The sequence below is a fragment of the Sorex araneus genome, chromosome 5, assembly GCF_027595985.1.
Source record: "Sorex araneus isolate mSorAra2 chromosome 5, mSorAra2.pri, whole genome shotgun sequence".
NCBI classification, from domain to species: Eukaryota; Metazoa; Chordata; class Mammalia; order Eulipotyphla; family Soricidae; genus Sorex; species Sorex araneus.
Genome location: NC_073306.1, coordinates 61,350,849 through 61,422,937, shown reverse-complemented (window position 1 = coordinate 61,422,937; position 72,089 = coordinate 61,350,849).

Below are 72,089 nucleotides of genomic sequence, written 5' to 3'. Positions count from 1 at the left end.
AACAAGAATAGTAAGTCTGTTGCTGAAATATTGAAGGCAATCAAAGTGGTAGCCATCTCTCTAGACTGAACTAAGCTATATCCCCACGCCGGCTGAGAAGAAATATCCTTCTTTCTCGGGAAGAAACGCGGCGTGGTGTCAAACATAGTGTGATGTCCATTAAGCAAACAGACCTGGTGGCGTGGGAATGGGATATAAGGGGAAAAATTATGTACATGGAACAGTGGGACGCTGGTGGAATCTCGAGCCGGAGCCGATACCAGCGCAAGCCCTTCGGTTCCAGAAACTGCTTGCAGAAACTCTACTAGTCTATCAACTAAGCCAGAGCCCCACGCCTGCCGATGACGGGAAATAACCATCCTTTTCGGTTTTTTTTTCCCTTGTCAGGCAGCGTGGCGATTACCAAACAGGCGTGAACTCGGTGGCGCGGGGCAAGGGGGAAAAAGAAAAGTTATGTAACAAACAGCGGGACTTAATATCTCTATATTCTTAGCAGTGGAGAACTATCAAATGCCTCCTTGGCAATAGGACTGCTTTCCTTTTTTGGGGGAAACCCCAACAATGGTAGTGAGTTGTGTGTTGAAACATGGAATGTAATCGAGATAAGGCATAAACGAAGTGGAACTTATCATGTACAAGGGTGGGGACTGGGGAGGTGGGAGGGGGTGGCAGGTATACTGGGGGGGTTGGTGATGGGAGATGGGCACTGGTGAAGGGAAGGGTGTTTGAGAATTGTATAACCGACATAATCCTGAGAACTATGTAACCCTCCACATGGTGATTCAATAAAATTATTTAAAAAAAAAAAAAAAAAAAAAATTTGGGGTATAAAATTTCTTATTGCATTTTCTTACTTTAAAAGTCTACTAGATCTATTGCAATATCCTTGATTAAATTTAATGTCTTACATTTAAAAGTTTACTAGATCTGTTGATAGTGTTTTATCCCTGATTATTATTCTCTACATTTTTCCTCTCAATTGTTCTATATTTATTAATTTTATTGCTTTTAGAAAAACAAATTTTGATATTTAATTTACTTTTATTTATTGACATTTATTGTTTCACTTGGCTGCTTGCTTTGGATTCACCGCAATTTAAACTTTTTCAAGACCTGTGACAGCAAAACATATTTCTAGTTTAACCTCATATATCTTTATAAAATAAACATCTGATACACAATTTCCTTTCTCTTTGATTTAGATGCATCATACATGTTTTTCAAATACTTTATTTTGACTTGATTTACATAAACTTTAGTTCTTTTGGGCTGGAGTGATAGCACAGCGGGTAGGGCGTTTGCCTTGCACGCGGCCGACCCGGGTTCGATTCCCAGCATCCCATATGGTCCCTTGAGCACCGCCAGGAGTAATTCCTGGGTGCAGAGCCAGGAGTGACCCCTGTGCATTGCCAGGTGTGACCCAAAAAAGAAAAAAAAAAACTTTAGTCCTTTGAGACTTTCTCTATCTCCAATATGAACGTTAAAGCTCCTTTAAAAAATATTGTATATTCTATACATTTTAACACTTATTTCTAACCTGCTTCTATGATTGACTAAACATATCATATACCTGTTCCGATACTGCATGTTGAGTTTGTGACAGATAAATTATTTGTTTAGTTGTAGAGGTCTAAGTATCAAAAGAAACAGACTTTAATACTTGTACCAGAAGTGCATTGAGTCTCAAAATTTTCTTTTGATGACAGATTCTGAAACAGTGCTAGAATGTTACATATTTTACTTAGAATTTAGGAAGGGATGAATATGCTTATATATGGTATTAATTGAATTATTGAGAAAACAGGACTGGAGCAATAGCACAGTGAGTAGGGCATTTGCCTTGCACTCGGTAGACCCAGGTTCAAATCCCCTGCCACTTTTGGAGACCCTGGCAAGCTACCAAGAGTATCTTCCCCGAAGGGCAGAGACTGGCAAGGTACGCATGTTGTATTCGATATACCAAAAACAGTAACAAGTCTCTTAATGGAGACATTACTGGTGCCCGCTCAAGCAAATCGATGAGCAACGAGATGACAGTGATACAATGATATTTAATAAAGGAAAGTGAAAAAAATCTAAAGCATTTTACTGAGACTATTATATTAAAAACTCAGACCAGTATTGTTTTCTTCATCTTGTTTATAAATGCCCTACCCGCTGTGATGATGACAGAGAGTGTTATAACTATATTATATGTATATATATATGTGTGTATATATATGTATGTATATATATTATATATATATTATATATTATAGCACAGTGGTAAGGCATTCATTTGCCTTTCACGCAGCTGACCCGAGTTCGATTCCTCCACCCCTCTCTGAGAGCCCGGCAAGCTACTGAGAGTATCAAGCCCACGCAACAGAGCCTGGCAAGCTACCCATGTGTATTGGATATGGCAAAAATAGTAACAATAAGTCTCTCAATGAGAAACGTTACTGGTGCCCGCTCGGACAAATCGATGAGCAATGGGATGACAGTGACAGTGAGTGATACATATATATATATATATATATACATATATATACACACACATATATATAACAGCTTTTGCAAATTAGAGTATAATGATCCTTTAAAAAAGTCAGGTAATAAAATAACAAATGTGATCCCTAAGCTCAGTTTGAAAGTTTGGAAAATATTAGACTAGTCAGAATAAATGCACTGTAAGGATTAAAGTTTTTTGCACAGAGTCATAAATCAGGAAAGAAAAAAACACACTTGTTAAATACCAAAAACTTCTTGAGACTACGTCTCTTTAAAGAAACAGCAGTGGGGGCTGGAGTGATAGTACATCGGGTAGGGCGTTTGCCTTGCACACAGCCTAACTGGGTTCGATTCTCAGCTTCCCATATGGTCCCTTGAGCACTGCCAAGAGTGATTCCTGAGTACAAGCCAGGAGTAACCCCTGTGCATCACTAGATGTGACCCAAAAAGCAAAAGAAAAAAGAAAAAAAAGTTGGGGATTGGCTCAGAACAGAGCACTTGTGCTTGCCTTGCACGTGTGAGGTTCTAGGTTAAATTCTCTGCACTGTTGGGGAAAAATAAAACAGTAAGAAATAATAAAAGTAGTATAATCTAAAGTCAAATTATGTGGTATTGTACATATACACATAAAGCATATGAAATTAAACTTACAGACAAAGGAGAAGAAAATATTTGAAAAAAATGGGGAGAGTCACACCCAGTGATGCTCATGGGTATTCCTAGCTCTGTGCTCAGAAACCATTCCTCATGGTTCTCAAGGGACCATATGCAGTGCTAAAGAGCAAATCTGGGTTAGTCGGTATTGTATATGCATGCAATACAAGTGCTTGAATCATCTCCTTTCTCCACAAAGACCATGTTTTTTGATAACAGAAAGTGAGAGAACAAAATCCAAAATGGAGCCTCCTAAATGAATTACCTGCTGGTTACTTTGACTAAATAAAAAAAAAAAAAGATTAAAAATACTCTGCTGAAAGCCAAAAAGATACTTGTGAAGCATAACAACACTTTCTCATATGAAAGTAATGATGACCACATCCTGCTAGTTACAAATAGCTGGAAGTAACTCATTACCATATTTTCTCCCTCCCTGAATCCAGTCTCCCATTACCAATGTCCCATATGGACATCTAACCACCATAAGAAGAAAATGTTTTATACACAATGGGCACTTTGTGTAGTTTTCTCTCCACTTTGTTGGATATAAACCTTCAAACTCTTCAGTGGGTGCCAAGATTTTCACTAGTTTCTCAGCCTTCCGGCCCTGGAAGAGCACAACAGTTTCAACTCTGGATTTATTGTTTACCTACCTGAACTAACAGCAAGTAACAAACTTGCGCATACAGAAGTTGCATCTTTCAATAAAATAGAAGAAATAAAAGAGGAAACTTGAACTACAAAGTGAAGGTTTATGTATAGTTGGTGAGGATCAAGCACCCCAATTCATATGTGGTTATAGTTTATGTACAGCAAGAAAAGTCTAAATTTGAGCAATACCTAAAAAAATTGAGTTGAGAATATAGATAAAAGAAACAGAATATAGAAAAGTCAAAGCTTTATTAATCAATTTTATTTATTTTTTTGTTTTGGGGACCACTCCTAGCTCTTCCCAGGTTTTACTCCTGCCTCTGAGCTGAGGAATATCTCCTCACAGGGTTCAGCAAACATATTATGTTACATGGGATCAAAATCTGGCATACTTAGTGCACAGAATAAGCACCTTACCTTACTTCTTTTTTTGGTCATCTTGATTTATGAATTTCAATCATAGTAGAAGGGAAGCAGCACAAGTTTAAACTCAGAAACAGTTTTATATTTGGCTTTTGCCTCTTAATCCTGGGAGTCAAAATTTTCCTCCAGAAGATTTTAAAATCAGGAAAGAAAATTTGGATTTATAGAAATTGTTAATGTTGATATTTAAGAGACTAGAGGAGACAAGGAACAAGCCAACTTTTGAAATAAAATAAGCAGCATTGGAATTAGGAGGCATGCAAAAGCAAGATAGAATGTGTTGGGCTTTAGACCAGTAGTTTCCTCATTATAATTATGGTTGAAATGATATTACAGTTGATTACAAAGCATAGAGAAGGGAATAATGTACAGGTATTGTTGGATCAGTCACAAAAACTTTGAACTTGTCTTTTATTTCATTATGTTTTTCAAAAAAAACAAATTAGGACTCTTCCAGTGTCATCATTATAAAGGGAACTAAGGTCAACCAAAACCCACATGGCTTCAGGAAACCCATTACCATTAATTAAGGGATGCTTATTATTTAAATTTTGAGCTTTAAAGGCACAGGAGATTAAGTAGCTTTTATACTTGTCCCAGTTATTTACCCATTTTCTAATGAAAATGTGTTTCTTATTTGACCTAGAACAATGTAGTTGATATCATGCAGGTGTAGGTTACTCATTGAATATATTTGATGTTTATGATAAAATCATCTTCTTTACTCTCAGAGTACAAGCTGAAATCATCTCCTCTCTGTCATGTGAGGTTTCCTCTTCTTTCCTTGAGATTTCAGGTCGCTGAACACAAGACATTAATCCAAGATTTGCCCCAATTAACATTAGTATTTATTATTATGTAAATTTTCAATTTGAATGTTTTAAATTATGCCTGTATCTCTAAATTATCTGTCTACTATTAGTTGTCCAGATAAAACAGAGTGGAGAATTTTCCTTCCTAAAACCTGATAATAACAATATAGATACCTTTTAAAATCATTCAACTTGACATTTAGGAGTGCGTAAAGTAGGTATAGTGTATAGAAAAACAATGACTTGGGTCTGAGTGATAGTGAGTATGGTATTTTCTATGCATGTGGTTGACCCAAGTTTGATTTCTGGTACCCCTCATAGTCCCCTGGGCCTCACTAAAAGTGAGTTCTGAGCACAAATCCAAAAACAAGTCCTGAGCACTGCCAGTTGTGCCCCTGGTCCACAAAAAGCAATAATTTTTAAAATATGGTTGGTAAGACTCATTACATTGAGTACATATTTCATCCCTGGCAGCATTGCATGGCCCACTGAACACCATCGAGATAACAATGAGCGCTGAGCAAAGAGTAGCCTCCAACCACCACTTGGTATGACCCCCAAACACATACACACACACACACACACAAAAAAAAAAAAATGGTATCAACACAATTTGTAATTTGAGGAGGAGTTAATGGAGACAATCTTGAAGTAAAAGTAAAGAAAGTACAGGTCATGATTTAAGAAAGGACAAAAAAGTAACAGATATTTCATTTCCAGGTTTAGGTTCATGGAATGATTTCATGCCTCCAATTCTACTTATATACATTTAGAAATGAAGAATAACTATAGGGTAATAAATGTTATCATATGTTAAGAGTAGATATTAAATTGTGTAACCAATAAGAAAGATAGTGGTTTTCTAGTATTGACATAATATAAAGAAGTCAAATCTTTTATAAATTGTTGCATGAATGTTCATGCAGTCGGAGGTGCTGAGACAAGGAATGCGGTAGAAATGTATGTCATGGAGGGTCCAGGTTCTCTCTGACTCTGTGACAAAAGTAGAGAGTCCTGAAGCCTCCTTTCATTACCATTCTATAATTCGTAGGTCTCAATACAGTGAAGTCATCAACAAAGGGTCATGCAAAGTTCTTCTGTATACGGAAAACAAACAATGTAGAATCTGCATACTGACAACAAACAGGCTAAGTACCTAGGATCTGCATACTGACAACAAACAGGTTAAGTAGAACAAGGGATCTGTGAGAAAAGGAAGACTGACAATTTCGGTATAATTTAGGAAATTATTTACTAAGGCAGCCAAAAGAAGAATATGCTCAAACCTTCAACGGGCTCATCCTGGTAGCTCAGTCTCACCCCAACAATAAATGTTGTTAGTAGAGCAATTTTCTCATTAATGACTGGAAAAGCTACTAAATATTTATAGATATAACAGACCTGAGATCAGGATTTTATATTTATTTTAACCATAGGTCAAAGAAGTAAAATAAAATGTTTAGGGGTTTGATTGCAACTTGATGATAGAGCAGTTGTGAGTGTGAGGTCCTGAATTCAATCCCTACCACCGTCACTGTAGCACTGTCATCTCGTTGTTCATCGATTTGCTCGAGCAGGCACCAGTAACATCTCCATTTTGAGACTTGTTACTGTTTTTGGCATATCGAGTACGTCATGGGTAGGTTGCCAGGCTCTGCTGTGCAGGCAGGATACTTTCGGTAGCTTGCCAGGTTCTTTGAGAGGGATGGAGGAATCAAACCCATGTCAGTTGAATGCAAGCCAAATGCCCTAACGTCTGTGCTATCACTCCAGTTCCTCGTTAGTATACTGGTGAATCCCTACCATGACAATAATTTTTTTTTTTTTTTTTTGCTTTTTGGGTCACACCTGGCTCTGAACTCAGGAATTACCCCTGGCGGTGCTCAGTGGATCATATGGGATGCTGGGAATCGAACCAGGATCGGCCACGTGCAAGGCAATGCCCTACCTGCTGTGCTATCAATCCAGCACCAACAATAAAATTTTCTGAAGGGACTTTAAAGACAGTCCAGCAGTTAAAGTGCTTGCCTTCCATGCAGTCAACCTGAGGTAAATTCCAGGCATCTCGTGTTGTTTCCTGAGTTTTGCCAGAAAAACACTGCTGGGTCTGGCTCAAAATCAAAGGGGGAGAGAGAGAGAGAGAGAGAGAGAGAGAGAGAGAGAGAGAGAGAGAGAGAGAGAGAGAGAGAGAGAGAGAGAGAGAGGAAAGAAGGAGGAGAAGAAGAAAGAGGAGGAGGAGCAGAAGGAGGAGGAGAAAAAGGAGTAGGAGAAGAAGAAGAAGAAGTAAAGGAAAAAAGAAATAAAGTTAAAATATATTATTCTGATTCTTGTTTGCCTATCATATAGCTCATCCTTCCATGGCACTCAGACTTTTTAATGTTCTTTATACTATTTAGAAATACATATTCTCATAAAAGAGCACAAAACAAAGGCAATGGGTCTAAGGAGATATTTCACCAACTATCTCACCAAGTTCCACTGAGAACCCTATCACATTCAAGAATTGAAGAGCCAAACATGATAACCTCTCAGTATTTGTATTGCACAGCATATATTCATAGAGAGAGAGAGAGAAAGAGAGAGAGAAGAAAAGTGCATTCCATGGAAGCAAGCTGGAGGGTAGGATGGGGTGGCAGGAGGGTTACTGGGCGTGTTGGTAGAGGGAAATATATACTGGTGGAAGGATGGGTGATGGAATGTTGTATGACTGAAACCTGATAATTAACTACTGAGTAAGTGTGTATCTCCTGGATGGTTCAATTTAAAAAAGAAGAATTTCTGGGACTTATTGCAAAAAATAACAGTGCACAAGCACATTTACACATATATTATACCGATGATAGTATTAAATAATTATGCTGGAATATCTTGCTATCTCATCAAAAATTTATTTAGAAGAGTGTTCCATTTAAGTATTAATTGCCTTCCCAAACTTTTTTCTGTTCTTTGTTTCAATATTTACTATAGTATATTTAACAGTTCAACATAGATGAGCATTTACGATTTTCTAGGCTTAAAGCTAATGTGAATGAGGCTGCAAGAAATGTGACTCGCAATTTTACTGTGAATCATTTCAGGTAGATTTTGCTTGCTTTTCACATGTTGAAATAGATATATATATATGCATATATGTATATATATGATATTTAAATATACATAATAAAAGACAAATGGAAGCTGCTCACTACACAACAGCCCACTTTCAAAATGGAAGCAGAGAGAATAAGTCAATGTCAAAGAAACTACAATATTCTGGAAAAATATCCAAAGTAATCAGAGAAAAAATGGCAACAAATCCTGTTATACAATACTGTCTTTAAGTGTCTATACATTGATCTGTGCAATAAAAAGGCAAAAAAGTGGTTGAAGAAATATGACAACAAAATTCAACCTTCTACTGCTTGCTAGAAACAACCCTTATTATTTACATGATAAACAGTTTCAGGGGAAAAGGTTGTAACACAATCATGTGAGCAAATTGTAGCCTAAAAATAGCAGGACTACTATACTTGTACTTGACAAAATAGAGTTCAAACTAAAGAGAGTAATCAAAGATACAGGTGGACATTATACATTGATTAGGGGATCAATACATCAAGAGAATTAACTGTTATCAACATATATGCAGCAAATAAAAGGGCAGCAAAGTTCTTAAAGCAAGTACTAATAGACCTGAAGAGAGACATCGACAGCGACATAATAGTGGTGAACTTTACATCCCCCTCTCATCATTGAACAGATCAACCAGACAGAAAATCAATAAGGAAACAGCAGCCCTAAACAAAGAATTGGAAATGCTTGGATAAATGGAAATGTACACAATCCCACAGCCATTCAAAAGATGAATTTCTCTTCCATAGAAATAAACACAAATCATTCTCTAGGATAGTAAACATGCAAAATAAGTCACCATTAGTTAAAAAATGATAGGAAATAAATTACCATAAAGTCACAAAAATAGAAATTATGTCAAATTTCTTTTTTTTGAACCATGATGCCAATAAGTAAAAATTAACAATGAAAAGTAAAGGGAAAAGAAATCAAACATATTAGACAACACACTGTGGAATAAGCAGTAAGTCAAAAAGGAAAGCAAGAAAAACAAAGATATCTGGAAAAGAACAATATGTAAATACAAGCTATCTGAATCTATGTGAAATAATAGTAATGAGAAGGAAGCTTCGAGCAACAGAGATTCACATCAACAAACAAGAAAAAATTTTAAATAAACAACATTGAATCACATTTTTAAAAAGTAGATAAAGAAGAGTAAAACAAAGCCCAAAGAGCAACAGACGAAGCCCAAGATACCTTACCTATTGCTCTAGTTCTCCAACCCCACAAGAAATCACTTTTTTAAAACCTTATACCCAAACTTGAAGAACAAAGAGAATGGATTAATTTTTATAATTGTATACTTCCTGACTGAACCGAAAGGAAACAAAATACCTAAATACCTGAACTAATCAATTGCTATAATAAAAATTATAAAAGTAAGCAAAAGTCTCCCTAAACACAAAAACCCCAACCACAGATGGGTTCCCTAGTGAATTGTACTGAAAATTCAAAGAAGACATACTCCTTTCTATCAAACTTTTCCAGAAAAATCAAAGATATAGGAATTATTCCCCACAGTTTCTGTGAAGCCAGTATTATCCTGGCACCAAAGGGCAATAAATGCATTGTGAAAGAAACGAAGGCTAAAGTCAGCAGACAATGAATGAGAGAAAATATTCACATACCATACATGTGACCAAGATATACGAATCATTTTTAAAACTCAACAATTAAAAAAATCCATAGAAAAGTCAGTGGAACTGCTATACAGATACTTATGTTTGACCACATGTTTTACATGCTGGTGCCCCAGGTTCAATTCCAGGCATTGCATGATCCCTGTAGCACTGTCCAAAGGCACTTCAAGTACTGATCACCCACCTCCAGTACTATTGTATATTGCATAAACTGTAGCACTGTAGTCCCATTGTTCATCAATTTGCTTGAGTAGGCACCAGTAACATTTCCATTGTGAGATTTCTTGTTACTGTTTTTGGCATATCGAATTCGCCACGGGTAGCTTGCCAGGCCCTGCCAATCCAGCAGGATATTCTTTGTAGCTTACCTGGCTCTCTGAGAGGGACGGAGGAATCATACCCTTGCCGGTCACGTGCAAGGCCCTACCCACTCTGCTATCGCTCCAGTCCATTGCATGCAAAAGAGAAAAAAAAGTCAGAAATACACGTGATTACATGCCAACAAAAGTGTTCATTTTCACTTATTACAAATAAATACAGTCAAACCAACAATGAGATATGACCTGGCAGCTCACAGAAATAATAATGACCTGCATTAAAATGCTACAGGTAGGAAATCCAGGAGAAAGAAATATGACATTATTGGTGTGAATATGGAAAACAGTTTAGAGATTTATACAAAATTAAAAAGAAATGTAACTACTGTATGACTTAGGGATACCGTTCTATGGCAACTTTCCAAAGAATACAAAAGCATTTATTCATTTATTCATAAAGCATATATACATAATGAAGTTCATTACACCATTGGTTATAATAGTCAAGATTTAAAAATCACCCATATACCCAATACTAAAAGATTAGATAAATATTATAAAAACCAGAATAGGGAAAAGTAAAATATTTTTTTTTTTTTGCTTTTTTGGGTCACACCTGGCGATGCACAGGGGTTATTCCTGGCTCTGCACTCAGGAATTACCCCTGGCCGTGCTCAGGGGACCATATGGGATGCTGGGATTTGAACCCGGGTCGGCCGCGTGCAAGGCAAACGCCCTACCCGCTGTGCTATCTCTCCAGCCCCCAAGGAAAAGTAAAATATTATAAACAAATACTACTTAAATCTCATAAATCATTTTGTCTCATTATTTATTCATAATACATAATATTAACAAACAGTGGAATACAAATGATTTGTAAAAAGAGACAAAATAATATGTTTTCTATGTCTTGATGAAAGTAAGCAAAGTAAGTCGGTGGAATGAACATAAATGCTGGATTATCTCACTCATATGTGTTTTATAAATAAACAAAGAAAAGGTACAGGCAGACAAAGAAAACATGCTTTGAACACTAACAGAATTGAGCTTATCAAGTACGGCTATGCGAGAGGAATGGCCCACACTATAAGTGCTAAGGGGACTCTGGCACTTCAGCAGTTATGGTGGCACAGTATCTCTGTACACTAAAAGTGCAAACACTAGCACTGTTATAGACCATGTCACCTTAATAATAAAATTAAGTAAAAAATATAATTCCCACTCATTGGTCAACAAAATCAAGTTATTCTTTGTGGTTATAACTGTGGTTGTTTAATAACTTTTTTTTAAAATCTTAAAGGAAATGCTTTCCATTTTTTAAAATGCCTGAATTGCTTTGCTGCCTGTGTGATAAGGCACTATATAAACCCAAGTTGCTGTTGTTGTTAATGGGATCTATTCTCACAAAACACCATTGTATGAGTTGCCTTTTTGCTGAGACTGCCTAGTAGAGGGAAGCAAATAGAAATTTTACTTTTGAGTTAAAAGGAAATAATCAGTCTGCAGGTGGCTGAATCGTGGGATAAGCGAATAGGACTAAGTGTAGCACATGGTTTTCACACAGAATAGCACCAAGCAAGAATGAACCAGATAAAGATCTTTTGTCCATGCAGTGTTCTAAAGAGAAGCTTTTGGGTTCCTAACTCCTCATGATTATGCAGAAAAATAATGGTATGCTTAAAATTAGATTTTTCTTCCAAGGATTTTTACTATAATGTAGAACTGGAGCAGTATAATTTTAACACTTCAATACCTTTTTGTAATCTGGACCAATTGGGACAATATTAAGATGCTAGGGGCCAAAATAAATTCCTGCTCTCTGATGCTGCACCATCGACCCTAAGATCAGACTCAAACCTTTCTTATCAAATCTTTCTTATCAAAGAGTTTTCTAAAGTTCAGAGTTAACATACATTTTTATTCAGCTCCAAAGAGAAAGAGTTAAGTCAGTGTTGAGTTAGTTGTGATACATACTTTGTTTCAGGTTTTACAGCTCAAATTTACTTGCCATGGAAAAACATTTGGCACTCCCTATGGGATTGGAAAATACATTGCTTCAAGTCTGCGATATTACAATAAAATCAGGATAATTTCAGCTCCGTCTGATTTTCAAAGATAAGTACTTTCTTGAAAAACACTGCCAGCTACCGCAGCTTGCTCAGGGAAAAGTGAGAGAAGCTGAAATTCAGTTCAAAATATCCTTGCATGTGTTTGGGGAAAAAAAAAGCATTAGTAACAAAAAGGTGTCCACTATTGTAAGATATTCAGCCCTTAACACTGGCTTCAGAGATTTCTATTCCCTGGTCTTGTCTCCTATTCTAATAGAAGGAGGCAGCTGAGTGGCCTCCACGATAACCACATCACAGGACAAAAGAAGGATGGGGATGGAAGAGTTCCAATTTTAGCCAGTGAAGCCTGTGAGCTAGTGCCAAAGATAACAGAGTACAGTCAAAGGCTGTATGGGACAGCTGCACTGGCAGTGACTACAAAGGGTGAGGGGCGTGGGGCCGGGCGAAAGGGAGAGGTGAAGGCAGCGACAGAGTCCTAAAATCTATATATTTTAGTGAGAGTTATCCAAGATTTGTTGCCATGAAGAAAAGAGGTAGAAAAGGAGAGAAAATTACAAGAGAAGGGTAGAACATAAGGTATAAGAGAGAAGAAAAGAAAGGAGAAGGGGCCGGAGCGATAGCACAGCGGGTAGGGCGTTTGCCTTGCACGCGGCCAACCCGGGTTCGATCCCCGGCATCCCATATGGTCCCCCAAGCACCGCCAGGAGTAGTTCCTGAGTGCAAAGCCAGGAGTAACCCCTGAGCATCGCTGGGTGTGACCCAAAAAGCAAAAAAAAAAAAAAAAATTGGGGAGAGCACTCATGAGTGTAGCAGAGAACAAGGTGCCTGCCTAACATAAAGAATATTTAGTGGGCTGGTGGCCAGGGCAGGGGAGGAGATCACACACCCAGTGGTGCTCAGGCTTACTTCTGGCTCTGTGCTGGTATGGCTGGGGAAACTTAATTTTAATTTTTATGTTTTTGCTTTGTGGGTCACACCCGGCGATGCACAGGGGTTATTCCTGGCTCATACATTCAAGAATTGCCCATGTCAGTGCTCGGGAGACCATGTGGGATGCTGGGAATCAAACCTGGGTAAGCTGAGTGCAAGGCAAATGCCCTGCCCGCTGTGCTATCACTCCAGCCCCAGGCTTGGGAAACTTTACTTAATGCTTGGGATTAAACTGGGTTCAGCCAACTGCAAGACAAGTGACCAACCTGCTGTACTATCTTTACAGCCCCAACAAGGATTTTATAAACAAAGAAATAAGCAGTTGGAAATTGCTCATAAATTTAGGTTCCTTCCTAGGAAGTTGGAGACAGCAACAATCAGCTCTTTTGTGAGAATATCTTTCAAGTAATAAGCCAGTTTATTGTTAAAGATATCCATTCCCAAGACACTATTTACAAAACCAAAATGGAATTCTCTGCTGAAAATGAATCATTTCTAACTTTATTCACTCTATCACTATCATCCCATTCATTGATCAGCGATTTTCTCTCGAGGACACCAGTAACATCTCCATTCATCCTAGCCCTGAGATTTTAGCAGCCTCTCTTCACTAGTTCTTCCCAGTGGTGCCACATTGAAGGCTCTTTCAGGGTAAGGGGAATGAGACCTATCATTGTTACTGCATTGGGCATATCGAAGACACCACAGAGAGCTTGCCAGGCTCTGCAGTGTGGGCAGGATGTTCTCGGTACCTTGCCAGGTTCTCTGAGAGGGAGAACTAAGCTATAAGAGGTCGCCCGGCTACAAATGTGGCTTTAGGACCAGTTCAGGACCCTTGTCTTATAGTGTCTGGATCTTGACTGTTCATGGTATTACACGACGCCAGGGGCAGTTTGCAGATATGGCTACTAAGATATTGGAAAATGGGGGTGGGGGGTCCTGGGTGGAGGAGGCCCAGTCCTCACCTCACCACCCCCCCCAGCCCAAGCAGAGCCCCAGCAGCTGAAGACCTCCGGAACCCAGCCACAGTGATGCTCAAGGCCACTCTTCACACGTTTGGATGAGCCTCACCCATGAAAGAACCAGCAGAGGAACCCAGGTGTGCAGGACCTGGGGCTGAGATCTCCAAGCCTGCTCTGATCGGGACTGGGCCTCCTCCATAAAAAATCATGACTCCTAAATCCTAACTCTTAAAAGAATACTACATAAGCTTTATATAATTGAGGAACAAAAGCTGACCAAAACTCTATTCTTCACCAGTTAGATCATACCCAGATAAAAATATTTTGGGGAGAAAGCTAGGGCCATACCTGGAGTACTCAGGCAATTTCTGGCTCTATGCTTAGGGGATCACATCTGGTGACAGTAATTCAATTCAGGGTCATGACCACTGATCCATGCATGGCAGTGCCTTACCTCCTATACTATCTCCCCAGACTCAAAGAGATTCTTTATTTGAGATACTATTGTATAAAAGAAACAACACAGGAATTAAAATCAGATGACAAGAATCTGAGTGATAGCCAACTAGGTGTAAGACATGGCATATTGAAATTTGGTTTTCTCATCCATAATGTAGAGATAGTAAACCTAACTTGAAGAACAATGAGAACTAAAATAACAAACAAAAAACATGAGGAAGAATAATTGGTAAAATAACAGTTATTATTTTTGTTATTTAAGTAAAATGAGGGAGAGAAAAGAAAGCAACACAAAGAAGAAAAAAGGGGGCTGGAGTGTTAGCACAGCGGGTAGGGCATTTGCCTTGCACGCGGCTGACCCGGGTTTGAATCCCAGCATCCCATATGGTCCCCTGAGCACCGCCAGGGGTGATTCCTGAGTTCATGAGCCAGGAGTGACCCTGTGCATCGCCGGGTGTGACCCAAAAAGCAAAAAAAAAAAAAAAAAGAAGAAAAAAGTTCTCCAGGATGAGAAGTATATAAGCGTGTATTGAATACTAATTCAATTTTTAAGAAATCTTCTAAAGATTAAGGTTAAGAAACTTACTTTTCTAATAGAACACAAACATTTATTTGAAACTCAATAGGTAGGACATTTGCCTTGCACGTGGCCGACCCAGATTTGATTTCTCCGTCCCTCTCGGAGAGCCTGGTAAGCTACTGAGAGTATCCCGCCCACATGGCAGAATCTGGCAAGCTACCCATGGCGTATTTGATATGCCAAAAACAGTAACAAGTCTCACAATGGAGACATTACTGGTGCCCGCTTGAGCAAATCGAGGAACAATGGGACAACAGTGCTACAATAATTTATAAATTATTTAGTAACTATAATTTTATTATTATAAATAATTTACATATTGCTTATAAAATCACTAACTTTATTAAGAAATTATTATAGAGGAAGAGACATTGTCATTTTTGTTTGTGTGTGTATGTAACAAGCACACGTGTGCATGCTTCATAGGAATGATTGAATATATTACATTAATGATATAAATTGAAAAATAGATTAGTTTATAAAAGCCTAATATAGTGAATAGGTGATGCAGCTGTGTTTTTTGCTGAACACAATTTTGCTCTTATGGATCATTTGGCTATCTTCCTAGACACTTTGGTCATCAAGATTGGACTATATAACTATGCATTTATAGATAAAGGCTAACAATACTGCTAAATACTGCAATGCATAAGACGTATAGTAGAATAAGAATTATCAGCAAAAATTGATCAGTAAGTGCACAGAATCTTTGAGAAACTTTATTGTTCAACCTGTGCTTAAAGGTTCCATATTTGCTAGCTGGGTGAACTTGGCAAGGTTTCTTATGTTTCAGTTTCACAGTTTCCTCACAAATAAAATGAGGATGAAAAGATGTTCTTAAAATAAGAATTCTAAGAATTAAAGTATGTTACCTGTAATATAGAAAACCCCTAACACTGTATTTGAACGAAACTAGTATGAAATAGCTATTATACCCTTTAACTTTCCTTTTAAGTATAAGAGTGAAGTAAAATAACACAATAGCATCCAGGTAGTGAGATATATATATATATTTAGAGAGAGAGAGAGAGAGATTAGTTCTTCTATTCTGCAAGTTACTTGAGTTGGAAACAATGTACTATTTTCTATAGTATATAAGGATGCGAAAAATATTGCCCTAATAAATAAGTATAAAATAAAATGTCCATGAAAATTATAAAAATGAATTTTCTTATTAAATATATCATAATTTTTCTAAACATATCAGAAAAATCCAAACATTTTAAAATAGCTTAAATATTTTTACTTTTCTACTTAGTGGCTTTCCTCATTACCAAGACTCTAGATTATGCTTCTTCTATTGGCACAATTTCTCTTTTCTATGATTTATTACAGATTTCAACTGAAGTACAAACTTGTGGAAATAAGCAAAGACCACCCAAACAACAACAAGCAGAGTCTAACAAAACAAGGGAACCACTCAACATCACTTGGATTTGCCAGAGACACGAAGACCAGAAAAAGTAAGAAAGTGATGAGAGAAGTTAAGCCAAAGCTGCATGGTGAAGGGGCACCATGCTTTGTTGTGGGGCAAGGACAAAAAAAAAATCTTCAAAATCTGGAAGATTTACCAAGTTAGAACTATGGTGAACATGACCTCCCAGTAGCAGCAGTCAGACTGCACAGACCCAGAGGACCTTGGCAAGCAATTCTAGGCAGCAGTTGGATTGAGCAGGGACCCCCAGCTCATGAAACTCTGCTAATGTTCCACCCCCAGGTTAGATCTAAAGAGGATATGGTCTCCTCAATAGCAGCCAATAGTGATACCCCTTCTGTAAAGCCCATAAGATCCATTTCTAAAGAGGTCTTACATAGTTCCACAGGAAACCAGAAAGGAAGTGAATATCCTGGAAGGGGAAAGAAGAAATCATAACCTTCAGACTGCCACAGGCACTAGGAGAACACAGCACAGAATCCCACTATGAGGATCGGATGGGTATAGGAGCCCTGAAGCCTCAACAAGGAATATCCACATACAAAATCTCTCTGACAAAGAATGCCAATATTAAATCACTTGTCATCACTTGTTATCCAGTTGATCTTCAATTTGCTCGAGCAGGTACCAGTAATGTCTCCATTTGTCCCTGTCACGTGCTAATGTAGCCCAATGATATCTGCTCACTCCAGGAACACGAAAAGCCTCAAATCGTTCATTTAGGATTTTGATGAAGAAGTCTAATCATCTCGTTGGTGGGCAGCCACGTGGTCTTTTGACATCCCATGGAATCCAGTCAGTAACAGCTCTAGTCCAGCGGTCATCTCTGAATCACATTACATGTCTGGCCCATCTGATTTTTGACGTCTAGGCAGATGAAACAGCGTCCCTGATTCTTGACCATTGACGGAGGTTGGAACTCCGGATTCCTTTTCTCACTTGAGTGAAATGCAATACTCCAAGCATAGCTCTTTCAATTCCTCTTTGGGATACCCAGATAGCATTCTCATCCTGTTTGCATAGGGCCCAGGTCTCTGAGGCAAATGTTAGTGCAGGAAGAATGGTGGAGTCAAAAAGATATGCCCAGAGCCAGAGGTTCTTCATCCACACAGAAAAAGTGAATCAAATCATACATCTGGAAATTAAATAGCTCACTATTGAACAACAAGTGGTATAGTGAGGAAATCAAAGAAGAAATTAAAAGATTCCTGAAAACAAACAAGAATAAAGACATGAGCACATCTCTTTGTGGGACACAGCAAAAGCAGTGTTAAGAGGAAAGTTTAAACTTCTGCCAGCTTTCATCAGGAAAAAGGGCCCACATAAACAAATTCACTTCACAGCTGAAGGTCTTAGAAAATGACCAACAAAAGGAGCCAAAACCAGGCAGGATGAAAGAAATAATAAAATTTGAGCAAAAAATAATTAACTCAAATCCCCAAAAAATAATACAAAAAATCAATGAAACCAAGAGCTGTTTCTTTGAAAAAAAATATAGATAAAACACATGACTCACAAAGTGAGAGAGTTCTATAAATTCAATCAGGAATTAAAAGAGGGACATCACAGCAGAAAACACAAAAATTCAAAAGATCATCAGACATGACTTTGAGAATCTATATGCCATAGAACAAGACAAGCTAGAAAAATATGGATAAATTCCTGGTTTTCTATGACCTCCTAAGGTTGAACCAAGATTACATGGAATGCCTGGACAGACCTATCACTATTGAGAAAAATGAGATGGTAATCAAAATTCTTCCTAGAACAAAATCCCAGGCCCAGATGGATTCACTAGTGAATTCTTCCAAACAGTTAGAGAAGATCTACCGTTAATACTTTTTAGACTTTACCAGGGAACTGAAGAAAAATAAACCCTTCCAAAGAGTTTCTATGAGGGAAATATTACCCTGATACCAAAAGCAGACAGACACACCACAGGAAAGTACAGGAATATATCCCTGCTGAACACAGATGCAAAGATCCTCAATAACATCCTAGCAAATACAATCCAATGGCTCATCAAAAAGATCATGCACTATGAACAAGTAGGATTCATTCTGGGGATGCAGGGATGATTTAACATCCACAAGTCAATCAACATAATACACATAATAAAAGAAAAAATCAAAACATATGATCATAAAACAATAGACACAGACAATACATTTGACAAGATCCAGCACCCATTCATCATAAAAACTCTCAACAAAATGGGAGTTGAAGGAAGTTTCATATTAAACTGTGAAGCTTCTGACCCTTCAAAAAAACATTGACCAAGATACAAAGATAGCCCATGGAATGGGAAAAAATATTATAGAAATACTCAGCTGAGAAAAGGTTAATGTCAAAGATATAAGGTACTGGTAGAACTTTGCAAGAAAAAGAATACAAACCCATCAGAAAATGGAGAGAAGAAATGAACAGAAACTTCCTTAAATAAAAAATTCAAATGAACAGAGACACATGGAAAAATGATCTACATCACTTGTCATCAGGGATAGGAAAGTCAAAACAATGAGATATCATCTCATACCAGAGAGACTGGCACACATCCAAAAGAACAAGAAAAAGCAGTGCATGTGGGGAGAAAGGACTCTCATTCATTATTGGTGGGAATGCCAGGTTTAGCCTTTTTGGCAAACATTATGGATCCCTCCAAAAACTAAAACTTAAGCTCCCATTTGACCAAGCAATACAACTTCTGGGAATCTACCCTAGGAGAACAAATACATGCAGCAGAAGCACCATATGCACTTCTATGTTCTTTGCAGCACTGTCCACTATAGCCAGAATTTGGAAACAACCAGAATGCCAGAGAACAGACAATTTGATAAAGAAATTGTGGCACATCTACACAATGGAATACTATGAAGGTTTTAGGGAAAATGAAGTGATGTTATATCATACTGAGTGAAATGAGGCAGAAGGAGTGGGATGCACATAGAATGACTGAACTATTTGTGGGATATAAAATAAAAACAGTATGAAACTCATATCCAAGACCAGGAAACACAGGAGCCAGAAGAACTGGTCAATCATTAGAAGCTTTCCAAAAGTGTGTGCAGGAAAAAGGGCAGACAGGATAAAGAAGGAACCAGTATGACAATAATAGGTAGAAATGTCCACTCTGAACAAGACCTGAGTGTCAAAAGTAGGTAAAGGTAGGTACATGATAACATTTCAGTATCTGTATTGCAAACCATAATGTTCAACACAAGAGAGAGAGAGAAAGAGAGAGAGAAGAAGAGATAGAGAGAACGGGGGGAGTGCCTGCCAGAGAGGCAGGCTGGGGTGGTGGCAGGTAGGAAAGAAACTGGGAACATTGGTGGTGGGAAATGTACCATGGTGAAGGAACGGGTATTAGAACTCTGTATGAGTGAATTCCAATCATCAAAAACTTTATAACTGTGTATCTCACTGTGATTCAACTTAAAAAAATAATTAATAGAGTAAGGAAGCTTTAGAGAATAAAGGGAAGATATCAAGTATGCTCTGACTAAAGTTATTGGTATGAGAGAAAGATGTGAGTAGGTTAACCAGGAGTAGGATTTTGTATGATTAATTTGGTTTTCTCTGGTTAGTCCTAAATTAAAAATTGGGAACTATCAGTTATTGAAAAGGTCCTGTCTGGGGCTAGACTGCAGATCATATAATTTGTCTTCCTAGGATGATGACTCAGATTATGTTCTTACTTTCATAAATGATCTGTATTTGTTTGAATGTCCATGTCTCAGGCTATCAGGATACCAAATTTGTGTTTCTTTATTTCCAAAGGTGAACTGAACAAGTAAAAATAAAAGTTAGTCTAAGAAAGCAAAGGCAGATTCAACTGTGAAAGAAGTACTTCTACTCTTGCTTCAGTTTCTTGTTTCCATATTAACTCTAGATATTTCCAGTAGAATAAAGTTAGAATAGAAAATAATATAGAACAGGTCTCCTTATTTTAAAATAAAACACATGGAACCAGCATAATTTATTCATTTTATTGAATAGATATCTATCTAATAACAAATATGAATTACTACTGTACCCACAGGGAGTTCAAATATCACTGGAAGTCATAGCCACCCCCCCACCAAAGAGAACTTTTTATATTACATAAAAAGCTATGTAATTGTCTTAAGTTACTTCCCATAATAGAATGACAAATGATATTCATTTCTTACCTGAAATAATTTTCAAAATGAGACAAAATATATAATTGGTTTTCAATCTTATTGTGTAATAGGCAGTACAGAATGACCCTAACTGAATGGAAAAAATAATTTACACCACTTTATTAGCAGGAAAGAGAATTTAGACCACAAGTATGTGAAAGAGGAGTCCAAAGAAAACACAGCAACATTCCAGAATTAAAGAGTTAGAATTTATCTTTTACCTTCTTATTTGATGAGATACTTATGCCAGTCTAACTTAGTGAAATTAGAAAGTTAATTAGTATGTTCCCTACTCCAAGATGGATTTCTGACAAGGTTTAAAATGTCTCTGCATGATGGTAAAAATCAATAACCCTTAAAAATATTACCTAGAGATTGTAGGCAAGACTATTTCACTTTCTTTTGCTTGACCAATTTACTGTTGTTCTCTCCATTTTGTGTTCAGAGACCAAGTGTTTAAATGGGAAGGATCTTTGCACAGCTGTAATCTGGCCTTACATGTTAACCCTCCATGCTCTTTGAATACCTCAACCTTTTATTTGCTATGTCTGGATTAATAGCTCTGTATCAATAACAAACTAAAATGTTCTCCAGGCAACTTCAATATCCTAAGGAAAACATGAACCAAGTAATCTCTTTTCTGACACTCGTTTACACTTACCCATCCTTGTTGATGGAAAAAGTGACACAGTACAGCTCTGTAAGTGACAGATTCCCAGCCAGTTCTGTTTCTCCAGTTCAACATCACTCAGCAACCAAGACCAAAGAATTTCCTCATGGTGTCCTCTACATGTAGACACAAGCCCAACTTTAAACACATTTTGTAAAAATCAAAATGACACAAATGTGTTAAGAATCCATACACAAATAGAAAACCTTTGCAAAATATAGAAATAATGGGAAACTCTCCCAAATCATACTCCTGGATGTGTAAGCTTGTCTGAGCTAAATGAGATTATTGCTATTACCTATATCCTGCTGCTGCAACTTATAAAAAGCACATCCACAAAAATTAAGAGTTGTTAAAAAGAGACATAAGCTGAAATTCAAAAGCAGAAGATAATCAGTGAATTGAAAGAAACTATTCTGTAACATATGACATACATATGATGAAAGATAATAAGGCAGTGATAGTAGTCAGATCATAATAAATGATTGTAATAAACAAGTTAATGTTTTCAGAATAATTTGTTTTGCAATGTAACAGAAATTTCTGAAGGAGAAAAGACAAAGCATCTTCATAATCTAATTACTTCTAAATTTCTATTATCATAACAGGTTGAATCTGGTTTTTGCCTGGTATTGTTACTGAGAACTCTGACTGCCATTTTTGCAATTGTTTTAGAGAAATTAGCTGTCTATTTTCTAAATTTTTGATATAAAATTCAGATTCTTGAGATGGGGTGGGGGTGGTGGGAGGGATACTGGGAACATTGGTGGTGGAAAATGGGCACTGGTGGAGAGATGGGTACTTGATCATTGTATGACTGAAACATAAGCACAAAAGTTTGTAAGTCTGTAACTGTACCTCACAGTAATTAATTAAGAAAATTAAAAAAATATTTAAATTTAAAAATCATTCCCATGACCCTGAGAGTGCCTCCAGTCATTGGGAAATATGAGTAAAGAGAGACTGCTAAAATCTCAGGGCTGAGAGGAATAGAGACGTTACTGGTGCCCGCTCAAGTAAACCAATGAACAATGGGATGACAGTGATACAGTGATTTTGATTGAGTAAAAGTATTGCTTTAGTATATTTGTATCAAACTAGTCTCTATATACAAAACAAAAACTATAAGTTTAATTGTTCAATATTTACAGTGGAGTTATGCATATTACACATTGAATGATATAGGTTGACAATACAAAATACCAACAAAAATGTATAGCATAGTAAAATATTTTATGGTATTTTATTCTAAAATTAATATTGTAAAGATGCTATCTTACATATTATAACTTACAAATCTAAATTGAACAAATGAAAATCGAAATTCTCTAACTACTAGTAAACCTTGGTTTTATATTTTCTCTGTTGCTATTATTGCTAGGGAGTTTCAGAATGTACTTCTGGCATTAGTTATATAACTATATGATCTGAAAAAAGTTTAGTATAAGTTCTTTATTCTTTTGAAATTAAGCATTAAAATATTATATTAAAATATTATCACTTGTATTACTTCACTTGTCATCTCGTTGATCTTTGATTTGCTTGATTTGATTGATTTGATTTGCTTGATTTGATTTGCTTGATCGGGCACCAGTAACGTCTCCCTTAAAATATGGCCACATCATATTCAGTCAAAGGTTTTGCCTGACCGATGGCACTGTTGTCCCAAAATTCCAAACGGGATCAGACCACATTCTCCTTCACGCAAAATTCTACTTCACAGAGCGGAGAGAAAGGTTTGCAAAGTTTAAGTTTAAGAAGAGAACTCCCAGAATGACCACCAACTGGGAGCTCTTTGACATTATTGCCACAATGTGGGAAGATGCTGTTGTTGACAACATCGACGAGGAATTAAAATATTAAAGTGGGTAATTTTAAATGAAAGATTAAGGAGTATAATAAAAATATCATAGATTTAATTTTGAAGTTATTGGAACCCAATACTAAATTAAATGTACTAAGCAAGGAAAATGACTAAAACTTCCAGAATCGCTATAGGAATAAATTACATATTAGCAAAATTAATTTAATAACTCACAAGCCACCTGTTATCAGAAAGCATATCATTAAAAGAAATTCAATAAATAATTTATTTTAAAATATGAAATAAATTTCTTTAAATAACTTTAAAAGAAGGTTTTAAGTATAAATTCTGCTACACGTTATCTACTCAAGAAGATAACTAATACTTCCAGAATAAACTTGGCAAACAATATTGTAAACACTTTATCTGTATAACTTTAATTGTTCTAACAACCCAAGGTTTTGACTAATTTTTTAGAAAGAAGGAAATAAAGGTCTCTTTAATGACCCCAGGCAATCTGACTTTTGATTCTAAACTACTATGCTCCAAGATTATTTTAGTTTATGAGGGGTGGTGGGGAAATCATTTCTAAGTAATTCTATTTTAAGCAGAGATCTGTTTCATACATTATAAACTTTCCAATGGCCAAAAAGTATAAGCTATGTTTTTGACAATGCAATTTCTATGTAATGCCTCTATATTTCAATATTCCTATGATGTATAATTTGAGACATTTTATAGAGCATTATTAAGTGGTATTACTATAATTCAGTTTGAGGTCGTATGATATTTTTTATAGCATCTCTGAGAAACATCATGTGCTCATTAGAAGGGAAATATTCTGACATCAATACCTTTAGGCAGTTTGGTGAGAGAAGTGCATTTGAATATGAGTCCCATAATATAGACAATCATAGCTGCATTTCAAGTTCAGAAGGAGGGAACAGCTTTACTCCTAAATAAAAATAGATATTTATCAAAAGGTTTAAAAATCCATGCTTATCAAAGGCTACAATTTTCAGTAAAGCAGAAAAATAATCTGATATAATCCAAATAAACACTCCTGTCTGTCACATAACCTTTAATTATAATATGGCAACTGTAATTTCACCTAATTAGAAAAGGTGAGCCCAATTTTGAATTGCAAATTATCCCTTTTATGAAAGCTCAAAGTAAAGCTTCCTCAGACTGACAGAATCAGTCAGTATGGAATGAGTTGCCTTATAATGTGACGTTTTTGATTAATCAGTGAGCAGTTCCAAAAGGTTCTGCTATGGAATAATTCACTAGTTTTTTAATACTAGTAGATGTAACTTTTCAATTAAGACTTATATCATTTGAAGGTTATGACTTTAACCCCTCATTATTCCTCAATATTTTTCTATTTTCATTTATAAATGGGGATAAATATACCCACATTTTCATGAAATAAAGAGGATGAAAGGAGAAATCAAAGGAAATTACTGCATAAGTACTTGATGATTTATAACTAAAATTATTTGCAACTTATTTAATATTGTGTTATGGAAGACATACTTTTCTACCAAAGGTGAGGAAAATCTTTATTAAAAATAAAATTTTTGGTAATTGTTTAGTTTGGAGATTCCAGAGACTAATGTATTATTGGTTAATAATGTATTTATGCTCAATAAGTAGAAAAGAAGCGGGAGATACATGATAAGTGCGTCTTCTAAGAACTTTAAAAGAACAAGTTTAATAAAATTAATTTTGTTGAATGAAATGTTTTAACATATAAGTGTAACTATTAATATTTCTCTGAGTAGGAAGCAAATGAATGTTTTGAGAAATAATTTACAAGAAAATTATGTGTAACTGTGGGTATTGAAAAAATGTGTAGGCTTCATGTTTAAACCATCTAAAAGTTTATAAAGGTCTATTGTCTTAAAATTAGGTTATTTACGCTAATAATTATACTAATAAAACTATCAAACACTAACAAACATTTGCTAAAACACAAAAATGCATTTAAGCCAAGTATTTTCCTACACTCTGAAAAATACACACAAAATAACATTTTTTTACATTTTATAATTTAGAAAGCAATTTGCAAACATTTGACAAAGCTCATCAACAAGAAAACAAACAACACCAAAAATTGGGAAGAAGAGCTAAAAAGATACCTTACCAGGAAATATCGAACAGGCACAGAACAAATGCTCAGTATCACTACCAGAAAACTGCAAATCAAAAGTGCAATGAGGCATTATTTCATAGATGTAAGAACTGTTTAGGTCAAAGAGCCAGCAACAACAATTCTTTGGAAGTCAAAGAGAAAGTAACTCTTATACAATGTTGGTTGGAATATAAATTACTTCAGCCTGTATGGAAAACAGTATGGCAATTTCTCAAAATAGCTAAGATAGATCCACCATATAATCCAACAATTCAAATTTAGAAATTAATTCACAGGACTGCAGCTCCTGGTAGTCCTATTTACAATAGGCAAACTTGGGAAATAGCAATAAAGAAAAATGAGTGAATTAAAAATATATAGCATATATTATATCTGTTCAGCTTTAAGAACAGATTAAATCTGGTGTTTGGGAACAATATAAATGGAACGGAAAAGAGTCATGGTAAATGAAATTTTAGAAAAGAAAGACAAATGTTTGATGGGCTCACTTTTTTGTAGGCTACAGGGAAGCAAAACAGAGAATACAAACACTTGCACTCTGACAATGGAAGTAAAGTTATAAGACTGGATGAGAGGAAAGGGGATGAAAAGGAGTAGCAGCCATAGGGACTATAATATAACAGAGGAACATTTTTAGTTTGATAATAGATATGGGTTTAACATATCTTTAAAAGGTGAGAAATTGTACCCATGAAACAGAGTCTTGTAAACCAAGGTTAATTCACTAAAAACACAGTGGGTAGGGTGTTTGCGTTGCACGTGGTCAACCCATGTTCAATTCCCAGCATGCCATATTGTCCCCTGAGCACCACCAGGAGTAATTCCTGAGTGCAGAGCCAAGAGTAACCCCTGTGCATCGCTAGGTGTGACTCAAAAAGCAAAAACAATAAAACAAAACAAAACACCTAAATAAAATCATTACAATTTTGGCAAAGAAGTTATAAGCTATTATTTTATTTATTTATTTATTTATTTATTTTTTGCTTTTTGGGTCACACCCGGCCATGCACAGGGGTTACTTCTGGCTCTGCACTCAGGAATTACTCCTGGCTGTGCACAGGGGACCCTAAGGGATGCTTGGATTCGAACCCAGGTCGGCTGCATGCAAGGCAAATGCCCTACCCACTGTGCTATCAATCCAGCCCCCCTATTATTTTATTTTAAAGTGAAAATTTTCTTATATTTTGATATATCTAAAAAGTGTAGACCCTCCTGCCGCTGCCGAGATGTGATCCCGGGGGCCGCACACGTGTGCAGCCCCTCCGCAGTTGCACGAGCATGAATCCAGACCCAGCTAAACCACTTCGACATAGGCAGCTACTTGCAGAATGTCTCCAGCCTGAGAACTAAGCTGCAACCACATGCCCACCCAGGAAGGGAAAGGTATTTCTCTCTCTCGCCTGTCCCTTTCCCGGGGATGAAGGGCGTGGGGACCGCCATATTATGAAGACCACAGATGGGGTTTACAAGCTTGCAATGATCCAACATCCGGAAGAAATCTCCCTGGACTTAGTTGTTAAAATACAGAAATCCAAAACCGCACGGCCGCTACCGGGGCCATGCAACCTCATTTCTCTTCACAACAGGTCTGACTCTAGTGGGGTGCTCCTAAGAATAATGGTGTGGTTAGTGTTGAAATATTGAATGTAACCAAAGTAAATAGAAAGTAAAGTGAAAATTATCAGTTACAAGGCGGGGTGGGGTGGTGTGGGGGTAGGCGGAATGGGAGGTGTACTGTGTTTTTTTTTTTTTGGTGGTGGGATATGGGCACTGGTGAAGGGATGGTTGTTTCAGCATTGTATGACTAAGACTTAAGCCTGAAAGCATAGTAATTTTCCACATGGTGTTTCAATAAAAAAAATTCTTGTTAAAATAAATAAATAAAAAAGTGTAGAGAAGTGAATCTTAATACTCATTATCATACTATTTCTATGTTGCTGTATTGAAAATGAATAAAGTATATACTAACAGGATAACAATATTAAAAAAAAACAACAACAGAGATCTTACTCCCTAAGGTTTCTATCAGTAGTTCCAAAAGAATAAAGGGCAGACTTGAAAAAAAAAAGTTAGTAATGGTGGAAATATTTCATAGGAGTGAGATTCAAGGGTCTGTGGAGATAGGAGAGGACTAAAATATATGCCTGATATGTGACCAATCTATTTCCATCCCAGGTACCACATTACCACATGGTCCTCAAACATTGCTGGATATAGCCTGGAGGTCCTCCAACTGCACATCAAGGCCTGAAGAGCCCTGTATCCTTAGTCCCTTACAATGACAGGGTTGGTTGGAAAAGCTGAGATAACAAAAGATAATTAGTGAATTATTTCTTCCACATAGTGAATATAAATAAAAAAAGTAACAAGTCTCAAAAGAATGCTTAAACTGCAAACATATACAGTGCTTAAGAGGACTGTGGGGAAGATGACAAGAGGAAAAGGTAGCACTGCACTGTAGCACTATAGTCCCGTTGTTCATCAATTTGTTCGAGCGGGCACCAGTAATGTCTCCATTGTGAGACTTGTTATTGTTTTTGGCATATCGAATATGCCATGAGTGGCTTGCCAGGCTCTGCCATGCGGGCGGGATACTCTAGGTAGCTTGCCAGGCTCTCTGATTGGCATGGAGGAATCGAACCTGGGTCGGCTGTGTGCAAGGCAAACGTCCTCTCTCTGTGCTATCATTGCTCTAGTCCAGGAGGAAAAAGTAGAGGGAATTAATGTGATTATGGGAGTAGCTTTAGAACTTTGGCAACAAGTATTGTGAGCTTTATACACATAAAGTGAAGTGAATTGTTCTCTTTACCAATGGAAAATTAATATGATAAAATTTTAGTTATAAAAAAAAGCAAGCAGCATCCTAATCACCTAGCTATTTTACAGGCTATATAAGTAAGAATCATATTTTTGTACACATTAACAAGCTCACTATTTCTGGTTCATTACTTTTTTGGCAATAATTCATTTTAATAAACTGCTAAAATTGCTTGGAAAAGAATTTAAAAGTTCTGATAGCTGTTTAGAGTACACTTATAGTCAAGAGAAAGATACTCCTAGAACTCTCTCGAGAGGTTTGCAAAATATATATTGCCTTAAGAGTGATTGAATTTCTATGTAATATAGTTTTTATTCATTTTTCTCTCAAAGTGCACTAATAGTTCATCCTAAATAAAATGAAGAATGTATTTATTCACAGAAGCCAAAAGCAGGTACACTTGTATGTATATCTAAAGTTTAACATGGCTGTTACTTATTATTCAATCCTTAAACAGAGTTTTGATTAGAGCTATGTGAACTTATTTTTTAACACTTCAATTGATAGGAAAAATTAAGGTGCTCATATTAAACATAAGAAGCAGCATCAATAAAATTTTATATATATGTATATATGTTACATATGTATGTTTGTATATGTACACACTAGAGAATGAAGCAAGATTGGTGTCCTTACAGAAAGTTTCCTTTATAAAAGACTTTTAGCAAGTATATGTCTTTCTCAAAGTCATATAAACATTATCATTCTACAAACAGGAGGTGATGAAATCAAAGGCTTATAAGATGTAAAATGTAAATGTTTGCTATTTCTCTTCTGTTGACATGTTAAATCAGCACAATAAAATATGTAAAAACCCTTATATCTTGCACAGGTTTTATTGCTATCCTAAAAATAGTCCCCAAAATCAATTTTATTTCTTACAGAATCTTTTCAAATAGCTCTGGTGTTACTGCAAAGTTAATTTTCAATGTTCCTACAGTATAACTTTTCTTGAGATAGAAGCACTAGTACAATGGAAGACATGGCCATCAAAGCAACTTTTGGAAACAGTTAATGAAAGATACTATCTAGTAATTTTATAGCATGGCTTATTTAAATATGATTAATAATTAGGGAAAAGGCAGAAGAGATTATATTCTCTATGAATAAATATTATGAATATATATTTCTGTGCATATATAGCAATAAATCTGTTATAACAAAATATCCTAATAACCTATTATTTGAACTTTCATGCAAAGTATTATAGAATAATTGGGCAGGAAATAAAATGTTATATAAATCTACCTTTATATTTTTCTAAGTCATAAATTTCTAACAGAGTCAATGAATGGCAAATCTCTTACAATAATTCCAAGAATATAAGCAAATTCATGGGTATCACCAGGAAATTTGAGACAATCAGACTATATCTCAGTTGTCATTTTTCTTATCATCACTTACTCCTCAAATCAAATTTCATGAATAATTCTGAATTTGATTTAATGCAGCACTGATTTTTGATGTGCTAGATATTTAAGTATTACTGTTTTCTAGACTGTATCTTAGCCAAACTAATAAAACAGGCTGCTTACACAATTTTACACACATCTTTTTTGCAATTTATAGATTACAGTATCATATTAGAAGCAACAGTCCTAAAGATTTCAACACAGTTATTTACTTGCATTCAAATTTAAGGAGCAGACACATCAGAATTAAGCAAAAATGCTTGATTCTGTTTATATATCATTTTGTAAATAATTCAAAAAAGTATGAAATAAGTATAAAATAATGTATACTTGTATATTTATTGGGTTATTCATAGTGCAACTAGAATGCAGAAATCATCCTAGTTGTTTTATATATATGTTAATATAAATAGTTGTTAACTAGGAAATATAAAGCAGAAAAGGCAAACTGGGATAAACACTGACTACCTGGGGTGTCGCAAGGTGAGCACCTTTAGAACCAATGAAAAATCTGTGAGTGGAAAAAAAAATAAGGAAAGATTCAGAATTATTAAAACTTGGAGCTTCAGATTTATTAAAATTTGGAGCTTATGCGTTGGAAAGATAATATAACGGGCAGGGCGCTTTCCCTGACCGCTGCCCTCGGGAGGCACCCCATGTGGTTCCAGAGGCCTCCAGATGTGTGATCCCTGACTGTTGAGCCACTAAGACTAAATCCACCACTTCTACAGAATCTATTTTAGAAAATGAAAGAGAGAGAAATTGTTTCTAAGGTAGTCTATGAGGCCAGTATCACCCTTATTCCAAATAAAATTGCCATGCTTGTGCACTCTTCTCAAACTTATACTTTCCAGTTGAGTGAGAAATAAGCTCATATTGTTTGTACAGACATAATACCTTACTACAGCAGCAAAGACACGTGGTATATTCCATCTTATTTTCTCCATTCCAGTAAGTGGGGATCCATTTGTGAATTTACTATGCATTTCCGTATTGATTAATAATCTTGAGCATTTTAATGTACTTACTTGTATAAATATGTAATGTACTTATTTGATTCGTGTCTTAGATGTTCAATGTCATATATAGTTATAGTAATGTTAATTTATTCTATCATGAAAAGATTTAAGCTAAATCCTATAAATTATATATGCATATATATACATATGTGTGTGTGTATATATATATATATATATATATATCCTTGTAACACTACTGCATACACCATGCTATATATTTCTTCTTGTAACAGTAGTGCACCTAAAAACAAAGATATTAGTATGAAGAAAAGTCATGTGCAGGGGGTTGAAGCGACAGCACAGTGGGTAGGGTGTTTGCCTTGAACATGGCCGACACAGGTTCGATTCCCAGCATCCCATATGGTTCCCCGAGCATCTCCAGGAGTAACCCATGTGCAACACTGGGGTGACCCAAAAAGCAAAAAAAAAAAAAAGAAGAAGAAAAGTCATGTTTTCTTTCTCTGGTGCACCTCCTTTATTTTTTCTCCCCAAGCCCAACACATACATGCTAGGACACACACCTCTTCAATCATTCCATAACTAGTTTATCACTTTGAAAGCTCAACGTTGCTCCCTGCTTTGCAGTACCATTCACACTCTACCTAAGTCAATCATAAAAAATCATCCAGTTCACAATGCAGTATCCTTTATTTTGTCAAAAGAGCAAGAAAAAAAACAGCACTGCACATCTTAGGGAAGATTCAAGTTAAGGTCAAAATCATTCAAAATCACTTGCACTGTCTCTTTTATTAAACTCCTCTTTGAACATGCAAGGCCAAGTCGAGATCCAAGTGGGAAAAAAGCTTTCTATTCACTCTCAAACTGTGTCATAATCAAGAGAGGAAAAAACACTCTACTGTGTCTATTATAAGCTTACAGAAAAGGGTATGTAGATGAGCTCAACAATCACATCCCTGTCAAAAATGGAAATTTTATTTGAAACAATACTAAACATTCGTTTATTACTAAGGTGAGAAATTTTGAATTGTCACTTATCTTTAAAAACATTAATTTTATTTTGTATAAACAAGTAAAATGAATTAATATAAGCTGGTTAGACATATATTATAGGAATATTAGAAATAAGTACACTAAAATTAGATAAAAACAGGTAGTCATTGCTTATTTTAAGAATATGAAAAACCTATCAGAGTCCAAAGCTTTTTTTTTTCCCTTGTGACAACATCCAACACATAGATTAACTTTTATGTCTGTAGTAAATACTGGGACAAGACAGTTTGGAAAAATTATATATAAACATGCACCAACATCATGCGCTGCTGTTTACACTATGGAGACCCGTTGTGTAAAAACAAAAAAGAAAAAAGGGAGCGGGCACCACACCGCACCGGGCACAGGGCACAGGGCAGTGGCACTGTCTCTCCTGCCACCCACGTTCAGTAGTCTCCAACCGCTTCTCCCACCCTGGGGAGGCTGATGGTGATGATGAGGCAGGCGAAGGAAGGAACGGAGGCAAGCCGGTTGGTCTCAATCGCAGTTTATTCCAATCTCCTCTCTATACACTCCCGTCTCTCTCTCTGCTTCTTCCCTGAACCCCCTCATACAGCCACCTTAAATCCCCCCGCATCAGGGGCCAGGGCTTACACATAGGTGTGGTCACAATCAATAGGGCAATAGGGGGTAAAGTTCTATCCCTTAGGGGATGCTCCTTCTAGGACAGATACTCTTTCAGCAGGACACCTGCCCAAGAGCGGAATCCCAGGGGTGTGTTTCTCCTCTCTTTGTCCAGCTAACATATAAGTATTCATATTATTAATCATTTTGTATGGACATAGCAAGAGATGCATTAAGCTTATAGAATTGCTCTCCTGGGGTCATCTCGATCTCAGACTACAGTGCTCAGGCCAGATTAGTCTTTCCTATCCCTAGCAGGGTCCTAGTCTCGTCATTGCTTTTTGATCATGACATGACATGTCCATGACCAATCTCTTAACATATAGTGAAGCATTTGGCGCTTTGGCCAGGCTCATCTCGATGCCAGGGTAGCACATAACTCACTGCTTGCCCTGGGTCAGTCCTGTCCCTCGTCGGGACCCTGCTTTTGGGGGTGCTAGGAAGGGCAGCTGAGATTTAAGTCGAGAAAGCAGATGCCCGGGAGTGAATAATGTTTGAAGTCAATTAAATCCCATGTTACCAAAGCATATTAACAATTGTCTTTCTTTGTGCATACAAAAAGGATAGTGTTTTAAAGTAAACTATTCAAAAGACATAAGAGAGGACAAGACAAAATTAACTTATAATACAAGTTCACTGTCCTAGCAAGGTCTGACTTTACAGATTAACAGAGTTTGATCAGGGGAAGAGCTGAATGACTAGTTGGGGAAGGGAGCATAGAAGTGATAACAGATAAACAAAGGAATGGGAGTGACTCAGTAGCACCTTGATGGGCGTGACTGATATACCTAAGCTCCTAGTGGCAAGGGGAGCAGGACATACCAATGTAGTCTAGAATTGTTTAGAGATTATTACCAGATAAACCCAAACTCTGTGGCAAGGGAGAAAGGACAAACCAAAGTCAGGCCTAAAATATTTAGAGCTATATTCCAACATCTTGTTATTTCTTGATCACCACCTTATCTCACATTCTGTTTTTTTTTTTTCACACAAGAAGATGCATAGGAGTTACTCCTGACTCTGCCCTTGGGAATTATTCCTGTCAGTGCTCAGGGTACCATATAAGATGCCAGGGATATGATCTGGGTCGGCTGCATGCAAAGCAAACACCCTACCCACTGTACTATTATTCTAGCCCAAATTTCTTTTAATACAACATTTTTTCTCAAACTACCAAAGCATTATATAAACTGTTGATGTCTATTTTTTACCCAAAATTATTTTGAATTAATAAAGCCCACCGCAACCAAAGAGGCACAATAGGCTTAGTTCTTTAATTTCACTAATGAGCAAACTTTCTTTCAATATTCTTTTACCTACAAACAAAAAATTATTTTGTTTATAATTTCTAAAAAGATTCCACAATCCTACAAATGATATTACACTTGTTTTGTCACTTGTGTACACAATTCCTCTGTAATAAATCTGCTACATGTAAAATGGGTATAACAGATATAATAGTATGACAATCTTTATGCATTTGTTTTGTTACTGAATTATTATTGAAAGAAAACAATTAAAATTGTGAATAAAATTAGCAAAATAATATTTTTTTAGTCACTAAAAATGATGATTTTTTTATTACAATTTAGTTTTTTAATCCTTATAGTCTGTTAACATCTAAGCATTTGTGAGGTAAAACACTTTCCTGAATATCTGAAATAATCATATTCTGGTCCTTCTGCACGAGAAAAATCTAAATAACACATACATGAAGCTAACTTTAAGAGCAAAAATTTTTAAATGTAAATTATACCTACAAAGGTGCATTCAAACATGATCAAAGTGCATGTTTTGGTTTGGAAAGCAGATCTGAAATCTACCTGTACTCAGTTCACTCACTAACACATGGAAAGTAAAAACTGCTTATAGTAATAAAATATTTAACGCTTAACTCACACATATCTTGTAGAATATGCTACAAGAGGTAATAACTATTTCAAAAGTGCTGCTAATCTGGAGAGTAGTTTGAATTTAGTCATTAGTTCAAGATTATATCTTAATTGTATAAATGTATTGCACATATTATATATCTATTACATATGCACAGAAAAGATTTTAACTAATGTACACAGCCAAGGTCATCAAAGCAGTAATGTCTTTCTTTTGTGGCCATTACTTGTTCATTTGATTTTGAATTATGACAAAATGCAAAAAATGAGTAAAGCATAACAAATACAAATTTAATCTGTTTAATTGTGTATGTAATAAAAGAGATTAAAATTATATATTCTTTGTTTTATATGGATCTTTTGTATTTATTTCTTTACATTATTTTGGGTTTTATGTCACTCTCACTTGATCTTAGCCAAAAAGGACTGGAGCAATAGCACAGCGGGTAGGGCGTTTGCCTTGTGCATGGCCGACCCAGGTTTGATTCCTCCATCCCTCCCAGAGAGCCCGGCAAGCTACTGAGAGTATACTGCCCGCACGGCAGAACCTGGCAAGCTTCCCATAGCGTATTCGATATGCCAAAAACAGTAACAAGTCTCACAATGGAGCTGCTACTGCTGCCCGCTCGAGCAAATAGATGAACAACAAAATGACAGTGCTTACAGTGCTATGTCACTCTCAGCTATGCTCACGGCTTACTCCTGGCTCTGTGCTCAGGGATAACTCCTGCTGGTACCCAAGGAATCATAATAGTACCAGAGATTAATCCCAGGTCAATCACAAGCAAGGCAAATAAATGCTTTTGCTGCTACAATATCTCTCCACTCATAAATCACTTTTTAATACTTTAGCTATTTTTTCACTTATTATTACAATTCATTTTTATTATAGATATATACCTGTTCTGTGTCTTGAGTCAAACTATATAAATAAGAATTTTCAAACTATGTACTCAGCATATTTGTGATTTAGTTCCAAACATTTATCCTTGAATTTTTCTTCTTATTTTTTAAATTTTTTTGCAATTAGGATCGTAACATTACAGAATGCAGATTAAGTTTATTCATTTCAATATAAATTTTACCAGTTCCATTTGACTAGGTCTGAGATACAGTTTAATGAAAATAGAATATACAAATAATTACCATTGGGATGTTTTGCTTCCATACTATTTAATATAATTATACGTGTATGGAACTCTCTTGCTATCAGTATAAAAAGAAAAATTTTGTGTAAGACAAAAATTTATAAACATTTTGTTTAAAATTTAGCTATATTGCATATTTCTAGGCTTTATAGAAACCTTAGTGCATTAATCTACACTGAAATATTAAGTGAAATGTCAAATTTATATGTCACAAATTTAAAAAGACTTTAAGTGTAAAAATAAAAATAAACCATAATTAAAGATAAATTATAACATGGCAGTTAATTAGAATTGAGAAATACTATAATAAAATAAATACATATCTACATTTATGTAAATAACATGATAAAAACTGTTAATTGATATAATAAGAAAAAGACATAATTTTTCTTCCACCTATTTTACTGTCATCACTATCTCAAAGTACCCTTTAAAATAATATCAGTAAACTGTTGAAAATTTATTTTCTAATAGGAATTTTATTTTCTGTGGCCAAATTTTTGTTTACTTATATTCAGTCATATTATCTTAAACATTCACATAATCATTGTTTTTCCTCTCAACATCTGTATGTATTTGGAATGGGAGGTACTTTACTCATAATTCCAGAAATAGAGGCTGTGGCTTGAATTCATGCTACATACATTTTTTAGTTTAGATTGAGCACATAGCAGTCTGGGCCAGCAATACATACTGGAAAATTATTTATATATTTCTAAGTATTTAAAATATCCAGCAGAGGAACCCAGGTGTGTGGGACCCGGGGCTGAGATCTTCAAGCCTGATCAGATCAGGACTGGGCCTCTTCCAACCAGATCCCCCATTTTCCAGTGGCTAGGTTGTCACACCCAGAAATTGCCCTCAGTGCTGTATAATCCCATCAATGACCAACATCCAGAGACTATAAAACCAAGTTCCTGGAAGACATCTTATAGCCTAGTTCTCCCTCTCGGAGAACCTGGCAAGCTACTGAGAGTTTCCTGCCCATATGGAAGAGCCTCTCTAGCTCCTTCTGACATATTCATATGCCAAAACCAGTAACAATGATAGGTCTCATTCCCCTGACCCTGAAATAGCCTCCAATGTGGCACTGTTGCGAAAGACAAGTAAACAGAGGCTTCTAAAATCTTAGGGCTAGGACGATGGAGATACTACTGAGACCGCTCGAGAAAATCGATGATGAACAAGATGATGATAATGATGATGATGATGATTTAAAATAAACAGTTTTTATGTTTTTAAGTAATAAAAAATTACTTAAAACAACTGTATCCATCAACAAGCTTATGTTTGACAAATACACAGCCAAAATATATTTTTTGCTTACTGTCTATAAAAATAAAATATAGTAGATAGATTACAGTAATGTTGCAGTTTGTAAACAGCTTCTCATTGAATATCTTATTGATCACATGAACCCTTATTGGGTAGGTTTCAAGTTGTATCAACACTTTTTAATTAGATGTGAAGATGTTTTTGGTTGCTCTCCAATGACAACAATTTTCAAACACTAAACCACCTTAGTACTCTTGTAATGAATACATTAATTTAATTTTCATCCTTGTATGCTATAGTTCTTAATTTTTATTTCTGAATAGATTGGTTTAATTTTTCTTTCTATGAGGTTGATTTTGGTAGCAATAAATTGCATGTAAGTAGTTTAAAATATTTCATTTTGCTGTTTTTCAGAGATTAAATGAAGTTTATGATTTTTCCCTTCATGTTTATAAGATTTCATTTTAGACCAATATGTAGAATTTTTATTAAATTTCAGGTAACAGATTTTAACACTGTTTTTGCTTTATTTTTGACATAGTCTCAAAATTGACTTTTGATGAATTTAAAATCTAAAAAAGTATTGTTATATCTGATATAGTCAATATTCATGTATTTAAATAGCTGCATTTTTGGTTATACCTTAATACCTCATATTTACTTATTTTCTTTTGGGCTCATTAACATTCATTTTATTTTCTATTTTTTGTTAATGAACCATGGTGTACAATGCTGTCAATGATAGCTTCATGCACATGCTGTTCTAACACCATACCTACCACTTTAATGCCTGCTTCCTTTTAATTTGAAGAGAAACAGGAACTTTCCATGTTTTAGTTAGGTTTATTGAGTTTTATTTTTTGAGGTTTATTTTTTATTTTCATTTCTAAGTGTTAACAATTATTAGTTTATACTTTTCTGGATGTACTTTATTTAATCTTTAATAAATTGATTTTTTCACCTGTTTGGGTATTTATCTAGCAATTTTCAAAAACTGATTTGGTCCTATTATTTTTTAACTTATTTATTCATTTTGGTTTATAGGTCATAACTGATGGCTCTCAAGGCTTACCACTGGCTTACTGTGGAAGGATCACATATTGTGGGGTTAGTGTACCATATATGGTACCCAGGTCATCAACATATGAAAGGCAAATTCCCTATCTACTGTACTATTGTTCGGCCTTATGATTCAGTGCTATTTTAACTCTTTGTCTCACACTCCAATTATACATATTTAAGGATCTTGGTACCAAATTTCCTTTTTCCTTTCTCCCATTCTTGTCTTTTTAAAAAAGGGGTTTACTTTTAAATGTGCAACAAGGTTAGAACATAACTACCTGAAATAATATTTGCAATGTGTAAATACAGATATATGTGGAAAATAAAAAAGTTTAACTTTAGAAGCTGGAGAGATAATATAACAAATTTGCTTTGTACAGAGCCAAGATAAGTCCTGATCACCACCAGTTGTGAACTCTAAACAAATAAAAACTAAACTGAGCTTTAATATTACCATATTTACCACATTTAGGATGTTTTATTTAAATAATGTGTCTCTTTTCAAATAGCTAAAATTATTCTTTATTTCATTCTGATTATTCATATTATTTGAACTCATTTTAAAATGTTCCATTTTTGCTTTTTTTAGATATTTCACAAAACCCAGATAAATTTTTATTCTCAATAATGCATACGATGTTACTCTCTTCATATTTTTTTATCATTGAAAGTCAGGTTTATATTATAAACCCTTCAGGGTTTTCCGCCTAAGTCTGTGTTTTGTTACTAGGTAAATCATGTCTGAAACATTCTATGTGGATCTCTATAATCCCTTGTGAACAATATTGATATAGAGAGATATAAAGGCCAGAGCAGGCCAAAAGCAATGTTGATATAAGGCACCCCAAGAGTATTTAGCTAGAATAAAAATTTCAATCCAGCAGTGAGAAAAGAAAAACTATGAATTATAATCATATACCAACTCTGTGAATGGTGCAATGGTTAAAATCTGAATTGTAAGCCCTGTATTGTTGAAACCAGAACATTTGGGAGCTTGTAGAATGTTCAAAAATAGAATAGAAGAGGCAAAGCCTGTGCCATATCCATGAGCTGCAGGCACATAACACAGATAAACTATTCATCAATAAAAACAGACTTTTAGAATAGGAAACTAGTTTTGGGGGGACAATTTTTCTATCTCCAACAAATTCTGCATTTTATAACTAGAAGTAAATTTTGGCCTGAGTGCTATTTTTTTAAAAAATTAATCTTACAGTGTTTCTTTGTTTTTATTTTCTACTATGAACTGCAGTTTGAATTAATATTTCTAAACTTCTCCAATATATTTAATAAGAAACCCAAATCCTGATTTCTTACCAAATCAAAGACATAATTAGACTTCTTTCAAATTCCTTATCAGCATCCAGGTAGATATAATTCATACCTGGGGAAAAGATAAAACTTTTTTTTAAAAATTGAAATATATTGGAACAAGCAGCAGATAGTTCAAAGACCTGGAGAACATGCCTTGCACCTGCGATGCACAGAGTTTAATCTCTAGTACCCTGTAGCCCACTTAGTTCTGCTGGTGTTATCCCAAAGGCTTTAGCACTACCAAGCTTGAATAGCAGCATTGCATTGTCTCACCTGAGCATTGAACCTGTGACCAGTTGACCAAGTCTCTGCATCTTCTAAGAACTGCCGGGGATGATCCCCCTAATAAATTTAAAAAAAAAAATGGGTTCAGTAATGTAACAGTGAGACTGAATGTTCAAAAATCACATGTATTCGCCAAACATCACTTGGAGGGACTCCCAAGTGTTGCTCAGGAGGCTCAAGGCTCAGAGATCCACTGAAAATTCTCAGCCAACCAGACGCAGGCAGTTTAAATGGAAAGATGTGATGCTGGAATGCTGTAGATATATCAGCTCAACCTGTCAGTACTCAAGGACTCTGAGGTTATACCCAGTGATGCTGGGATAAAGAAAGAATGACATGTGGTGCTAGGAATAGAAACCAATTTCAGGCATTAGCTCAACCTGCTGCACTATCATCTGATGCCACTGAATATGCCTTTAATGTACAAAGAAATCCCACCCCTCTAGAGAGTAGAAATTGAGCACTCACCACTGTTGGTCTGCAGTGTTAGAAATCCAGACCTTGCAGATGCCACAGGCTGTTTTTTTTGACTGAGCAATCTACTTCTTCCATAAATGTACTGGTAATGACTATAGTTTCTAGAATAGCTCAAAAGTTGACTGGGAGTAAGCAGTGTAGGAGGTTTTGATTAAAAGTTAACAGGATGAGGGAGTAATTGGAGACAATGAAACCCTCCTTGATCCTGATTGCAATGGGGCTACACAAGTCTCTAACTGCATCAATCATAGACTTTATATTGATAATATTTTTTACCATGCTTATATGAACAAGTATAGCTCAATCAATAATGGCTCTATAAGATAATAAATGGGAATGTACTGGAAAAGAGTGCATTACATAAAGGAAAACTTCAAAACTCAGAGAGGAAACTAAGATATTCAAATTGTGAAAATTCAGAATGTGTTTCACTACTAGATAAGTTGAGATATTTAAACCATTTATATTTAATGTGACTAATATAATTGTACTAAATATGATTTGTTTTTTATTCTAGATTTTAATTGGTTATTTTTCATTTCATTTTTTAATTTTGCCTGTAGATTCAATGAGCTGTTATTAATCTGATACAGGTATTTTATTTGCTTATTAGCTTTATTTTGTTTTTGCTCTTTAAGATTATATAAAATATGATATATTTATAGTTCACACTGTTTAAATATTAAACAACTTAACACATTGCCTAACAATATAAATTATCATGTCTATTTCTTGACTTTATATTTCTTATGTTATCTTCATAAACTTTTCTTCAACAAGTCATATATAAAGGCAAATTTCTATTTTTACACACAATATGTAAATATGTTTTAAAGTAAATTATGTGGGAAGGAAGAAATAGTACAGGGGTAGGGTGCTTGCCTTCACATGCCAACCCAACTTTGATCCCCAACATCCCATATGGTCTCCTGAGTCCTCCAGGAATGACCCTTGAGTGTAGAATCAGGAGTAAGCCCTAAGCACTAACAGGTATGTCCCACAACCAAAACCAAAATAGAAGACAGACTGGGAAATAATATTTACCACCCATTCATCAGATAAAGAATTATAAAACACTAGCAGAAGTGTACTATAGCACTGTAGCACTGTTGTCCCATTGTTCATCTATTTGCTTGAGCGGGCACCAGTAACGTCTGCATTGTGAGACTTGTTACTGTAATTGGCATATCGAATATGCCACGGGTAGCTTACCAGACTCTGCTGTGTAGGTGGAATACTCTGTACTCTCGTTAGGTTGCTGGGCTCTCCGACAGGGACAGAGGAATCGAACCCAGGTTGGTCATTGCAAGGCCCACCGATGTGCTATCACTCCAGTCTATAATGATTAAAAACAACTCCATCAAATAATGGGGGCAGGAGGAGAGATGAACAGAAATCTGCTCAAAGAAAACATACAAGTGGTTGACATTTGAATAAAAGCTTATATGAATAAAGGTTACACATCGCTTAATATCAGGAAAATGCAAATCAAAACCACAAGATATATCATCTTGCACTAATGAGACTGGCATGTATTGTAAAGAACATAAGCAGCCAGTGCTGGTGTGGCTGTGGGAAAAAACATGGGACTCACCTTCACTACTGATAGGAATGCCAACTGGTCCAGCCTTTTTGGAAAACATTATGGACATGCCTTAAAAAATTCGAGGTGAGTCACCAATTTTACTTCTTGACATCCATCCTAAGGTCCCAAATATCTTTTCTGATACTCTGTTCAGAAAAGACATTTGGGCTCCTATGTTCATTGTAGCACATATTCACAATAAACGAAGCTTTTAAGAACCAAAGTGTCCCCAAACAGATAACTTTTTATAGAAACTATCACACACACACATACACACACATCTCACTGAAATACTATTCAGCTGTAAAGAAAATGATATGTGAGAGGACCTGAAGAGTATCATGCTCATTGAAATTATTCAGAAGGAGAGGGGCGTATACAAAACAATCTCTCTCAAAAGCGGGACATAAGTGTTAATAGCAGGGGAATAAGAAACATCCAAAGGCAACAGAAACTGAGAGCTGGTCTTCAGTAGGACGCTTACCTCTGGGCTATTGCTCCAGCATAAGGAGTAATAGGAAGGGTGAGTGACACTGGGACATGGTGGAGGAAAGAAGACACTCTGGTGAAGGGTGTGATGCTGGAATGTTTCACGCATGAAGTAGCAGCTTTATAAGCCACAGTGCATAAAATAAAATACAATTTAAATTTTTAAAAACGGTCATTAGGGCAAAAATCATAGGGTTAATTTTAGCAAATTTCAGAACACTTTAAACCAGCTCCTCCAAGAATTGTGAGTTTTAACAGCTTGGTTAGTGGCATACAGTGTTATTTCCAGCCCCAAATAAAAAAGTACTGCACATACTGTTCCCTTAATCTTTCAAGTGATTTTTTCCCTTCGTTTTGGATAGCTTCCTCACTTATATCAAGCAATGGGTACTTAACTGAAAATTCAAGGAGCGTATATAAAAAGCAAAACCCAAAATAATTCCATGAATTCAATAGAACATTCTGAAAGTTAGTTTGGTGAATAAATAGACTCTTCCTCCTAGGTAAAAGAAAAAAGAAAAAGTCATATATGCATACATACATGATTGCATAGAACTGATTTATATATAATATATAAGTATATATTTATTATATATTTATTGTATGTAATAATATATATTATTTATAATATAATAATTATATATTTTGTAGTTCTATTTAATCAAAGACCCTAGTTTTGGCTTCTCATCTTAAGTAAAATAAATAAATGAAGTTTACAAAACAATGGAGTTTAAGTATTATCTCTTATTCCTTGAAGACATTTATATCCCCACAATAAAGATGTGACTATTCAGATAGAAGAAGCTAGCCAAAAGCATATCTGTTCCCATGTGCTGAGAAATTAAATCTGTATTCTGGAGACACCATTAGAATATGAAAGCCAAGTTTTCTCTAGGTTATAACTGCACCAAGACAGCTACAGAAATTCAATGTCTTCTTGAATTTTCAGTTGAGTACCAGTAGGCATAGCTTTGGTTTCCTCCAAACATGGCAGGGTGTTCTTGGCGGTCACCAAGGCTACACCCAGTAATACTCAGGAGACTATATAGTACCAAGGATTGAAGGCTGGAAAACAGGATCTTGGTATTCTATGTGTGCACTCTCTCATTTGAGTTTTCCTTCTCCTCTACTAGACTCGTTTCTCATTAGTTTTATTGGTGTCATGATTTAAGTGACATATATGTATATTTAAATTACATATATAGCTATAAAACTAAATATATTTTAAATCAACCATGTGTCACAATATGAATTTTTTATGTGCTTATGAGTATTTGTGCATTTCTCTCTATTGCAGTGTAATTTCAACAGTATTTATCTTTGAATAATAGCTGATGTTTATTTCCTTAGTTACATTAATGTTTAGAATATTCTACAATATGCATATAACATTTTTCAAGTAAAAGGACTTATGTTTTGTTCAAAATTAGAGCTATGAAACTGCTTCTATGATAGTCTGTAATTTACTTTTTCTCTGTAAAATTTGGTAGAGAAAATTGAATAGTTCTGAAAGCAGTTTAGAGGGTAGATTTTCATGGTGTCTATCACAATCAAGGAGTTGACAGCTTATTAGAAATACCACTGAAAAGGCAGGCTTGAATTTAGTAAATTGATTAACTCTGCTTAGTATTTTTATTCACTATTACAAAAGTATGCTTAAACTTTAAAGTATATCTAAAATCTAACTGGTATAGTGAGCAAACATAAAGCAATAAAGGATGAATAGTAGAACGAATGCCATAATTTCCTTATTTATGAGAATTAATGCAAATGGTACATATCAACTCCTTGATAATTTCATTATTATTTCTATTGTTCTTATTAAATTCTATTTTTCAATGTTTGAACATTCAATTAATAAGTGTCATGATATTAAATAGTCAGTATGAACTGCTTTCAAAATGATTCAAAATCAATCCATTCATTTTGAGAATACAATCCTTTATTTCCATTACTAAAATCTTTATAGAAAAAATGCTATTTCTTTTTTTTACAGCTTATTGAAAGAAATTTAGCAATACAATTTGGTTATTATCAATGTAACCTGGTAATGTCAATGTCTTTCTTATTGACAGGAAGACATTGGTCCTTATAAACACAAATGTAGTTCCTTATAAACTACGAATATAGTTTTTCTTCACTTAATTTTTCTTTCCTTTATTAATATATTTATATTTAAAAATTTTATTTCTTTTATGCAGTCTTTTTTGTTATTGATGTTCGTTTGAAATGCTGGGAATCAAACCAAGGACCTAACATATGAAAAGCAGGTGCTATAACAGAGAGCTACATTCCCAAGTGCTATAATAGAAAGCTCCAGACCTTTAAAAATATTAATTCCTAAAGTTAGTCTGTACTCAGAATTATTCAAGGAAGCAAAGATGGAAAGATAAATAGGCTATTATTTCATAGCTTAGTAAGGGCAGAAAATAATATAAAACTAAAAATTAGTGTTCTGAGTGCTGTGTGAAACTACTTTTAAAATTTGTATTGTTTTTTTAAAAAATAAGCAAAACCTTGCATTGGATAGCATATAAATCTTCATTCAAAATCAGTACATATTTGCACACAAACAACAAGGCGTTGGGCTGTTAAGGAAAATTGCTTTGTATTGTGAATTACTTCATAAGGTGGTACTTTTGAAGTCTGACCTTAAAAAATTTGTAAATACTGTGGCTTGGTTTCATCTAAACTGTTATTTGAGTTGCAGTCTCACAAAGTGAAGCAGAAAATTGAGACAATTCTCTAGACAATTAAGGCTGTTATTTAGGATTGCACTAGCCATAAAGTCAGTTTACTTTTTTATCTTGCTTTTTATGTATATGTTTCTTGATATAAGATATTTGTGTGTTAAGTACTTCTGATAATATAAAGATGTAAATTTTGGCAAGCCTGTTGAACAAGTCATAAATAAAACAAGAGAGTTTAATCTTGTATTCTAAATTCTTGTGCTGCCATAACCAATAACTTACTTTATTATACTTGATGTTGACATGTTCAAATTTTCAAGTCTTGGATGGAAAATATATTTGCATCAGTTTCATATTAAAAACTAAATTGGGGGGAAGGTTTATTATCATAAAATAATGTTTATATAATGAAACTCAAATCATAATCATCATGCTTATTCTATTTCAAAATTATAAGCGCATATAAAACTTATACAAGGAAAAATTCAAAACAAATAAACTAAAATGAATGTATCATTAAGTTAAAGAATAGTAATGAGAGCACTTGTAGGGAATAATTCTTACCTTGAATCATGCATGAAATAAAAATTAATTAAATAATGTGAGACAACCATGCAAGTCTTTGTTTAATGAATTGTGTCTTAATAAACATCACATTCATTAAAAAGTTTTGTCCAAATATAGTAACACCTTTATCAAGCCACTTTGCTCTGATTTAAAAAATTTTACTTGTGAAAAGCATAAAAAATCAATGAGAAAGGAATGGAATACTAAATATTATTGTCTATGAATGTATACTGTTTTTGCTTTGCTTTAGAATATAAAATTTGTTAAACTTTTAATAGCTTTCAAATTTCTTTAGAAAAGATTTCAAAATAATGGTTTTTGTGCTCATTAGATGTAAAAGCAAAGATAATAAGATTATATAACACATATAAATAGTATCAATCATGTTTGAATTTGTTCCATAGTGAGTTTCCCTCTTTATAGTTCAATATATATTTTTTAATTTTAAGACCACGTCCAGCCATGCTCGGGGCTTACTGTGGCACTCCCCTGAATCTCTGAGGGATCATTCCAGGATGGGCTTGGGGTACCAGTTGGGACTCTGAAGATTGAACCGGGGTCTGTGGTGTGCAAGGAAAACAAGCTACCTGCTGTACTACTACTACTACTACAGTCAATTTACATCTTTCTACAATCTTTTTTAAAGGTAAAAATGAACAGTAGAAATAGAAGGAAGTGTTTAGAAAACATCATAATATGTGAGATTCGCACTCATTTGCCATAAATTCAGGTTCTGTTACATGTTTTATTTATTTTTTTTTAATTTGTTTTGCTATTTTAGGTCACACCCAGCAATGCACAGGGGTTAGTCCTGGCTCATGCACTCAGGAATTACTCCTGGCAGTGCTCAGGGGACCATATGGGATGCTGGGACTCGAACCCGGGTCAGCGGTGTGCAAGATAAATGTCCTACCCGCTGTGCTATCACTCCAGCCTACATGTTTTATGTTTGAAGAAAGTACTCTAGAAAGAACCTATATCTAAACCTAAAAGACTGTAAGAGACAGTTAACCAGTAGCAAGAATTAAACTAAATGATGGAATATCTAGCAAAAGAATGGAGTTGCAGCAAGTTAGAGACTTTGAATTCTATCAAGACTTTGAAATAGAGAGGGTATGGTGTCACCAACAGGTCAACCTGTACATGTAGAGCGAGTGATCAGCAGCCTAATGGTGCCTTCAGGCTTCCTGACACCCCAAAATTGCTGCTGTGCCTTTGGTTGGAACCCAACAATTTGGGACCAAGTTTGACAAGAAATGGAATGGCCAAAAGCTAGGTATTTAGGAGCCACATCCATAAAGACTTCCAGCTCAGCTATACAAGTTCATTTGATCACCTTATTTCAGAGGCCCATAGATAAGTACCGAAAGATATCAAAAGTCACAGTTTATCTAGGATATGTGCCTGGCTGAGGTAAATCAGAGGAGGGGTGGGTTTGCCTAGTGGCCCTCACAAACGGAGGCCCCAGCAACCACTTTCTTCTGCAATCCAAAATTGCTATAGTATGCCTGGTCTAACTCTACCGTCTCAGGATGGATCTCACCAAGATATAATCTGATGAAAATTCTAGAATGTTAGTTTTGTGTCTAAAATCTCCAGGCTTTCTCAGAATTGGGATGGGCTACCTCCCCCCGCCCCCACTTCTCAATACTAATGGAAGTACTGGCAGACATCTCCACGAATCAACTCCAGTGCCCGCCCCCCCCCCCCCCCCCCCGTAATCTCTACTACTGGCCTTGCTTCAGAGACTCATAAATAAATCTTGAAAGAGATCAAAGGCCCCATTTAAGCTTGGACCCTTGCATGGTTGAACAGACCAGGGTAAATCTGAGGAGGGCAGGATTCCTTGTGGCTGCCATCTTCCAGAATCCAATGAGAAGCCCAGGTACACAGGAGCAGTAACGGCAAACACCAAACCTCACGGGATAGGGGATAGGCCAGGCCCTCTCACCCCTCTGCCCTGATGGGACCCTGATATGATGTCCACAAACTGCCTCCGGCTACTATTTAAGCTCCTTAACGGCCATGATCCAGTGACAAAATAATCTCAGAACTGAGCAGCTCTCTGAAGAGATGTCTCCAGATCCTAATTATCTAAAATTTTAGAATTTCAGGTGTGCCTGGCCACTCTTTCTGCCACAAGACATCTTATGTGATTCATAACAAACGATACAAAATAAATAGTCTAGCATTTCCTTGGACCGGAGCGATAGCACAACTGGTAGGGCATTTCCCTTACATGCGGCCAACCCGGCTTCGATTCCTCCATCCCTCGGAAAGTCCAGCAAGCTACTGAGAGTATCCTGCCTGCATGGCAGAGACTGTCAAGCTACCCATGGTGTATTCAATATGCCAAAAACAGTAATACGTCTCACAATGGAGATGTTACTGGTGCCTGCTCGAGCAAATAGATGAACAACGTGACGACAGTGCTACAACATTGCCTTATCAGCAGGTTTGAGTGGTAGTGGGTAAATTCCAAATAATAATAGTGGGACAAGTATCTAAATATTGAATGTAATCAAAGTAGAGAGACAGTATTGTGGAAATTGTCTGCCAAACAGGCAAAGGAAGGGTTGGGAATGGGAGAGATACTGGGGACTTTGGGTGTGGACAATGCAAACTGGTGAAGGGATGGGATTATTGTATGACTGAAACTCAAACATGAAAGCTTTGTAACTCTAACTCACAGTGATTATATATAAAAAAATTAAAATTAAAATATTGGAGGGGGCTGGTTGGCCTGAGGACCACCCAAACGGAGGCCCTGGCACCTTGCTTCTACAATCCAAAATCACCCCACACCCCTGGCCTGTCTCCACCGTCTCAGGACAGACCTCATCAAGATATAATAAGTTAAAAATTCTGGTGTGTGGATTTTGTTTCTGAAATCTCCAGGCTTTCTCGGAGCTGGGATGGGTTGCCTTCCCTGACTTCCCAATACTCATGGGAGCAATGGCAGTCACCCCCACAAACCAACACCCGAGCCACCCTTTCAGCTCTACTATTGGCTTTGCGTCAGTGACCCATAAATAAATCTCCAAAGAGCTCAAAAGGCGCAGTTAAGCTTAGACCCATTCATGGCTGAACAGACTGGAATAAATTGAAGGAAAGCGGGTTGGCCTGTGCCTGCTCAAGCAGAGCCCCCCGCAGCCGCTTGCCTCCACAATCTAAAATCACTGCCGTACCCTCAGCCCGACTCCACCATCTCAGGATGGACCTCACCAGATATAATCTCCTGAAAATTTTGGAATGTGGATTTTGTGACTGAAATCTCCAGGCTTTTTGGGTGGTCAAGGTGAACTACCCCCCCCATCTCCCTGTACTTCCAGAAACCTGGGCAGTCACATCCACACCCCAAAACTTTTACCCAGTTGAAAAGCTACTCCAGCCTTACCATCTGTATAACAATACTGAATTCCTTGAACAAACACCATAACCTCTTAGCACCTTTACTGTAAACCATAATGCATAAAAGGAAAAGAGAGCAAGAGCTAAAAGGAAAAGTGTCTCCCATAAAGGGAGGCTGGGGGTAGAGGGTATGGGGTTGGAGGATGGTGGTAGGGAAACAGGGGATATAGGTGGTGGGAAATGTTCAATGGTAGAGAATGGATGCTGTATCATTGTATGACTGAAACCCCATTATGAACAGCTTTGTAATAGACTACCTCATGGATATCCGATTAAAAAAATTAAAAATTAATGTGGAATTCATGCCCAATTCAATCAGCTTAATCAATGACAAATAGAAGCACTCCTACATTTAAAAAAAAAAGATGTTGAACTAGAGAACAAGCATTTGCTTTACATGCAGCAGACCATGATTTGATATTCTGGTACCGCATATAATGCCCTGAGCACCACAAGAAGTGATTTCTGAGCATAGAGCCAGAAGTATGTCCTTAGCACTTCTTAGTGTGATTCAGATATTCAATCCAAAAAATAAATGTTTAGAAAAATATTAAACCCATCATGAATATGACCAAGGCTGCACATTTCCTTCTTTATTCTCTGCATCTAACATTGTAACATTATAGCAACTATGTGAAGAAACTGCAAAATAATAGTGGAAACAGATATCAAATAGGAGACCATTTCTGTAATCAAAGAAAAACATTAAGATAGCTTAAATTAAGTTGCTATGATGGTTCTCATCTTGCTATTCATTCCTCCATGCTTCATAATCCCCTCTGTAAAATTCCAAAAATATAAAGAGCACTGATGTTTTGGGGATAATGAAATCAATTAACAAGTTTAAAAATAAGAAAATGTAAAACTTATTTTAATATTTAAATATTAAATATGAAACTATTTTAGATTTATGTGTTTTACAAAACATTAGTTTTGATGCATGTGACTGCCTATATTATTTCCTTTAAATTGATCCCAATGGGTCTAGAGAGAGTGCAGCAGGTGAGGCAATGCTTTACAAGTGGTTGATCTGGACTCCATATGTGCCCCTATACCCCATAGTATTGGTCCCTGAGACCTGTAAGCTGAATGTGGCCCCCCCAAACAAACAAAAACCTTTGAGAACTTTGAAGTGGCCTCTAGTTTCTCAAACTAATTACCAGGAATAATAATGCAACGGGCTGGAGTGATAGCACAGCGGTTGGGCGGTCGCCTTTCATGTGGCCAACCCTTGTTCGATTCCTCCACCCCTCTCGGAGAGCCCGGCAAGATACCAAGAGTATCGTGCCCGCACAGCAAAGCCTGGAAAGCTACCCATGGCGCATTGGATATGCCAAAAACAGTAACAATAAGTCTCACAATGAGAGACGTTACTGGTGCCCGCTCATACAAATCGATGAGCAATGGGATGACAGTGACAGTGACAGTGAATAATGCAACATAATTTTACAGAAATGATATTACAAAAAAATCAAAAATTAACTCATCTGCTAATGAACTCCCATCTATGCTAATTAGGAAGCAAGGACTAGACTCTGTGCTACTCCATCACTGAATGACATTTTCAGTATGTACTGCCCCAGTAGCATGAAAAGTATTAAGCATGCATTAACTATCGAAAGGTCAAATTTGGAGTCACTTTACAATAGTGTTTTTACTTAACAGACCATTCCATTTCCAACTACTTTTTTTGCATGTACTAAGGGTCGAATTATTTTTAAATCTTTATCTTCCATGTGCTTGGATGGAGAAGCTGGTAGGGATCCCATGACCTAAACTCACGATCCTGGGGCCCTGTGTTAGCACCTTTTGCTCAGTGACACTAGTAGTGATCACACATTAACGGATGTTCGCAGGATCTCCACGACTTTATCTCACAGCCCACGTTCAGTGGTCTCAAACCGCTTCCCGAGCAAGGATGTCCTTTGCAATGGGCGGATGAAGGAGGAAGGAGGGCCAAACTGGTTGGTGACCAGTTGTCATTTATTCCATCTCTCGTCTCTCCAAAACTCTCTCCACCTCGTACCACAACTCTCTCACCAACTCGAAACTCTCTAACTCTCTCTCAGCTGTCTCCAAACTTCTCTCTAACTCTCACCTCTGACTGCCACAACCACCTATTCTCTCCCCATGCCTCACAAATCACAACTCCCCCTGGGAAGCACAATCAACACGTTTTTCAAGCCTTCCTGACCACCTGCAGCCCATGAGGGCAAAACAGCACTTAAGGTATGTCTTCTCTCCTTAGACCAGCAACTTAATTAACATCTTAGTTCTACTTCCTAATATTTGCCATTTTGTGTGGACACAGTAATAAACACATTTAGGCTTGTAGGGCCACTCTCCTGGATCCATCTCTCCACAGACTCAGACTACAGTGCTCAGGTCAGATTAATTATTCCTAACCCTAGCAGTGTCCAAATCTAGTATTACTTTTTGTATCATGACAAAATTTGTCCATGACCATGCTCTTAACTTATAATTAAGTATTATGGCACTTTGGCCTGGCGCGTTTCGATGCCAGAGTAGCTCACAGTTTGCCCTGGGTCCATTCCATGCCTTGTGGGGACCCTGCTTTTGGGGATCTAGGAAGTAAGGGCAACTGAGGTTTAAGTCGAGAGAGGAGATGTCCAGAAGGTAATATTATCCGGGATCAATCAACTCCCAAGTTATAGGCTTGTCTTTTTAACTATCTTCCTGTGTCTATACAAAAAGTAATTGCTTTGAAGTAACTAACCATGCAAAGGACATTAAGTACAAGAGAAAAACAATATTTCCAAGTCAGCAGAATCTGATCAGAAGGCAAAGGTAATTGACAGGTTGGGGAAGCAATCAACAAATCCAAGCTCCCTGTGGCCAAGGAGAAGTGCAAACCAATGAGATCCCCAGGACCCACCAATAATTTTGGGCCAATCAGACCAGTGGTTCAATGATGTGCTGACTTGGCTCTGCCGTGCTAGGGATTACCCAGTCTATTCCAGTGTTGGGGGCTTCCAGGGTCATATATGACTATGATGGAGGGATATCACAATTTAAATAAAGAAAAATTATATTACATTGTTACAAAGTATTACAAAGGGCTTGGAGATACAATAGTAATATGATTTATGCCTAGGATGTGCCTGTATACATCCTAATAACTCTGCTTATTTCTCAACGTCCCTTGTAATGCTTTCCTAAAAAGCAATATAATTATTCATCATTCCTGCAATTTCATTTTCTTTCTTCCATTTCAAACTTTTCTAATTTAATTAATTCTGTATGGGTATTCTAACCTCAACATGTTATATGTTTAATTTTAAAGTGTAGATTACTTGCCTTATGAGTTATAAGGTTTTAATAAAATTATGACTTAAATGTCCTGTAGTTTGCATATTATATTGATGTAATATTGGTTTATAAGAGTGTAAATTCTATACATTTGAATATCACCACACCATGCCCACAAAAATTATGCCAATTGTTGAAATAGAGGTAACTACACCTTGAACTGAATTTTACTGGAGAATTACTCAGATTTAGTGCCAAATATTTGCAAAAACATGGGCTGTGGTCATTATGTGAAGTATTTTTTAAATTGTTCAAATATTACTTAAATGAATAATATGATGATAGTATGATAATTACGTGATGAAATACCAAATTCTGCTCAATAAAATGAGATTGCTCTTTCCTTTCTGGAAAAATTTTCTTTTATTTTTGGTGGTCATTTGAGTGAAATATACCAAACAGTGACTTTTTTTTCATTTCTAGATTTACACCATTAAATATTCACTTATAGTAATATTCCTTACTGACACTAAAATGGTGTTAAACAGAGAACATTTTGTGCTAATTATAGAAGATAGAAGAGTTGCAAAGAATCTCTGTATTCAATAGCCCCCTTAAAGCCCACTTTCATTGTCTGCCACTGTACCATTTTCTCTGTATTTGTGACATGGCCTAACTATAATGTGACAAATACCCTTATATACTATTTAGTGATTACATAGTACACTTGCAATCATAATATAAACTTCTGTTTCTGAAGCATCTTCCAACTGTGGCCCCCTTTTGACCTTGTTTTTTATCCCTGTGGCTCCTGTGTCACTCTGATTGAGCTATTAGTCTTTTGATTTTGCCCACCCTTTTATTTGCTGTTCACCTGTGGTTTCCTAGGAATATCCTGGTAGCACACTGGGCACAAGTTGAGAAATACTACTATAGATGACCTAATATCTTATGTTTAAATTAACATAAAAAGTTCCAAGTATAAAACAATTTCCCCCAAACTCTTTTTTATTAGAAAGTATCATTCTAAATGAATAATATGAAATGTATACTCTATTTATTGTGTGACCTCAAAACCAGAATATATGTATATATGTATATATAGATCTGTATCTATATCTATCTATACCTCTCTATATAGGTTATTATTAGTTAGTATAGCTCAAGTTGTTAAAATTTAAGTGGAAAAAAAAATTGCCCAATAGGCAAGAGTGATAGCACAGTGGGTAGGGCATTTACCTCGCACACGGCCAACCCGGGTTTGATTCCTCCGTCCCTCTCGGAGAGCCCAGCAAGCTACCGAGAGTATCCCACCCACACAGCAGGGCCTGGCAAGCTACCTGTGCCAAATATTCAATATGCCAAAAACAGTAACAACAAGTCTCACAATGGAGACATTACTGGTGCCCGCTCGAGAAAATCAATGAACAATGGGACTACAGTGCTACAGTGCTACTCTATTATTATATATTAACTTTAAAATAAGCTATTTAATAAATAAATATTTTAGTGTTATGTTTCAATATTGCATCTTTCCATTGTTTTTTGTTAGCATACCAGGAAGACACTAATTTGCACTAATTTGAATTTTTGAATTTTTATTTCCCTTAAAATGGGTATTTACTAAATCTATAAACTTTTATTACAGTACAATCAGTTTTAATTCATATTATGAGAAAAATAAATTAACATGAGTTGTTACTTTTTTATAGTTGTAGTTTTTGTTTAGTCTACATTTAATTGTATTTGAGAAGTAACTGTTATGTTAAAAGTTTTAAGACAGTCTTGATATGTCATGATCTTGGGTCTAATTTCTCTTTGGAAGACCTAAGACTATTCTCTTGGTATGTTTAATGAAGTTTATGACCATAAAACTTATCCTATAGTTGATAGCTTAGGCCTGGATTACCATCATTGCAATGTAAATTTCTAAGATTGTAGACTTTGAAGAATATTTATTTAAAAATTTAAAACCATTGAACAAATTTCTGAAAGAAATGTTCAAGCTTCATTATTCCACCTAACTTTTATCTATCCAATCAGTCTTCCTCTCATTTCAGGAGAGAAGATAACATTTTTAATCAAAGAAATTCTATATGTAAACTGTTTCTTTTACATGTTTCTTCTGTGTTCCATTCAAAAATAGAGATAGAAGTTCTCTTTCATAAAATCACTTTGCAGTTGGTGAAGAAACTACTTATATGGTTTGCTTTAGAAATTTCACCATGAGAAATAAATACATAAAAAGAGCAAAAAGTTTAGGAAACGGAAAACACTAACTCATCTTAGGTATACATATTTACTTTCTTAGTGGTCTATTCTTCTTTATTCTCTCACTTTCCAATCTTTTTCTGCTGTAATTGTGCAGAGTAAGACTGACAAATATTGGCTAAGAATATTGCCAGGTAGATAAATATCCTAATATCTGCCTATTATGAGGCACAGAATCACAGAGAGAAAATAGCTTTTTAATGGCACAATGCAATATAAACCCAACACATTGGAAGTTAAAACTGATGACTCTCACTTCCTTGGATAATATCATTGATCAGGAATTTCTCTTCAAAAGAACTAAATTTACCACCATAAAAAATATCTTTAATCAAATCATGTTAGCCACATATACATTTTCATCATCTATATAATTCACATTTTAATCTAATCACAGAAATTCAGATGTTTAGCATAATGAATTCTATTGTTTCACCATGGACCTCCTTTGTGTGCATTGAAAATATGATCTCCTATGATATTCAAAGCATTTCATAACATAATAAATTTTAGTTATGACCATGGCACAGGCACAAATAAACTAACATTTTGCACTTGATCTGCATTGTGAGTTTTTCTAGAAGCCTCAATTTAACAAGATAGTTGCAAAATGCTCTAATGCTGAAGAATTTGAATTTGTTAAAGGTCAGATTCCCCTTACCCACATACCTCCCAAGATTATTAATGGACCTGAATATTTTTAAACCTAGATAATGAATGGTACCGTAAAAGTTCTGCAAATCTTGATTTTATTCATAAACTCTACTTCTTATTACTTTTAAGTACTTTTTCAAAATTAATACTTTAGGCAACAAATTGAATTTATAAGAATAGTCTGTTTCTTGAAAATTATAAAACTTTAACAGGAAAGGAGGAATGAAACTTCTCTATACTTGTTATATTTCCCTTTCCCTTTAATCCATCACAAAATGACAAAAATTACATAAATGATTTTGAAACTATTGAATTGCTATTTGAAAGTGAAGGGGTGGTTATACTTTTATGTGGCATTTTAACCAAAAAGGAAATCAGATTTCTGATTTAATACAATCAGTGATTATGTGTGACTGCAGCCACTCTGATAGAGAACTAAAAGAAAAAAGAGAAGAAACATTTAAAATTAAAGTTTCTTACATTAAAGACAAATAATGCATTGAAAAAGTTAAAAGGTATGATGGGGTAAGTGGTATACAAAAAATAAAAAATAATGAGTAAGAAAATAATTCGAGAAAAGATCAAAGTTAACAGGTATAGAGCACAGTTTCTGTCCTAGATGCTGTACTTTGTAATTCTACATAAGCAATCTCAATATCAAACATTATATGAATTATCATGTCCTTCATTCAATAAGTGACCTCGAATACATTCATGAATGTTAATCCATGTGAAAATTGCCATGCGGTTGCTTTTTCTTTAGTCCTCAGCAGATCTTGAATTGCAGTGACCCTACTAATCTACTCTTCTATTAATGTAGTTTGCTTTTTCATATGTATTTACTGAAAGTAGAACTGTATCTTCTGAGCCTAATTATTGGATAAATGTGAAAATTAGATACATCGATAGATCATATCCTCCTTAGGAGCCATATAACTCATAGTTTACCTGTAGTGCATAAATGAATTCAAAACTTTAGTTCTTAATTACAAAGCAAAGACACGTAAACCCCTTGACCTACCTGATAATCTTTCAGTATATGTGCTGCAAATTCTAATGCCCAAGAGGAAAGAGAGAGACACAGAGAGAGAGGGAGAGAGAGAAGGAGAGAGAGCCTGCCATAGATGGGGAAGGGAGTAGGAGGGGAACCAGGGACATTGGTGGTAGGAAATGTACACTTGTGAATGGATAGGTGTTGAAACACTAGATGACTGAAACCCAATCATGAACAACTTTATGAACTGTGTATCTCACTGTGATTGATTTTTTTAAAAGTTATATAAAAAGAAGCAAAATAAAACCACAACACCCCAAAGGAGAGAGAATAAAAGGGAATGCCCTGATGCTGAGGCGGGGTGGAGAGGTGGGGGATGGATGGGGTGGTGGAAGGGATGCTGGGAATAACATTGATAACAGTGGAGAATGGGCGCTGGTGGAGGGATTGGTAAACGATCATTGTATGACTGTAATGCAAACATGAAAGTTCGTTAAGTTTATAACTGTACCCCACAGTGATTCACTAATAATAAAAAAGAAAAAGAAATAAATTTAAGTAAAATAGAAGCAAAGACATAACCTATTGAATACCCATAAATTATTCCTAAGAAATATGGATGCTTTCTTAATTCAATAAATAAGAGAGTAAATGAGCAGTGATGAAACACATATGTTTTAAATTATGTAAATTATTCTTTAAAGCATGAAATACATCTGTTCTTTAGCAACGCATGGGGGAAGTTCGGAAAGGACAGTAATGCTCAATAGGAAAAATCTTTTGAAACCTGTGTTTTAGCATGATTTTAGAAATCTTTTTAACTGTATTATTTCTCTGAATTTCAATTTTCTCATATGAAATATTGAAATAATAAATTTTAATTATAGAATTCTTATCATATTTAAATAACATAATCTATTTAAGTTGCTAAAAATAACACTTATCTTATCATAGATGCTTAATAATGTAATTTTCAATCCCTTTATCAAGTTGGGGAATAAGGGAAAAAAACGGATCTCAATTACAGAATAATAAAGATAATGATAGTTAATATTTAATGTGCATCTTCTGCATGCTGCACGAGAGATGCTTTATAGATTATTTAGTTGAAAATAAATGATTCTATTTGATTAGTGATAACATTTCAATTTTACTGATTAAATATTTGAGTATTATAAAATCAAGACCAATCAGCAAGTAAGCAGAAAGGAGTAAGGGGAGGATATAACTGAAACCTGGTATATCTGACTTAAATCCAATACTCAGAACATATTATAATTTACTTCCAGACTTAGGGAAAAATATAGAGAATATCATACGCATGCTTTTTTTCTCAGAAGCTCTGGAAGGAGAGAGTGAAATAGAGTATGCTCTGTTTCAGAAGCTCTCATAAACCGTCCTCCAGGAACCACTAAAATGTCCAGCTTGTCTTTTTCCAGGAGCCACATCTTTTAAAGTGTTTCCCCTTCTATCCATCAATTACAGCCAACAGATACTTGATCAGTATTAAGAGATGATTAAACATGATTCTAGTTCATGCCAGCGTCCAAAAGTATTTACCTCTATTGTTCATAATGAAAAATCTAGAAAAAATCAAAATCTAGGGGACAGAGCAATTGTACAGTAGATAGGGCTTTTAACTTGCGCATGACCACCCAAGTTCAGTCCCTAGAATCTCATATGGTCTCCTGAACTGACTAGGAGTGATCCTTGAGAGTAAAACCAGGAGTAAGTCATGAAAACATAAAGGAGTATATATATGATAGTATATTTTATTTGATAGTTAAATCTCCAAAATAAGTTACTGGTTTTTTTTGTGCCAAACACATTTTGTATTTTTTGTCAATTTTATTTTGTGCCTAAAATAAATTTGAATTATGGCAATTCAAAAAAACTAAATTTGAATTATGATAGGAATTTTTAATCATCTTCTAAATAAGAAAATGACTGTATTGTACAGATCAGACTATATACAGAGCAGTTATTTAGGTACATTTGGGTAAAAATGCAGCAATTGTCATTGTAAGTGGAATTAATATTTTATGATTGCCTTTAAATATTATGCAATTGTCATAAATTAGGAATAACTCTTATAGGAATGAATATTGTTCACCTATTTATAATTAGGAATAAATATTATAATTACTCTCTTAAAAATGTGGGAAATAGGTGCTAGAGAATTAGTATAGCTAGTAGACACTTGTCTTATCAAGGTTGACCCAGTTTACATCCCCTGCACTGTATGTAGTTCCCAAGCACTGACAGGAATGATTTCTAAGCACAGAGCCAGGAATAAGTCCCAAGACAGGGAGGTGTGACACCAAAATTACGATTTAAATGTGTGGAAAGCAGAGGATATACTTAGGATATAAAAATAGAATATGATGAGTAGTAATATAGAACTAGAAAGTATGACAACATTCATGGGTAATATAGATATTTATATGCATAAATATTAATATCTACATTATCGATGATATATATTATATATAATAAAAGAGCACAAATTATACAGGAAATAGTAAAAATAATTGTTGCTGACAAAGTTTAATGTATATTATTTGTAACTAAGAGTCATTTCAAAATGCTCAGTTTTTGTAGAATAAATTATTGCACAAAAAAATAACATAGAGACTACATGATCCTGATGGTATAAATATTATTTTAATGATTACAACTATGTATAGTATTCACAGTAATGTACAATTCCCTGAAAGAGACAAATGGATACATATATATGCTTGCATACACACACACACACACATACACACACACACACACACACACACACACACATTTACTTCAAAATTAAAGTGCCTTGTTTTCTTCCAGATCTTTCTTCCAGGAAACTGCCTTTATCTCTAAGTAAAGGTAAATAATTTTAAACATGAAGGAAAAATCAAAAGTCGTGAAGGTAAAAATCAAAGAAATGAAAATCATCTCCTCATCTCAGTTTCTATGATAATCTGTAGTTTTTTTTTTTTTTTAATTTTATTGAATTACAGTGAGATAGTTACAAGCTTTCATGTTTGGGTTACAATCACACAATGATCGAACACCCATCCTTCCACCACTGCACATTCCCACCACCAATATCCTCGGTATACCCCCCACCCCCCATTTTCCACCCTCCCCGATAATCCTTAGTTTTTAGTGTCCTCATTCTCCAGGAACAACGACAAACCTCTCCACCAGAGCTCTTCACATTCTTTGGTCAGTGTTCAAAGCTTGCTAAGAGCAAACTCATTGCTATTAATTTCTTTACACCCATTAAATTGCTTTGCATGCTATGTTTTAAATATATTTCTAATTGAAATGCAGGGAAGCTTAAAAATAGAAGAATACAGAGAAAGTGCTCTTGATAGCTATGAAATGTGGATTTGAACATCATATAATGCTCTGCCTCCAAAAAGCTGTCCTTTGTTTTACATATTTATGGTAGGGTACTAGCCAATGCCTCCTGAGTGACAGACAATATTTCACAAGGCAGTGACACATTTTCTGGCTTCAGCACAAGTCTCCTAAAGCAATTAAAATTTTTGAAATAGTGTTTTTTTAAAAAAACCAAATAAATAGTGAAAAATACCAATGAAGAGGATTAGAGTGAACCATATCCTCTTTTTTCATATTTACATTCAGAATCTTAATGGCACTTGACTCAGAAATCATTCCAGTAAAGCGGAAAATTAATATTTTAATATGTCTAACACTTCAGCAACTAGAAATAAGTAAAGTGGAATAAGTAGTACAGAAGAAAGTGTCTTAGCATTAACCATATTTATGAATATTTATCACCCCTACCCATCATATTTGTTTTTCAATGTGCCCATTCTTTTTATATGCGGTTAATCATTGAAAAATACACGTTAGTAATTGTTTTACATTTTTAAAGAAAATAGGGTGACAGTTTCCTTTAACTGATTTTTTGATGAAATTTAGCCATGATTTCCTACCCCGTTTTTCTGTAAAATTGAAGCATAGCTAATAAAATAAACTTTATTCAATAGAGTTTTCAGTGGATGACCTCATACTTAGTCATTCTTTATCTAAATAGGATGGGAAAAAAATACCACACAGTAAAACAGCATAAAATAACTTTGCTGTCTGTCAGATTGTTTGCCAATCTGTTTTACTTCAGAATTATGAGTTGCTTAATTATGTTGCTTAAGTTATGTAGCTTTGTTTTGTTCATTATACATGTTGTTCTTTTTTAAAAAGTAGTAGACTGACCAAACTGATTCATTAAAAAATTCAAATATTCTTCATACTGTAATAATTAAATTATGTATTGTTTTACTCTATGTGTATGACCAGTTATGTCATCAACAGAAGAGCTACCCACACTTGTGGTAAGCACATATTCATGGGATTTTTGGCTTATATCTTTAAATGGACCTGAAAAACACTAAGGAGATTTGAACAATAAAGAGATTTGAATTAGTACCATTTAGTTACTTCTTCCTTTGTTAAAACATTATCCAAAATAGGGATGGTATAATTAAAATATGTAACTTATCAAGGCTTATTTCCAGGAGGATTATGAATACTCTATAAAGTGTGACTGATTAGAATGATTGGAGAAATATTACCTTACACCAGCTCAACTTACCTCTAGTAAACATTCGATACATAAAATACTTTATAAATTTCACTGACCTAGACCATATCTATCATTAACTACCTCATAGAATACTTCATTGCAGAGTTAAACACATGTGTTGGTGTTGGATTCAAATCCTGATCAGCAGCATGCGCAGCAAGCACCCTACATCTGAACTACCTCTCTAGCTAGATAGGATGGCAGAGAAAAACCAAACAATAAAACAGCATAAAATGTCTCTGCTTCCAAACACCCATATCTTGATAAGTAATGGCACACCAGAAATGCATCTTGTAGTAGTAACACAATGACAAAGAGAAAAGAATCTAAGAGATTTAATAGTTATTTAGAGAGAAAATATAGAGATTAAAAGTAAGAGAACATGCATGGTGGTAGGTATGGTATCAGAAAGTTGGAAGCATTGAAACTCTATCATTAACAGTATTATAAATCAATATTCTTTCTCAGTAAAAACTGGAGTGAGGGGAGTTGACTTTAAGACATCAGCTTAGAAATGGGTATAAGAAATTGTAAATGGGGGCTGGAGCAATAGCACAATGGGTAGGTTGTTTGCCTTGCACGCAACCGACCCAGGTTCCATTCCCAGCATCCCATATGGTCCTCTAAGCACTGCCAGGAGTAATTTTTGAGTGCATGAGCCAGGAGTAACCCCTGTGCAACGCTAGGTGTGACCCAAAAAGCAAAAAAACAAATAAAAATAGAAATTGTAAATACAATTAAAAACACAGGTACTCAGGACAAAAAGAAAAAAAGAAAAGAAAGTGTCTTTATGCAATATAAATGATACCTATAAGATGGATAAACTATTCTTTGTTTCAGAGTATTATAGGGACTCCAAATAATACTAAGCCTAAGCAGCACCTATTCACCAGGCTGTAGTATTGAATCAGCAAGCCCATGTTATCTGGTGAGTATCACCAGGGATAGCTTTCAGGTGTCACATAAAAATGTTTCATAAGATAATACAATAAAACCAGGCTTTGCATAGAAACTTCAGTTAATAAACAAGGTTTTTAATTAAATGTCTCGTATGTTTCAGTGACTATTCAGGGTTTAAGAGGAAAATATTGGAAAAAAAAATGAAAGGAGGTAAGACAAAAAAGATGTTGTTCCTACCCACACAGTTTGTAGTTTATTAGGGAAGTTTTATCTTCCCTATGAAAAACTGATTATAAAAAATGATGACATAAGAATTATTAGAGAATATCCTTTCATGTTATGGACTGTCACTGTCTCTGTTGCTGCTCATGGATTTGCTAGAGCAGACACCAGTGATGTCTCCATTGTGAGACTTGTTGTTACTGCTTTTGGCATATTGAATATGCCACAGGTAGCTTGCCAGGCTCTGCCATGCGGGCAAGATACTCTTGGTAGCTGGCCGGGCTCTCCGAGAGGGGCGGAGTAATCAAACCCGAGTCAGCTGCCTGCTAAGGCAATGCCCTAACCCACTGGGCTCCATGTTATGGACATTCTTTAAAAAGTAGTTTCAGTTTGGGTTACAAAAAAGATAACTTAAGGCAAAGATTGCATTATATGACATTTATTTGGAACATGATTCCAAGAGTTAGATGTAAGAAAGTAGGAAAATGAGATGGCAAAGAAATAAAAAACCATAAAAAGGGGTGTGCATTAAAGAATACAATACAGAAAAGGGTTAACTACACCTCCATTATACTCCAGACCCTCTGAGAATTTTTCAAGGAAATGAATTAGAATAACTATCAGTTATACAGTTTGGAAGCTAAAGAAATTTTTATACACTATCACTCCACATTGGTGATTGTTGTTTCTGGGGATATGTATTCTTTTCTACTTCCCATGTACACTTGGATTGTGGATGAGAAAAGACTTTGATATACTCTGATAGAATAAAAATGGAGATGCCTGAGTTATGATTTATTGTTATTGCTGTTAATAAGATGACATTGTTTCAATATGTTTGAGTTTATAGTATTGATGACAACTTTACTGAACCTCATCTAAAGTGCCACAATGTTAAACCACTGTTCCATTGTCACCTCAATTGGTTCTCTATTCATTCTCAACTCTCCTTTCACTATTTGTTAATGGATTTGTAATCTAAGGTAAGGCATTGTTCCATACTGTCTAGTCTCTTTGGTTTTTTTTTTTATATTTTAATGCATAAAACTATAACAACTTTGAAAGAGCAAAGGTGAATATTTAAGATTTCAACAAAATTAGCTTAATGTTGAGATTTTATCCATCAAAACTGAGATTTTAGGATCAGTTACAGCATACTGCCAACCTAGGTTCAATCACCAGAACCCCATATGGTTGCCTGACTATGACCAGGAGTGATATCTGATGATCACAGAGCCATCAGTAAGACTTGAACACAGATGGGTGGCTCAAAACCCCAATAAAAATTTAGATTTCATATTTGTGGCTGAAAACCTTGTAAAAATTAAATATGTATCACTTTTCCCAACTTTGGTTCTATATCCAGCTAAATAAATGTTGTAAGAAGTGGCATAGGTGCAGATTAAGCATCACTGAGCACACAGTGATGTTCAGAGATAGTAGGAGCTATTTAAATTCACTTCGGACAGATATAACCTGTCAGATAATCCTTCTCTTAGTTGCCATGCCCATCTGATTACTTAGAGCTTCACCACTACCCACTTCTATTCTCTTACATAATGGAGACATGAAATGATAAATTCAATGTATTTCTTTATTGTGTCCAGTGACAAGTAAGAGACTCTCTGCTCACATGCCTGGCTGTCTTCCCCAGGGACCCTCGAAGGGGGATGGGCTCCAGCTTCTCTCCCCGCCCCAAGCAGAACTCCCGGCAGCCAAAGACAACCAGAACCTAGCCACAGCCATGCTCTAGGCCCCTCTCCACACGTTTGGACAGGCCTCATGCATGAAGGTACTGACAGAGGAACCCAGGTGTGTGTAACTCCATCAACGGCCAACATCCAGAGATTTAAAAGCAAGCTGCCAGTAGACATCGATGCAGAGAGTCTCTTGCCCATATACCTGGCTGTCTTCCCTGGGGCCCCTCGGAGGGGATGAGCTCCAGTTTCCCTCCCAACTCCGAGCAGAGCTCCCGGCAGCCTAAGACCACTGGAACCTAGCCATAACCATGCTCAAGACCCCTCTCCACAGGTTCAGACAGGCCTCATGCATGAAGGTACTGGCAGAGGAACCCAGGTGTGTGTAACTCCATCAACGGCCAACATCCAGAGACTTAAAAGCATGCTCCCAGAAGATATCTTAGAACCTACTTCTCCCTCTGAGAGAAACTAGCAAGCTACTGAGAGTTTCCTGCCCACATGGGACAGCCTTGCAAGCTTCCCATGGTGTATTCACATGCTAAATCCAGTAACAAGCTGGATCTCATTCCCCTGACCCTGAAAGAGCTTCCACTGTTAAGAAGGCCGAATGGAGAGAGTTTCTAAAATCTCAGGGATAGGACGAATGGAGAAGTTACTGAGCCCACTCAAGAAATCGATGAACAAGATTTCGTGATCGTAATCTTGACAAGTAAGATTGCTTTTTAATTTAAGATATTACTAATCATTTATAGAAAATACAAAATATGAGAGGAAAATATATCCACCTAATAGGTAACATATATAGAGGCTTTTATTTGGACAATGTGTAAAATGGAAGGGACTTAGAGACAGATATATCAGACATAAAAATTTTGTTTCACCTTTCTCAATATATATCTTTTGAGATACTGACTTACCCCTAAGACCCCAGTAAAAGCAATAAATGTTAATAAAATATCTTTGGTGAGATAGTAAAACTATTAATGAGACTAGTAAAGATTAGAGAAATAATATGCAAAATGTTACTATGATGGGAACTCCATAGGACACAGTAAATAATGAAGACTTTAAATAATAATAATTCTATTTAATAAAAATGACTTTTAATGAGGCATTATGTTTATATGTCAGAAACTGTAAAAATAATATTGGTAAAATCCTGTCGAAAATTACATAACCGGTAAATGATAAAATATTATGATGGCTCTTAGAGACAAATATACAATATTTTCTAATTTCTTTGCTACTGCAAAGTGCATATATTTATGTTAGTATATTATCTTATGGGATGGTGCAAAATAATTTTATGTACTAAAAATTTCAATTTAAATGAACTATAGAGTTAAAAAACAAATTTTAAAAATGGTAGGCTATGCCAAAATTATGCAAAAATGTCTACATTTCAATCTATACATAGCAAATACAATAACTAAACAAGTACCACTATTTCTTATTTAGGCTTTTTATAGTATTATATTATGACCGCACCATATTTGATGGGGTTCAAATATGGTGTGAACCATGGGAATACATATAAGGGTGATTAGAGGCTGCCCTAAAACCTCCATCCCTCTCGGATATCCTGGAAAGCTACGGAGAGTATCTCGCCCACATGGTAGAGCCAGGCAAGCTACCTGGCTTAATGGCAGCATTAAGAAGGATGAGAAAGGAAAGTGAGGGTAATAAAATCTCAGGGACAAACTAGACTGCCGAAATGAAGAAGGACTAAAATGACTGTCTGTACTTTCAAAGCACGTACACTGGCATCAGAAGCATCCATAGAGGACCTGATGGTGCACACTCAGAAGGTCAAGTAGGACATCATTGGTCTGACCTAGAGGAGAAGGCATTGGTCATATAATGCCATTTTCAACACCGGAGAAAAACTGTTCCTCGGAACATGTGACAATAGAGGTGTCGGTGGTGTCGGTGTCCATGTCAACACGAACTTGGCCATGAGCATTGATTCATTCGAATGCCTAACAACCCAAATCAGATGATTACTCTTGAATAGATGTGGCTCACTGCTGGCAGTTATTATCTTCGTCGTCTATGCACCAACATCCAATTATGATGAAAAAGAAATTAAGAAGTTCTACATGGAGCTGGAAAAATACTATAAAGAAGACCACACCTTCTACAAGATCATTGTCGGTGATTTTAATGCCAAGATAGGACCGAGAAGGTTGCCTGAAGAACTCCACATTGAGACCCATGGCCTAGAATGGAATGAAAAGAGTGAGAGACTGTCTGAGTTCATCATGTCAACCACGACCATCATGGTAACTCACAGTTCCAGAGGACCGAATCAAAAGGTTGGAAATGTGAGTCTCCCAATGGACAGTTCAACAATAAAATTGACCACATCATATTCAATCGATAGTTTTGCCTGACAGATGTCACTGCTGTCCCAAAATTCCAAATGGGACCGGGCCACCGTCTCCTTCATGCAAAATTCTACTTCACATAGTGGGAAGAAAGGACTGCAAAGTTTAAGTTTAAGATGAGAACTCCCAGAATTCCCACCAACTGGGAGCTCTTTGGTACTATTGCATCAATGTAGGAAGATGCCGTCATTGACAACATAGACAGGGAATATGATCAATTGGTTCAGCACCTCAAGGACTGCACGAGAAATGATGAGAGTAGGAAAGCCATAAACAGATGCCTGTCTTCAGAAACTCTCGAGCTCATTCAACAACATGTTTTGGCACAAGCCTCAGGCAATCACAAGCTAACGTCCAAGCTTGAAAAGCTGTGCAGAGAAGGAAGACCTCAACGATAGTAGAGCAGCAGTGTTGGCTGATGAGGCAGAAGCCAGGAAAAGTATTTGCAATGCTCTCCTGTTCTCCGCCAACTACAAGACCAAGATGACTGCCCTCCAATGTCCTGATGGATATATACATCTTCCAGAAGGGCAATGGAGATTATTCACAACTTCTACTTGGGTGTCTTCAATAGCCACATCCACCTGCGCACATACCAAATTCTGCAGGATGGATATGTCATTCCCAACATGCTCCCTTCAAAAATCTGACATGCCATTTTGTCAGTAAAGATGCATACAACACCCAGTCAGGACATGAACAGACCCGAACACCTGAATAATCTGTTACCAGTACTCATCAATACACTGGCTCAGCTCTTCACACGCTACCTGTCCAAATGCAAGGTTCCGTTCCAATGGAAAACCAGCGTGACCATTCTGTTGTACATGAAGGGATACATCCACCACATCAGCAACTATCGCCTAATCTGTCTGTTGTCAGCCGTCTACAAGTTGTTCACTCAAGTCATCCTGAATAGAATAGGCAGAACACTAGATGAAGAACAACCATACAAGCAAGCCAGGTTACAAAAAAGATTGAGCGCGATTGACCATATACACATAGTGACAAAGCTCATTGAAGTTTCACAAGATTTCAAGATGCTGCTCTGTCTAACGTTCATTGATTTAAAGAAGGCCTTTGATTCTTTTGAGACTAAAGTGGTCATCGAAGCCCTAGCCAAACAGTGTGTTCAAACTCAGTACATCAAGATCCTCTGGATCCATCACCAGGATCTCACCATTCTACAAGAAAGTGATCATTGATGTAAAGAGAGGGGTTTAGCAGGGTGATACCATTTCACTGAAACTCTTTAGTGTCACCCTCAAGAACGTCATGCAATGACTGGAATGGGAAGGAATGAGAGTGAAGATAGACTCTCGGCAACTACACCACCTCCATTCACTGATGACATCATTCTCATAACGCCAAACATCCAAATGGCACAAATGCTGGCCGACTTCTACCATGCGTGTGGAAAGGTTGGACTGCAGCTCAATCTCACCAAGACAATGTTCATGAAAAACGAACTATTCCCTGACATTCCATTTGCTCTCTATGAAACAGTCATCTCTGAATGCAGAAGCTATGTGTATCTGGGTCGAGAACTCAACATGAGGAAAGACTTGGCGCCAGAACTGTGCAGGAGGAAGAGAGCAGCATGGAATGACTTCAAGGGCATTGAAGAAGTGGTTAAGAGGATGAAGTACCTCTGGCTCTGGGCACATCTTTTCGACTTTATCATTCTTTCTGCTCTAACATATGCCTCAGAGACCTGGGCCCTACGAAAATAGAATGAGAACGCTATTCAGGTATCCCAAAGAGAAATCGAAAGAGCTATGCTTGGAGTATCACATTTCACTCAAGTGAGAGAAGGAATCCGGAGTTCCAACCTCCAGTAATGATCAAGAATCAGGGATGCTGTCTCGTTTATCAAAGTGTCAAAAATCAGAGGGGCCAGATGTGTAATGCAATTTAGAGACGACCACTGAAATAGAGCTGTTACCTCTGGATTCCACGAGATGTCAAAAGACCACGTGGCCGCCTGCTACAAGATAGTAAGACATCTTTGTCAAAACCGTGAATGAACGGTTTGAGGCTCTTCATGTTCCTGGAGCGAACAGATACCACTGGGTTACACTAACACGTGACATGGACGAATGGAGACGTTATTTGCGCCTGCTCGAGCAAACAAGTGGTGTTATGACTAACAATTTATAATACTACTTAGATATTTTCAAAAAAGTTAAAATATTTACTTTTTTTGTTTGCATTTCTGTTTTAGGGTCACCTATCTGTTGATTCTCAGCGGTTGCTCCTGACTCTAAACTCAGGGATCACTTTTGGCGGTGCTCTAGGGACCATATATCTTCAGAGATCAAACTCAGAGTCAGCTATTAACAAGGCAAACCCACTACCAGCTGTACTACGCCTCTAGTTCCTACTTTGAACTTTCAAATTTGTAATTGTTTCATATCATTTAAAAATTTTAGTAATATTTGTCAAAGCATGAGTATGGTTAAAAAATGGCCAAACCAACTAGATAGAAACCAAAGGAAAAAAGGGTTTTTTGATTCATCAAATCTTTCTCTAATGTACAGAACAAAAAATACAAATTATTTCAAAAAATACTATTCAAATCCAGGAACAGCTATTTTCCCTTTGAAATATTTGGTATATATATTTTTGTCATTCACCATAAATTAAAATTTAATGTTGCAACATTTCTCAGTGTAGATAGTCAAATTTCAAAAAACATTTCAAAAATATTTACTGCTCATCTATGGTCAAACACAAATAACAAAAACCAAAAATAGAACTTAGTTAAAAGTAAACAAACTTTGCACATTAATTCAAGGACAATGATTTTTCAAAAACACGTATTTGTTTTCCAGGCTGTAGTCTTGGAAAGCAATATTGTTTTCAAGGCTCAGGTTACATATAGGAACTTAGCTCTGTGACATTCTTTATGCTTCCAAAAGTGTTTTGGCGATCTTCTAATTGCTTACCATTTTATAAAGGTCATAATTCACTAGAGAAGAAATTCTAAAGATTGGTAACATAATAGTATTTGTTTTGTACAGCATTTTGCAGGTACATATATTTATGTTTAATGGTACATTGCTTATTATATCAGAGAGGGAAGTATATGTAGAAAGATGAGGAATTCTACTACATGTTAGACCAAGATGATGCTGATTTTGTCTTTCTGGTTGTATGTCTTTATAAGTAAAGTAAAGGAAAATCTTAAAGTGCAACGCTCATGGCATATATGTAAACAAAATAATGATAATGAATTTATTTTTGATACTTTTGAATATCTACCTTTGTGCATTTAACAATATACCTCAACAATATAATAAATTAGCTTACATGTATGTTTATGGAGCAAACGCACTGATTAAGATGATAGAAGTTCTTATAAACATTTTTCAGATTCACCTAATATTAAGAGTAACATTCAAATTTTGAAACACTTAGATACAGAATAATTAAGATATGACATATAGTAATCACTATTTTTGTAGGTGTTTTATTGTGCCATGTACATTATAAGAAGTCCCAGAAGAGGAAAATTAAATTTTTATTACTTTCAAGTAGGTGGCCTCTAACAAAACATGGAATTTTCTTACAAATTGGATATATTTTGACAGTGTTGAGAATTAGAATGAGCTACCAGAAAACAATTTAACAAGTTGAATATGATATAAATATATAAACTATTATTATCACTGTATCACTGTCATCCCGTTGCTCATCAATTTGCTTGAGCAGGCACCAGTAACATCTCCATTGTGATACTTGTTGTTACTGTTTTTGGCATATTGAATATTCCATGGGTAGTTTGCCAGGCTCTGCTGTGCCGGTGAGATACTCTCGGTAGCTTGCAGGGCTCTCTGAGGGTGACAAAGGAATGAAACCCTCATTGGCCGCATGCAAGGCAAACACCCTACCCACTGCACTGTCGCTCCAAACTATTATTATATCTACAACTATCTAAAGTAAGGAAACATGATACATGTAATGGCAACTTTATTTTCCAAGAATCATCTATTAATACACTATTGCTCTACATTTTTGACACAAGGCTATATGGACTTTCTTATATATTAATCCACATTTCATTCACTTTATTCTTATAGCTAGCAGCTTTCAAACTTTCCCACATCAGTCTAATCTTAGGGATTTTTTTGAAATTAATTGTTGGGTACCATACTCAGAGTTTCTGAATCAGTAGTAATGTGGAAGTTCTAAAAAATTTATTTGGGTGTCAGAGCAATAGCACAGCGGGTAGGGCATTTGCACGTGGCCGACCCAAGTTCGATCCCCAGCATCCCATGTGGTCCCCTGAGCACCACCAAGAGTAATTCCTGAGTGCAAAGCCAGGGGAAACCCCTGTCATTGCCGGGTGTGACCGAAAAAGCAAAAAAAAAAAATTATTTGGTGGAGGGATGAGTACTTGAGCATTGTATGACTGAAACAGAAGCACGAAAATATGTAAATCTATAACTGTACCTCATGGTGATTCACTAATAAAAAAGTAAAAAAAATTATTTGTAACAAATACTCAGATAGCAGTGCAGCTACTGTTCTAGGAATCCTATAAACTCTTGTTTATAGGGATAATGTCCATTTGGTAGTTAAGGAAAACTGCTCATTTTAGTAGTGCATTTAAACGTCTCCTTGTCAATCTCTATACAGAATCTCTTTGGTACTATACACAACCAAGAAAGATACATTTTATTTGGAAAATATGCACGAGTAATTTAAATCAAATTTAAGCATTCTGATAAATGACATACTCATTTATGGGAACTCCCACTGGATGAACTGCAGAAGTCTTAAAGTTGGGCCAGAGAGATAAGTTAGCCTCTTACCAATGTTGAAATTATATATATATTAATCATTATATTTAAATCACAAAGGTGTAAAAGTATAGCTGCAGTATCAAGTACTAATTAAAGCTTTATCTTTTTATTCAGAGACATTATATGTGTGGGCTGGAGTTATAGTCCAGAGAATAGGGTGCTAGCTTTGCACTTGCCTAACCCAGTTTTGGTTTCCAACAGCTCTTATGGTCCCCAGATTCCACCATAAGGAATTCCTGAACGCAGAGCCAGGAGTAACCCTTAAGTGCTGCCCGTGTGACCTCTCAAAAAAAAGACAAAGTTATATTTTAAGCATAAATATAAAATACTTTAATTTTGATAATCACTTTCTTTTCTGGTATAAATTATTTAAATATGAATAAATTATTTAAACTCAACTAAACAACTTCTTGAAATTCTAAAAAACATTGTATCAAAATATTTCTGAAAAAAAATTAGTGATCACCATAAGTGTGAAAAATGCTTACGTAGAGAAATAGGGATAATTCTTTATATTCTGAGTGGAAGAAATAAATGTTAATTAATTGAATTTAACTTAAATAACAAGGTTCTATCACAAGAGCTTTTTTTTTTTTTTTGCTTTTTGGGTCACACCTGGCGATGCACAGGGGTTACTCCTGGCTCTGCACTCAGGAATTACCCCTGGCGGTGCTCAGGGGACCATATGGGATGCTGGGATTTGAACCCGGGTCGGCCGCATGCAAGGCCCTACCCGCTGTGCTATCTCTCCAACCCCTATCACAAGAGCTTTAATTTAAATGGCATATGCATTAGTTTTTCTTTTTATCATAACTTGCTGAGATATGTGAGGACATAAAGTCTGAATTCTATTAGTATAGACGAACAATACTGTCCCCTATTTCACATGGATTTTCCATATATTAGCATATGGAATAAACAAAACTATTCTTATCACATATCTTCAAACATGAGCCATCTAAGAAGAAAAAAAGATGCATGTATAAAAGGATGAATCAGGAGAAATAATATTATATTATCTACATAACCACTTTTTAAAATAGTTTTTGTCTCTGCTAAACATGAATGTCACTTTTTAAAGTAAATTTGAAATTTCTTTGCATAGAAGAGTTAATAGTGCTTCATATATTCATTTATCATTTTTTATTTTTTTGTTTGGGGGGGTTACACCGGCTGTGCTCAGATCCTACTTCTGATTCTACACTCAGGTATCACTCCTGGTGATGCTCAGGGGAACATAGTACATGATATGAGGTATTGAACCCAGATATTATCTCTCTGGGTTCTATCAACTTAAGATTGATATCTATCAATTTAATTTAATATTTATATCTATCAATTTAATTTAATATTGATATCTATCAATTTGATTCATTTTTAATTATACAATGTGTCAAGTAAGAAATTAATAAATTGGTAGGAGAAATATAAATATGAGAGTAAAATAGAAAAAAATACCTATGTAAAAAAAATGAAAATTATAATTCTATAGTGGGAATTACTGAGATTAAGTACTGAAAAAGGCAGGCAGATAAGGAGATAAGAAAGCATTCTTGGGAGGGATGCTGGGACCATTGGTGGAAAATTTTAAGATGGGTATTGGTGGAGGGTTGGGCACTCGACCATTGTGTGACTGAACCGAAAGCACAGAAGTTTGTAAGTCTGTAACTGTACCTCATGGTGATTCACTAATAAATATTTTTTAAAAAAGCATCCCTCCGCTCCACTGTGCCCCCCACCCATGCCAACCCCAAATTGTTCTTGGGAAGTAATAAAACCAACTTGCCCTATGGCTTCCAGGACCCACCTTTTGGAGATAGAAACTGACCCTGATAAGACTTTTAGCTTCTCTTAACAACTTAGATTCAGAGGCTGG